This window comes from Amia ocellicauda, chromosome 14 (assembly GCF_036373705.1).
Source record: "Amia ocellicauda isolate fAmiCal2 chromosome 14, fAmiCal2.hap1, whole genome shotgun sequence".
NCBI classification, from domain to species: Eukaryota; Metazoa; Chordata; class Actinopteri; order Amiiformes; family Amiidae; genus Amia; species Amia ocellicauda.
The window spans coordinates 9,288,208-9,360,296 of record NC_089863.1 but is presented as its reverse complement, the minus strand read 5'-3'; the positions used below and the strand labels follow the sequence as shown (position 1 = coordinate 9,360,296).

Below are 72,089 nucleotides of genomic sequence, written 5' to 3'. Positions count from 1 at the left end.
TCCGCAAGAGTTTTCCAATCAATGATCTAAAACTGAGTCATATTTATCATGTTATCTCTATTTAGATGAGAAGGCAGCGCTGTGTAATTGATAGAGATGGTAGAGTTAATAGCTTGTCTAATGTCTTGAATTTTATCACAAAACAAATTTCCAAAGTCATTGCATTTATTAATGGAAAAAAGTTTAGGAGGTATTGGAGCCGGTGGGTTTGTCAGCCTATTTACAGTAGCAAACAGGATGTGTGTGTTGTTATTGGCATTATTATTAATTAATTAATTAGAATTTTCATTTTGGTGAATCCCTACTCATGAATAATGATTATTATCCTCTAAATTGCCAGCTACATATGGAAGGTGATTTGCTGATAACAAAGATAGGTTTGAAACAATTCAACTTTAATAAGAAACAAGTAGAGAATGTAAGTTGCTCATAAACTGAAAGGAGTAACTGAGAAGTCAGAAAATAACAGGTTCTCATAATTCATTGGAAAGAATGCAGGCAAATTAATAGTTACTGTGAGAAAACTACAGTGTCAAAGCACACAAAGCACAGAGGCATGAAATGATCTCTATTTTGCGCCACACTCCCAACTTAAATAGCTAGGCAGAGAGTCAGGGGGCAGGTGAAGAATGTGATAGAATGTGGGTTGGTGGTGTGCACTTGGCAAAAGAACAATAAAATAATTAATGAAATAAAACATAATATAAACACACAAAGCAAAAAGGAAGCAACCACTTCAAAAATAAAAAGTACAACAGTGATAATAAACCATTATGTGCTCACATCTAAAAAAACATAATAAGGTATTAAGTAATTAAATCATGCAAATTAAGCCCATCAAGCCATGCTTGTGATACTTACAGTGCAATGATGAAACAGGAGCTACTTTGATTGTGTTTTTGAAAGTCTTTTGTACATTTTCATTTTAATCATGGTGATTAATTTGTTACATTTTAAAAGGGAAGTAAAAAACAAGCACTTTCAATAAACACAACATTTCCATACCAAGCATTTTTGGCATAATTGTAATTAAATAGTTGAATTAGGCAATGAGTCTAACTAGTCCCTGTCCACAGTTGTCCTGAGTGTCTGCTGTGAGTGGAGTTTCAAGCCCCCTGTGACCTGGTCACTGTGCTTTACATCTGGGATGTGTGTCTGAGTCAGAGGACAGATGAGCAGAACAGACCAGCAGATCAGAGCGTTATCCATGTATTAACGGTGTTATGCACGTGCGTATCATTTCAGCACAGAGCAGAGCACAGTTCAGTGAATATGTTCAAGGGAAACCAATTTCATTTCAACACAGCCCAGTGCTTCTCCAGACAATGAGGATCCTTCTCAAAGTGAGCTGGAGCCCCTTCATCAGTCACTGAACCTCACAATGAGAGGAGGTGAACAGGACTGACGCAGAATAAACCCAGAGCCAGACTGAATCAACACTGTAAACCCTCCCCCTCCATCGGCCAATCACACACTCCCAGTACGCCATGCTGTTCTTCCATTGGGCAGCTGGAGGAGACTCAGGCCACAGGATGTGCCAGTGTCGGAGTCTGTGATTGGCTGGTGAGCGGAGGTGTTGACTCAATCATTTAAGCATTTATAACTTTAAACAGTATACAGAAATCTTAATTTCCAAAATAAAATATTTTTGTTTTCTCTGTTTCTGAAACATTCCAGCACTCGTCTCAGATCAATAATAATGTACCACAGACAATACAAGTTATTAAATTAATAGAAATATGACATTCCCTTTATTCTTTTGAACCCTTTATGATGCAGAAGGAAAGATCCTTCAGTAACAGTATCAATCAGAGTTACTCGTAATTTGGTGCTTCTTTCTCATTCTTCAGACAGCAGGAAACTGCAATACAGGTTTCTGTTAGTCAGGTTAGACTGGGAGGGTGATGTGTGAGGAGACACTCTAGGACAGAGAGAGTTGCCCTCAGCTGTGTGGGTTAATATATAAAGGATGTGATGCATTGTGGGACTGTCTGTCTGTCTGTCTGTCTGTCTGAGATAGACACCAGGGATTATAACACATTGCCAAACCCCTGTGTCTCTCAGACACTGGTGACAGTAGGAGACACAGTGGCTGTATTCTCCGTCTCCTCTGTCTCAGCTGTGGGTGTCCAGCAGTTGCTCAGTGTGTTCCTGACATCAGTCCTGAGGAGGATGTACAGCACTGGGTCCACAAGGGCACTGAAATTCACCATTTGCATTGCAATCTTTAAGATAATGTTAATATTTGTATTTATTGTATAGCACCTAATGAAATTTACTATGCAGTATGGGAGGAAGAGCACAGTGTAGGTGCCCAGGACGAGGGCCAGCATGCGCACAATCCTCCTCTTCTCTGCGTCTCGTACAGAGGTGGCGCCGGCGATGGCTCTCCATGTGCCGAAGAAGAAGAACAAGAGAAGAGGGAATGGCAAGAGCCAGAGCACAGAAAAAGTTATCATTATTTCCTTGTGAAAGTGAAGGATAATATATAGTGGCATTGCCACTGTAGTAAATATCACAGCCAGCACCCAGACTCCCACAGAGACCAGTGTGGCGTGCCTGACATTGCGGTGGTACCGGTACCACAGAGGATGGGCGACCACCAGGTATCTCTCCAGGGCGATGCACAGCATGAACCCAATGCTGGCACTCAGGCCGAAGATAAAGAGACTGAAAGGAAAAGCCTTAGCAATCCGTAATCCTTCGCTGTCTGTAAGTGTCAATAAGATTAACCGGAGTATTCTTGCGATGATCTGCAGGAGGTCGGAGATGAGCAGGTTGATGATGTAGATGGGCACCACCATGTCAGCCCTGATCATGCGGTACAGGCTGCAGATGGCCAGGCAGTTTGCTGGCAGCCCGATGACCACAATAAAAATTTCTATTATAACTATTAATGCATTTTCTGAGTATTCCAACTTGTCCTGAGAGTCTGTGTCGAGTCCAGTGGTGTTTGAGTTGTTCATGGTCAGTGGACACTGCCTGGTGTTCGTCTGCTCTGTTCTCTGTGGCTCCTCGCTGCTCCTGGGGGCTTCAGACGGGTCCACCAGGCTGCTCTCTCCTGCTCCTCTCAGACAGAGACTCGGGGGACGGAGGGGCTGTGCTGCAGTGGGGGTGGGGGTGTTCTCTCTCTGGGACAGTCGCTCAGGCAGGCTGTGAGCATCCAGAGACCTGGAAAATGACTGAGAGAAAGCAGACCCCATTAGAGGCTGATATTAAATACTGCTGAGTGAGTGATGGTATGAGTTACAAGTGATCCAGTTTGTACTAAGAGCAACATTTCCGCAGACCTATTTAAATATTTATAAATTATATGAGCCTGAACTTTTTCAGGAAAATATAATACTTTTGGTCAGTTTCTCATTGATGCTTTTCTGTGTTTTTTTCTATTGTTGAAGTGAATAAACTCACAAAGAGACCAATCAACATGCAGGAATAACAATCAAGTCAGCACACAATATGGGGATGCAAAAAAGGCAAACAAAATGCTAGGGTATTTTGTCAAAAGTGTAGAATTTAAAACAAGGGCAGTGATGTTCAGACTGTACAATGCACTAGTTAGAGCTCATCTGGATACTGTGTACAGTTCTGGGCTCCACACTTCAAGAAAGATATCGCTGCTCTAGAGGCAGTTCAGAGGAGAGCAACCAGACTTATTCCAGGTCTGAAGGGAAAGTCCTACTGAGAGACTGAGGACCTGAACCTTTTCACCCTGGAACAGAGGAGACTACGTGGGGACTTGATCCAAGTCTTGAAAATCAAGAAAGACATCGACCACATTAAACCAGAGGAGCTTTTCCAGATCAACAGGGACACACGCACCCGGGGACACAAATGGAAATTGGGCTTCAAGGCATTCAAGACAGAAAACAGGAGGCATTTCTTCACACAGAGAGTCGTCACAATCTGAACAAACTCCCCAGCGATGTGGATGAAGTGACATTTGTGAACATTTAAAAATATTGGCTAGGATCCTTGGATCACTTAGTTATTTAAGAACACCAAACAAGCATGATGGGTCATAATGAAGAATTGGAAATAAACATTACATTGTTCAAGTAAAACTTCTCTCTAAATTGTAGGTGTCATATCCATGTCCTGACCTTGTTCCCAGTCTCCCCACCAGAGGTCACTGTCTCTCATGCTCTGCTCTACCTCAGCTTTCAATACCCATTCTCAGGGTAACTTCAGGTCAAGTGCTCTCCATTAATTTGCCCAGTAGTACACCTGCCCCCAGTTGCCTCAGCTCATTAGTTCAGTATTTATACTCCCCTGTTTCTACAGCTCATCGCAAAGTCTTGAAAGCCTCTTGTACAGCACCACTGAGCATTATAAACTGGATAGGAATCTTGGATCACTTATTTATTAATGGACACCAAACGAGTACGATAGGTCGAATGGCCTTCTCTTTTTGGTAAACTTTCTTATGTTTCTATTATTATTCCTATTACCGGGTGGCCCTATATGCTCACTACGCAAGTTGCGTAGGGACATTATCAATGAGAAACAATTGCGCTCTATACACTGAAAACCTTTGCACTCTCTACACTGATATTGTATGCACCGTGTACACTGAAAATGCTTGTGCCCTGTACACTGAAATTGCTTGCCCTGTGTACACTGAATTCAAGACCAGATAGGTGACATCAAAATATAAGTACTCCCGCGCAGCATTATTGTATATTATGTCAAAGTGGTACGTGACCTGTGTAATACAGATTAAGCGCAAAGTGCTGGTTTGTCATGCATTTGCTTTCTATACATATGTATGATGTATGTAAATACAATTAATATAGTTGTATAAATGTGTTGTTAGGCTATAGATTAAAACCATCTAAAGCACAAGCCAAGAATCTGAGCTAGAAAGGGATACGTCGGTATTTCCTACTTTCCTGCGAACGCATGGATACCATTTTAGGTCTGTGTGTCCAGTTTGAGATAATTTGAATTTTTCATTTCCTTAGCATAGCACAATAGAAGCCAATGGTCAGAAGCCAACTAATATCTGTTTGAGTAGGAAATCTGACTAAAGCCAAAATACTGTAGTAGTATCCCTTTATATAACTTAAGGCTTAATAATATGTTCCTTAAATTAGTTTTTTAGCCCTCATTTCTAATCAATAGTAAAGAGTAATAATACAAAATGTATCATGAAGTTAAGCATGACTCCACAGAAATGGGCCAACATATTTTTATTTAATCAAATGCCATACCACCTCTTGTAAGCATCACCTGTATATGCATGACCATTTTACTTGTCTGACTGGGTTTGGGTATTTATTTACTTAAAAGTTAATTGTAAAACCAATTAAATTACTATATGTTTATATACACGCACAGAGGCAGTATCAATGAGAAATGCCTTATACAGAGTAGTTTTTACCAAAGTGTTTGTGTTCTGAAATATCTGCAGCTAAAAAGGAACAGAAAGACTGTATATGTCATACTTACACCGATCAGCCATAACATGTGGTCTGATCCAACAGACGAGCTACTGTAGCTCAAATTGATGAAAAAGTGAATGCTGGTTCTGATAGAAAGGTGTCAGAACACACAGTGCATCGCAGTTTGTTGCGTATGGGGCTGCGTAGCCGCAGACCAGTCAGGGTGCCCATGCTGACCCCTGTCCACTGCCGAAAGCACCTACAATGGGCACGTGAGCATCAGAACTGGACCACGAAGCAATGGAAGAAGGTGGCCTGTCCTGATGAATTATGAGTTCAAGGTGTTGACTCCAAAATCCCCAGATCTCAATCCAATCGAGCATCTGTGGGATGTGCTGGACAAACAAGTCTGATCCATGGAGGATGATCTAAACATTTAACTGTATACAGAGTGTCTAAGGCATCAGATATAAGAAAGAAAGAATATGATTCTATTTTAATAAAAATGTTAAAGTAATACAAAATAAACATAGATTCCACATTGGATAAACAGATTAATAATAGATAAATAGTCATTGTAATGCCGGGGGGTTGCTATGAGTGGTGAACCCAAGCACAGAGCAAGGAATAAATAGATGATAGAGGTAGCAAACAGGAATAATAGGGAGATCCAGAAAACGAGGTCAGATAAACAGGCTTGTCACTAAAACAGTAGGCAAAATTTTGCACCAAACTGACGGAACAAAGGGGTATAAATAGAGAGATAGATAATGGGAGAAATGAGGAGCAGGTGAGAAAAGCTAACCAGGAGACAAGGAGTGATAATTCAGTACCAAGGCAAAGAGAAACAAAGACCAGGGAAAGCAGAAGTTGGAACCAAGGCGACCTCTGGTGGTGATAAAGAGGGCTGAGCGGAAGACATGACAGTCATGGTGTCCCAACAGAAGGCCAATAATGTTTGTTAACCATGTTATGGGCAAATTCTGTAATGTCAAATTAAAGGAAACAAAAGGCTAGATTCTAAATGAGCAGCACCAAGCAGAGAGACTGACAGCCTTGACAGCCTGTTAAAACAGGCAGCCTGATGTAAAATCAATTATTAGAATACCATAGAAGCATAACATTATAAGTATAGAATAAGTGAACTTAAAAACCATAAATAAATAAATAAATAAATAAAAAAGTTCCACAAAATAGAAACATTAGGAATCTGATTAAATTGCAATAAGGCAATGATTTCCTAGAAATACGAGACTGCAATGCATAAATGCATTATTGAGATCAATAAAAAGGCTTTAATTTCCTAAAATATTTTGTTAAGTTAATAATTTAATTAATTAGCTAAAATAGTGGCATGAAATATATGTAAAAAATAGTAATAATACATATAAATTCATAGAAAGTACATTTATCATAAGACATTAGGGATAGGAGAAAGAACAGCTGTTAACCACGCAGTTTACGAGGATTTGAGAATTGAAAAGGCCAATAAGGGACAATAAGGATTTACTTATGGTATAACAATGTGAAATATATGAATAACTGAATAAGACAGTCATGGCTAGTTTAAGTCCTGAAACTCTATGAATATAGTCTTTTAACACAAATAAATACTCTATCAGTCAGAAAAAGGAAGGAAGCACCCTCCAGGAAAGGGGGTGGGTGTAGGGGGTGTGAATTGGTCTGCGGCCTGCGGTTCCCCTGCTTGCCTCAGACAGCACTACAATAATTATTAAAAGGAAATACATAAATAAAACAGGGACTGAGAATAGAGAGCTGCCTAATGAGTAAATGTAAACAGAGCGAAAGTGTCTATAACCAGTAATGTCCTGGGAAATAAACAATAGTTACATTACTATTATCTGTCTTCACAGGAGCCAGCAATACTGCGTATCTCTCACATATCTCCCTACCACTATGCCATGACACATAGTGGTAGTGGTGCAGCCCAGATACCGTCCTCATGGTCACTGATGCCAATGTCTATGTGTTAAGACAGGAGGGAGGGGGGTGGAGTATGCTTACCATACTCTGGTAAAAGTAACTCTAGTAATATAGTAACTCTGCTGATTCCAACAGGAGGGTGGCAATGCAGTGATTTATTTGCTAATATTTTTTTTTGCTGTGGAGTGTTGATCACACTTGTACAGAGTTTTTTTAATAGCTGTAGCATTGACAGCTCTTTGATTTACACTACAAGTGAGTGCAGAGTAAATTCACCACTTCTCTACAGTTACAGCTTTATGGAATTACTCCGGCTATGAGTGACGTTCAGATTCGAGCCCGGACTCATTTTACTCATGCGAACTGTCCGAATCCGTCAAGCCCTGGATCTTTGGACCGCGAAAATCACAGTCTAAACTTTTTCAGGATTTTCCCTCTCAATCCACACATGACAATCTTTAAGACTTTTCAAAATCACTTCACTGGAACACCTAAAAATATCAATCAGGGAGTGGCCACTCCTTAAATAATTATGGATTGATTAATGCATATAAAATTTTAAATAGAAGGGAAACATGAAACCTCAGCAACACAATATACATATAATAAGATGAGATGATTTGTATATATTATTTATGTAACACTTTTCAACCTCTTATCTCTCAGATCTCATGCTAATTAGTGTTTCTCTCTAACTGTGCCCAATGTCTGTCACTGTCCTCTACACATCCATCTTCACGAGCTGCTGAACTGGACAGACTGGACAGACTGGACAGACACCATTTACAGCAACAATATGATCCTTTACACAGTGTACATGTGAACTGTACTGACCTGGAGATCACCGCTGTCCGCTGGAGAGACAGAGAGTGATAGAGAGAGAGAGAGAGAGAGAGAGAGAGAGAGAGAGAGAGAGGGTCAGTGCAGTCACCTTGGTCTTGTCACACACAGACAGGAGTCCAGGGTGTTTATAACCCTCAGTCAGGTGACCAAACCCACAGGGGCCCACGGAGGGCCCAACGTCATGATACCACTGGCGTTACACAACATCGCATAGACCACAATACTTCCTATCAGGCTGTGGGTCACTGACAGTGCAGTAAAGTTTTCTGCATCAGACAGGATTATTAGAGGAAGTGAGGATTGGCGGGCGTTGGGGGAGCAAGGACTGAAATATCTTCAATGGACATATGATTTATTTCTATGTCAATCTCTGCATCCTCACATTGCCTTACATGGAACAGACATTGTAACACTCATACACACACACACACACACACACACACACACACACACACACATATATAACCATATTTTAACCTAACTATTATTACTAGATTAATAAGGTAGTATAGGTTTAGATATGAGAGCACTAGGCATCAGTATAGTCCGGGTTATAGAGAGCCATTGTAGAGCATGTCTGGGAGCACACTTGTTACAAACACTATCAGTGAATTGTGTCCAGCACGTGTGTCTGTGTCTAAAGTGATACCATTTAACAAATACATTCATTATTATTGCTTTTGAATAAACTTTGTAAATCAAGATATATGACTCTACCCACATCCTAGTGCACACACTCACACACACAATTCAAAATATATAAGCTGGTCAGTTGGTATAAATAATAATAAAAATAATACTAACCATAAGAGCTCGGCTCTGTGCCAACACTTCCCGTTAAGAAAGTCTCTCAGCTTCAATACTTTTCCGGGAGAACATGGGGGGAATTTCTTAACAGGAAGTGCTGGTTTATGGTTTCATCATGTGGTGTCCTTCAGTGTCTCTAAGCGCTGCAGCAGGAGCGCACAGTGGTGGAGCTCCAGTCCAGGTGCAGCTGTTTCACTTGGCAGTCGAGCAGCGCGGCCATCTCTGTGCCTCATTTCAATCAGCAGAGACTAGATCCAGCACACACAATGAAGAGCCATTATTAATGTTTAATATAAGCTGTATAATAGTTTATATTGATATTAAAAATAATGACCAACAAAGCAGTTGTTCAAACCCATAATCAGAAATAAGCTGAATGGTGCGCTACATTATTAGTCCCTGTCCACAGTCAGGCCTGTCAGTGTCTGCTGTGAGTGGAGTTTCAAGCCCCCTGTGACCTGGTCACTGTGTGCTTTACATCTGGGATGTGTGTCTGAGTCAGAGGACAGATGAGCAGAACAGACCAGCAGATCAGAGCGTTATCAGTTTATTAACGGTGTTTTACACATGCGTGTCATTTCAGCACAGAGCAGAGCACAGTTCAGTGAACATGTTAAAAGGAAACTGATTTCATTTCGACACAGCCCGGTGCTTCTCCAGACAGTGGGGCTCCTTCTCACGGTGAGATGGGGCCCCTTCATCAGTCACTGAACCTCACAATGAGAGGAGGTGAACAGGACTGACGCAGAATAAACCCAGAGCCAGACTGAATCAACACTGTAAACCCTCCCCCTCCATCGGCCAATCACACACTCCCAGTACGCCATGCTGTTCTTCCATTGGACAGCTGGAGGAGACTCTGGCCACAGGATGTGTCAGTGTCGGAGTCTGTGATTGACTGGTGAGCGGACGTGTTGACTCAATTTGAGATCTTGGAAGTGCTTACAATTCCAGTTTCAAGAAATAATTACATTAAAGCATTTATTACTTTATAACAGCATAAAGAAATCTTACTTTCCAGAACATTTATATTTTAAATATACCTTTGTTTTCTTTGTTTCTGAAACATTCCAGCATATCAATTAATGGTCTCAGATCAATAATAATGTACCACAGATAACACAAGTTATTAAATGAATAGAAATACAAACAATTATAATAATTGAATTAAGGCTTAATTTAAAAGTTTTTAATTATAATAATGCTAATAATAATAATAAGAAGAAGAAGTACAACAACAATAATTATAATTAGAAGAAGAAGAATAGTAAGAAGAATAACTTCTACACACATATACAGAATAAATATTGATTTCCAGTATGATATTCCCTTTATTATTATCAGGATTTGGTGCTCATGTCCAATTCTTCAGACAGCAGGAAACTGCAAAACAGATTTCTGTTAGTCAGGAGCCGTTTGAATACTGTTTATTGGGATATGTATTTTACAATTACAAATATAAAACAATACAAAATTGTAATACTCATGATTAAAATTCTTACAAATTCCATTCTAAAATCATTTCTAAAACTTTTAAAATCCTTACAATCAGGATCTGTTTGAATGCAGCTTCATTTTGTTTACTTAATCTGCCAAACAGGAAGTTAGAGACGTAATGGACCGGGAGCACAGTGGGGTTTGTGCCGCAGGTTAGACTGGGTGGGTGATGTGTGAGGAGACAGAGAGTGTGTTGCATTGTGGGTCTGTCTGAGATAGACTGCGAGGATTATGTCTCATTGCCAAACCGCTGTGTGTCTCTCAGACGCTAGTTTCAGTAGGAGACACAGTGTCTGTATCCTCTGTCTCCTGCTCAGCTCTGGGTGTCCAGCAGTTGGTCAGTGTGAACAGCCTCTGACAGCAGGGGCGAGAGCCCAGTGTGTTCCTGACATCAGGCCTGAGGAGGATGTACAGCACTGGGTTTACAAGGACACTGAGATTCACCATTTCAATTGTAATGATAAAGGCAATGTTAATATTTGTATTTATTGTATAGCTCTTAATGAAATTCACTATGCAGAATGGGAGGAAGAGCACAGTGTAGGTGCCCAGGATGAGGGCCAGCATGCGCACAATCCTCCTCTTCTCTGCGTCTCTTACAGAGGTGGCGCCGGCGATGGCTTTCCATGTGCCGAAGAAGAAGAACAAGAGAAGAGGGAATGGCAGGAGGCAGATCACAGAGAAAGCTATAGTTATTTGCATGTGAAGGTAAAGAATAAAATATAGTACAATCATCACTGCAGTGAGTATCACAACTGACACCCACACTGCCACAGAGACCAGTGCAGTGTGCCTGACACTGCGGTGATACTGGTACCACCAGGTATCTCTCCAGGGCAATGCACATCATGAACCCAATGCTAGCAGTGTGGCCGAAGATAAAGAGACTGTCCAAAATAGGCACAACAATATCTAATCTCTCAACATCTGGAAGTATTGGAACGATAAACCAGGATACTCTCACACTGATCCGCAGGAGGTTGGCAATGAGCAGATTGATGATGTAGATGGGCACCAACATGTCAGCCCTGATCATGCGGTACAGGCGGCAGATGGCCAGGCAGATGGCGGGAAGCCCAACAACCACAACAAAAATGTCAATTGCAAAAACAGTGATCATTGTAATTCTAGTGTAGTATTCATTGTCAACGTATGTGTCCTGTTCTGTGGTTTTTGAGTTATTCATGGTCAGTGTTAGCTGGCTGGTGCTCGTCTGCTCTGCTCTCTGCGTCTCCTCGCTGCTCCTGGGGGCTTCAGATGGGTCCACCAGGCTGCTCTCTCCTGCTCCTCTCAGACAGAGACTCGGGGGACGGAGGGGCTGTGCTGCAGTGGGGGTGGGGTTATTCTCTCTCTGGGACAGTAGGCTGTGAGCATCCAGAGACCTGGACAATGACTGAGAGAAACCAGAGCCCATTAGAAGCTGATATTAAATACTGCTGAGTGAGTGATGGCATGAGTTTCTAATGATCCAGTTTGTACTAACAGCAGCGTTGCCAGAGACACATTTGCATATCCATAAATGATACGTGGCTCGAATATAAAATGATAAAATCAAAATGCCATTGGTCTGTTTTACATTGATGCTTTTCTGCTTGTGATTTTATTGTTGAAGTGAACAAACTCACAGACAAACCAATGCATTACATGACAATAATAAATAATAAATGCATTAGTTAAAAAGTGATATCAAATAATTTGTGCCTGTTTATGCATAATTGAGTCTGTCAATGTGTCAAGTGAGTCAGTTTAACAACTAATGAGCAAGGGCGGACTGGGACCAGAAATCGGAACCAGAAGTTCTGGTCCACCGGCCCACATCAAAATCAACATACAGAAATAACAATAAAGTCAGCGCACAGGGCAAGGTTAAACTTCTCTCTAAATTGTAAGTTATAGCTACTAACAGGTTTCCAAACATATTATGCATTGAGGTACAGTAAGTCAAAGTATAGGCTATGTTTCTGTAGCTTGAACCATGCCACACTGCAGCAGCGGCCCCCAGCAGAGCGATAAGCCCCCTACGATATATGTACCTGATGAGCTTGTTACATTGCTATACCTTGGCTTCATGGATGCAGCACAACTCTAAAACAATGCTTTAATACCATAAGACACGAAGTTTGTTTAAAAAGCATACTTATTTTTTACAACATAACTATAGTAAAACAACAAGTGTTTTGGTTATTAACTTTTTTCATAGATGTAGCATTGACAGCTATTCGATCTACACTATGAGTGAGTGCAGAGTAAATTCACCACTTCTCTACAGTTACAGCTTTACGGAATTACTCTGGCTATGAGTGACGTACAGATTCGATCCCGGACTCATTTTACTCATGCGAACTGTCCGAATCCATCAAGTCCCGTATCATTGGACCAGGGAAATTGGAGAAATCGCAACAAATATGAGTTTTTCAGGATAATCAAATAGAAAATGTTGGCTACCAACTCAATCCACACATGACAATCACTTCACTGTTTACATGGAGCAATGGAGTGAATTCATTATCAAAATTAGCGAGCACAGAAATACAACTTGTACGTTCAAAACTACACTTACGGTTTTTATTTTACGCTTACAATTCAATTCTGCGCTCATTCTATTGCACATTTGCAGTTTCGTTTGACACGACTGACACTTTCCAAACTGTTAAACAAAAGATTGGATGTTTAAAGTGTCGTGTTAAGCCCTAGCCAGACGTAACTGCGCTTAATATTGAACTCGTGTTTTACTGTACTTTAAAATATAACCATTTATTTTCAAACTTTTAATTAACAAGACTGGCGCCACCCAGGCTGATAGACAAAATATGTAATGTTCAAATTGATATTAAAAGCAGAAGTATCTCATTAAGCCTTGCTGTAGCCAAGTGTGAATTGTTCTTCATATTGAAAGCTTATATGTGGTTATTGTACTTAAGTTAAGCACTTAGATCCAACTTTACTAACGACAAGACCCGCACCTACCAGGCCTATACAAATGAAGAGGCGTCACGTCAGTCTTGTCATTTATTAAATTTGGATATCAATGGTTAAGTTTTAAGTACAGTAAACCACATTAAGCACAATGCAGCTTGGCTACAAAACAATAGGGCTTAGAAAAGACAAGACAGTTATGCTTTTAATATCATTTTAAACATCCAATCTTTTGTGTAACAGTTTGGAAAGTGTCAGCCTTGTCATTTATAGATTGTATGTAAACGGCTATGTTTTAGTACAGTAAGTCACGTTGAGCGTTTTCTAAGAGATATTCACCTAAGTGAATTATTATACACAGATTAAGGTCATAATCATATTGTCTATGTTAATAAAAACGTATCGATCCTTTATTCATAGTAGGACGTGCCTAACTTTAAACGTACAAAGTCTGCAAAGTAATGGTTATGCTTAAAGCACATTAAACCACGTTAAGCTTAAGATCGATAGTGCGGTGATCATCTAGGATGCCTGATCTCCGCGCTGTGTTTGAGTCGGTGTGAACAGTCAAAAAACTGCGAGCGCGTAGAGGGAACTGCGCATGTGCACACGAAACTGCAAATGTGTAAACGATATTGAACGAGCGCAGAATTGAATTGTAAGCGTAAAATAAAAACCGTAAGTGTAGTTCTGCACGTACAAGTTGTATTTCTGTGCTCGCTAATTTTGACACTGAATTCACTCCATATGAAACACCTCAAAATATCAATCAGGGAGTTGCCACTCCTTAATTAATTATGGATGAATTAATCCATAAAAAATAAAAATAAATAGAATGGAACCATGAAACCTCAACAATATAATATGATAACGAGATGATTTTTATATATTATTATTATTATTATTATTATTATTATTATTATTATTATTATTATTATTATTATTTATTGGCAGATCCTTATCCAAGGCGACTTACAAAACATAAGCACAATACAAAGGGCAAAAATACAGTTCAGTAGAAGGCATCAAACATTACAAATTCAGATTTACATTATACAAAGCAATTCAAAGCATAATCCATTTTGCAAATTAAAATGTACACAAGTGAATACAATAACTTAGGTCTTACATCCTGGATAGTAAAAGCTAAGTGCGGACAAGATGTTAGGTCACAGTCAAGGGCTACAGGAACGGGAGCATAGGGGAATCAAACTAATATGAGTACAAGTAACGCAAGAAGCATGATAAAACATTGTAAAGTGCTATACAGGAAAGTAAAGGACTAAAATTCCAAGTACTGTGTGAAAAGATGTGCTTTGAGTAAGAGGCGGAATATAATTTATGTAACACTTTTCAACCTCTTATCTCTCAGATGTCATGCTGATTAGTGTTTGTCTCTTAACATGCCCAACACGTCCCACTTGTGTGAACTAGAGATGCCTGTCACTGTCCTCTACACATCCATATATACACATCTGTAGGGATCGGGATTATTACATTCAAATCCTTACACTATGAACAGCTGAAAAGATATCTTCATGAGCTGCTGGACTGGACAGCCTGAACAGACTCCATAACAGCAACAATATGATCCACTACACAGTGTACATGTGAACTGTACTGACCTGGAGATCACCGCTGTCCACTGGAGAGAGAGAGAGAGAGAGAGAGAGAGAGAGAGAGAGAGAGAGAGAGAGAGGTAGGTGCAGTCGCCTCAGTCTGGTCAGTAACACACAGAGGCAAGGGTCCAGGGTGTTTATAACCCTCAGAGAGATGATCGAACCCACAGGGGCTGGCGGAGGATCCAACGTCATGACACCGCTGGCATTACACCACATTACATAAACAACAATATTTCTAATCAAGCTGTGTGTCACCGACAGTTCAGCAAAGAGTTCTGCATCAGACAGGATTGTTAGAGGCTGTGAGGATTGTGAGGGGGGGACTGAAATATCTTCAATTGACATATGATTTTTTTCAATGTCGATCTCTGCATCCACACTTTGCCTCACATGGAACAGACATTGTAACACTCACACACACACATATATATATATATATATATATATATACACTCACCTAAAGGATTATTAGGAACACCTGTTCAATTTCTCATTAATGCAATTATCTAACCAACCAATCACATGGCAGTTGCTTCAATGCATTTAGGGGTGTGGTCCTGGTCAAGACAATCTCCTGAACTCCAAACTGAATGTCTGAATGGGAAAGAAAGGTGATTTAAGCAATTTTGAGCGTGGCATGGTTGTTGGTGCCAGACGGGCCGGTCTGAGTATTTCACAATCTGCTCAGTTACTGGGATTTTCAAGCACAACCATTTCTAGGGTTTACAAAGAATGGTGTGAAATGGGAAAAACATCCAGTATGCGGCAGTCCTGTGGGCGAAAATGCCTTGTTGATGCTAGAGGTCAGAGGAGAATGGGCCGACTGATTCAAGCTGATAGAAGAGCAACTTTGACTGAAATAACCACTCGTTACAACCGAGGTATGCAGCAAAGCATTTGTGAAGCCACAACACGTACAACCTTGAGGCGGATGGGCTACAACAGCAGAAGACCCCACCGGGTACCACTCATCTCCACTACAAATAGGAAAAAGAGGCTACAATTTGCACAAGCTCACCAAAATTGGACAGTTGAAGACTGGAAAAATGTTGCCTGGTCTGATGAGTCTCGATTTCTGTTGAGACATTCAGATGGTAGAGTCAGAATTTGGCGTAAACAGAATGAGAACATGGATCCATCATGCCTTGTTACCACTGTGCAGGCTGGTGGTGGTGGTGTAATGGTGTGGGGGATGTTTTCTTGGCACACTTTAGGCCCCTTAGTGCCAATTGGGCATCGTTTAAATGCCACGGCCTACCTGAGCATTGTTTATGACCATGTCCATCCCTTTATGACCACCATATACCCATCCTCTGATGGCTACTTCCAGCAGGATAATGCACCATGTCACAAAGGTCGAATCATTTCAAATTGGTTTCTTGAACATGACAATGAGTTCACTGTACTAAACTGGCCCCCACAGTCACCAGATCTCAACCCAATAGAGCATCTTTGGGATGTGGTGGAACGGGAGCTTCGTGCCCTGGATGTGCATCCCACAAATCTCCATCAACTGCAAGATGCTATCCTATCAATATGGGCCAACATTTCTAAAGAATGCTTTCAGCACCTTGTTGAACCAATGCCACGTAGAATTAAGGCAGTTCTGAAGGCGAAAGGGGGTCAAACACAGTATTAGTATGGTGTTCCTAATAATCCTTTAGGTGAGTGTATATATAACCATATTTTTACCTAACTATTATTACTAGGTTAATAAGGTAGTAAAGGTTTATATATGAAAGCACTAGGCAGCCGTGTTATAGAGAGCCATTATAGAGCATGTCTGGGAGCACACTTGTTATAAACACTGTCAGTGACCGGTGTCCAGCCCGTTTGTCTGTATCACGCCACCCCCCCTCCCCTTCCTCTGTGTCTAACAAAATAACCGGTGTCGGTATAAATGCAAAGGATGACAATCACAATAATTATTTGTAATCATTTAGTCTAATTAAAACATAAATATTGTTTGGTTTAATTTGTGAAAAAACAATTCATGGTCACAATTTATAATAAGGTGCTGTGATTCCTCATGAATTAATATATGAATACGACAGCATAAACACATTAATATGTCATGCACTTCATCTGTTTTAATCACATGTATAACAGGGTTAGGGTTAGGTTTTTGGCTCAATAAGAGCATGACAACACATCCCCTTAAGAAAGTCTCTCAGTTTCAATACTTTTCCGGGAGAACATGGGGGGCATTTCTTAATTGGAAGTGCTGGTTTATGGTTTCATCATATGGTGTCCTTGAGTGCCTTTACAGCGGCTCTCAAAAGTATTCAGCCCCTTGGACTTTTCCACATTTCATTGTGGAATCAGAATGGATTTAATCAGGAGTTTTTGCCAGTGATCAACACAGAAAACGTCCATAATGTCAAAGTTAAAAATATAATCTGCAAATTGTTCTAAATTAATTACAAATACAAAACAGAAAATAACTGAATGGACGCTCAACTGCACGATCCACAGCAGTGCTATCTGAGTGGTGCTCTCTGTGCCAAGGGGGAGACGGACAGCTTCCCTGCATCTGGAATCGTCACAATGCCAATTTTGCTTAGCTGATTCTTCAGCCTCACAGGTCCTACAGACTCTGCTAGGTCTGTTTGTCTTGACTGTGCTTACTCTAGCCTGGGGGACACTGGGATCGCACTAACAATAAGAGCTCGGCTGTGCCAACACTTCCCGTTAAGAAAGTCTCTCGGTTTCAATACATTTCCGGGAGAACATGGGGGGCATTTCTTAATAGGAAGTGCTGGTTTATGGTTTCATCATGTGGTGTCCTTCAGTGTCTCTAAGCACTGCAGCAGGAGCGCACAGTGCTAGAGCTCCAGTCCAGGTGCAGCTGTTTCACTTGGCGGTCGAGCAGCGCGGCCATCTCTGTGCCTCATTTGAATCAGCAAAGACTAGATCCAGCATGCATGGTATTTTACAGGTGTTTCAGGATTATTACTCTGATTCTTCCTGGTCCCATGGCACAGTTACAGCTCCACACTCAACAGCAGTGCTATCAGAGTGGTGCGGTCTGTGCCGAGGGAGAGACGAGCAGCTTCCCTGCATCAGGAATCATCATGGCGCCATTTTGTTTTGCGGATTCTTCAGCCTCACGGGTCCTACAGACTCTGCTGGGCCGGTTTATCTTGACTGTGCATCAGAAGTAGTGCTGCAGTGATTATTAGAATAATTTGAATCATAAAATAAAAGTCAAAATATTATCCAAAGTAAATCCCTGCTTTTTATCTCTTTATTTCTCATGGTTGTTGAAGAATTCACTCTTGATGCACAGATGATAACATGTATTTATTTAACATGCCAGGCCTGGAAGGCTTAACATGGAAGCTCACCAATAGAGACTCTCACTGAATAACAAAAGTATACAGCTTTTATACATTGCAAGACATGTGGGTCTGTGGGCAGGGACAGTCACTGGTTTCCCAGAGTGGAAATCTTGAGGTCAGATTTCTGACCCTTGTAATGTTCATGGTAGTCTTCCTCCGAAGAGGTGTGGGATCCAAAGAACAGATGTCTTCCTTTGATATACTGGGAAAGGTCCGATCCCACAGATCTTATTTTAACAACTGTCAATCAATCATTAACAAAGACAGTTCCTGCCATTCTGGGGAAGCAATTTAAATCCACAAACAGACTTTTAACAAACAGCTGTGGGCCCTCTCTCTCTCTGCAGTTTGATCCTTTTATTATTGACAGGAATGTCTAGAGGGTATGCCCTGAACAACTTGCAAAGTGGTTGTTGCTAGCTTAATACATTGACTTTGCTTGGTCTGCATATTATTATTAATATAAAACATAATACAGTTTATATAAAACATTAATAACGGCTCTACGGTTGTGTCGGCATCCTGAGGATGAGGAGAAAGGGCTACGTCACACAGAGTCCCCCCGCACCGCCCCACAGTCTATGCAGACCAGGGCGGTCGTGCTAACATCCACACGGGGGGGCTGCATCTCAGCCTGAGTGTCCTGGACTGGCCCTCACTGCCAACCTGGATGAGATTAGAGTCGTGCTCTTCCAGAAGAAAGCCAAGAAGCAGGCGCTCACATTCCAAAACACCCTCCACAGCCTGCGGACAGAGATAGGACACCAGCAGACAGGGAAGCCCAGAGAGGAGAGAGTGTGTGGGCAGGGAGAGCAGGGGGAAGTGGAGGACAAGGCCCACTTATTGCCGCAGTGCTGAAATACCCTGCCATGAGGGATATCCTTTTCCAGGAGAACGTAGTGGGGATTTCTTATCAGGAAGTGCTGGTTTATGGCTTCATTATATTCAGGACTCAATTAACAATTTCTGGGCCCCTGGGCATGAATGCCTTATGGGTCCCCCTCTCCCCCCAACTCCGCCTCTACTAGTTATATATACACACATAGATAGATAGATAGATAGATAGATAGATAGATAGATAGATAGGTTTAGGTTTTAATAAGCACTTTATTTACACGTTGAAATAAACAAAAACACTGTACAGCAATCCACTAAATCATTAACACAGCAACAACCCCTCCCATCCCCCACCCCACCCACATTCCACCAACTACTACAAGCAAAAGTATAAAACCCGCAATCTTATACAGTATAGCACATAAAACAGAAACACAGGAAAAACCCCATACCCTCCCATCCCCCACCCCACCCACATTCCACCAACTACTACAAGCAAAAGTATAAAACCCGCAATCTTATACAGTATAGCACATAGCACAGCAACCAACACAACATTTTCAAGAATAATAATGCCCCCCCCCTCAGGTTGATAGAGATATAGGTTTTGGTTAAATAAGAACTTCATTCATAATTTCAGCATAACAATAACATTGTAGACCTATCCACTAAATCATTAGCACTGCAACAACCCCAAACCCTCCCATCCCCCACCCCACCCACATTCCACCAACTACTACAAGCAAACGTATAAAAACAGCATTCTTAAAACATTAAAAGCACATAAAACAGCAAACCAACCATGAAATCATCATATAAAAAACACTACAACACCCCCCTCCACTTCACACAACAATTTGTTTACACACCACAGTAGCTCAAAGCTGTCCAAATCCTGCATAGCGCTGTAGAACTGAAAATCTACCCTGATTTTAGACACCACTAGATGTTTGAAAATATGCACAGGATCATGAGCGATAAAACCATTAACTTTGTTCTTACTGCTTTTTAAAATGGCAAACTTGGCCTGTCCAAAAATAAAATTGCTCAGCTGAAAAATGCTTCGCCTCGTCTTTCGGTATTTAAAACCAAAAATAAAACTTGCTTCAGTAAACGGCAAACCCAGACCCTCAATCAGCGTCTTCATTAGCATAAAGCAGTGAAAAACAGTCTCCCTCTGAGAACAGAAAGGACAATTGTCCGTAACCCCAGGCTTAATGATGGTCAGAAAAGAGTTAATGGCAATGATGGAATGCAGGATCCTCCACTGCAGATCCCCCAACCTTTTTTGCAGTGGAGGTTTGTACAAAGTACGCCAAGCCGGTTCAAACTCCTCCCCCACCCCTAACTGCTCTCGCCAGTGCGTATCAGGTAACTGCTGGAGCTGCTGCTGGTGACGAACCTTCACGCAGGCCTTGTACACCTGCTTCCCATCCACAGTAAATAGAGAAAGCTCAGTAACATTCTCAACCTTCAGTAAATGACCCGGCACCTCAGTGTGCTGACTCAATGCTGGGGACACTGTTAACAAGGGGAACTCAGAGTCAGGCTGTGGGGCCCTCCTTTGCCTAAGCATTTTCTCCACCAAAACCAGCCCCTCTGTTTGCAGAGCATTACGGACCTGATTTAGAAACCGCTCCACTACACGCACAGAGTTAACGCCCAGCTCTGCAGCCAAAAGCTCAGGCTCCTTCCACCTAAAATGACTCAAGTCCAACAAGTGCCCGACTTTCACCACTCCAGCCCTGACTAACATTCTAGTGAAATGCGACCTCTCCACTAGCTGTGTTTGGAAAAAGGGATTCAGAATCAGGGGCTCCTCCAGTACACCATAGAAACTGAACCTCTCAGTATCTCTGCCGACAATTCTGAACAAGCTCCAGGCCTTCAGGAGACTGCAGTAGTACAGGGGCAACTGGGTCACCTTAAGGCAATGCATTTCTATGAGAAAAATACTCTTTCCAAAACCTAACTCCCCCACCTGTCGCAGGAAACCCAGAGCAAGCTGTGCCCAGGGCAGGTCCTCTGAAGAGTACAGCAGCCTCTGAAGTGCCTTCAGACGAAAGGCCGCAGTCCTACTGGCAATGTCGATCAGACCCTGCCCCCCCTCCGCCAAAGGCAGATACAGCACACATTGTCTGATCCAGTGCAGCCCGTCCCAAAAAAAATCCAACAAAATGGACTGAAGCTGCTTAATCAAAACCTCAGGAGGTTCTAAAACAATAAACCTGTGCCATACACTTGAGGCAACCAGGTTATTAACTACAAGTGCCCTGCCCCTATAAGACAGTTGAGGAAGTAACCACCGCCATCGCTGCAACCTGGCTTTAAATTTCTCCACCAGCCCTCCCAATTCTTCTGAGTGGTGGCGTCATCACCCAAAAACACTCCCAAGTACTGGAAACCCCCCCTGTCCCACCTCAGTCCTGCTGGCAGGTATGGCGTAGCACAGCCATTCCAGTCACCCACTAGCACTGCATTGCTTTTCGCCCAGTTGATTTTTGCACTGGAGAGCCTCTCATACTTTCTCTGGCATGCCTCAAGCTGCTCCACATCCCCGTCTCCAACCACAAGCACTGCTATGTCATCAGCATATGCAGTGACTTTGAAGGACATATCTGGACACTGAGGAAAAGTCACCCCTGTCAATACTCTCCGTAACTCATTCACCAGGGACTCTATAGCCAAGGAGTACAGCATGCCAGAGAGAGGGCAGCCTTGCCGAAAATGGGGCACTTAAAATGCCATTTATCTTCAGTACACCAAAAATATCACCATAAAGCAACTTGATTTTCTCAATAAAGCCGACACTAAACCCAAAGGCATCCAGGACCTTCCACAAATACAAGTGATCTACTCTATCAAAAGCTTTCTCTTGATCCAACGACACGATACCAGCTTTAAAACCAAAAAGTTTAGAGGCTGCCATAATGTCCCGAATCAAAAAAACATTGTCAAAAATGGACCTGTTAGGTATACAGTACGTCTGATCTGGATGCACCACCTCGCTCACAGTCTTTAAGCGATTGGCTAGGGCTTTCGAGATGATCTTATAATCGGTACAGAGTAGCGACACAGGTCTCCAGTTCCTTATGCTGCAGAGGTCCCCTTTCTTGGGGAGCAGCGAGATCACAGCCCTTCGGCAACTCAGAGGCAGTTCTTTCCTTTGCAGACTCTCCTCCAACACCTCACACAGATCTGCCTTCAACAAGGACCAGAACAGTTTGTAGAACTCCACTGACAAGCCATCAATCCCAGGAGCCTTGCCAGTGTTCAGGCCCTGCAAAGCGTCAGTGAGCTCCTCCTCACTCAGATGCTGCTCAAGTTGCCTGGCTCCCTCCTCTGAAACCTGCGGGAGGTCCTCAAGGAAGCGCTGGGAATCCAAAGTCTCCTCCATGGCCTCCGCCATGAACAAGTCCCTGTAGAACTCCACAGCCAGCCTGCGAATGTCCCCAGGCTCACGCAGCTCCTGTCCTGCTGAGGTCGTCAAGCAGTGAATCAGCTTACTCTGTGCCCTCTTCTTCTCTAGCCCGAAAAAATAATGAGTGGGAGCATCCATCTCCGCACAACTCTGAAAACGTGCCCTCACCAGGGCTCCCTGTACTTTCATTCCCAACAGATCCGACAATCCCCTCCTTTTCTTCTGCAGACTCTCAATCAGTCCAGCCGTTGGGCAGGAGTCTACGGCTCTCTGGAGCTCCAGAATCTCCACCTCTAAAACTTTCATGGCTTCAGTTAAGCCTTTGGTGACATTCATGGTGTACTGCTGACAAAAAGCCAGAATCTGTACTTTCCCAACATCCCACCATTGCCGTACAGAAGAGGAACCAGATTTCTGTGCCTTCCACCTCTCCCAAAAGAAGGTAAATACTCTCCTAAAGTGCATGTCAGCACCCAGAACTGCATTGAAATGCCAATGGGAGCTACGTGGCTTTACTGATGGAAACATCTGTTACCAAACTGTGATCTGAAAAACCACTAGGGGTGATAAAACCAGCTTTTAAAATATTTACATTGTGCTGAAAGGTATAAAAGCAATCCAATCTAGCCAGAGAGACATCCTTCTCTGTGATCTTCGTCCAAGTATACTGTCACCAAGTATACAAAACATCAGCCAATTGAAAACGTTTAATAATCCTTAAAAGCTCTTTGCTGGACTGAGGATGAGGTTCTAAATGATTCCTATCCTTCAGAGGATCAACTGTACAATTAAAATCCCCCCTATAACCACCGTCTCCTCAGGTGTGCACTCCAAAAGCAGTGTTTCCAACACTTGGAGGAAACACACTCTCTCTCTTCCCTCAGTGGGTGCATAAACGTTTATAAAATGAAAAGCGTGTTTTTCCATCACTGTCCGAACGCTCATCAAACGTCCTTTGACCACCTCGTTCAGAATGACAGTAGAGGGCAAAAACCCTCTACTAAACAAAACCGCCACCCCTGCACTGACATTAGTCCCATTACTAAAGATGAAGTCTCCTGCCCACTCCTTCTCCCAATCTACTTGATTCACACTGTCTATGTGGATCTCCTGTAAGAAAGTAACACCCAGGCCTTTCTGAATGATATAAGAGAGAACCGTGGCTCTCTTTAAAGCATTCCTACCACCATTAATATGTAAGCTCCGAATATGTAAATTATGATACATTGATAAGAAAGAGGAAGAAGAAAACAAAAACAGAGACGCAAAAAAACAGGTGACCGCAATAATAATGCAAACACCAGTGTTACTATACATTGGAGTCTTTTTTCATTTTCAACCCTTTACGGAGTTTGCTGGAGATATTCTTTAAACGAACAAACTCTTGCGTACTGAACAGCTCTTGCCCAACAGCAGTGCTTTTCAGAGACCGCACCGAGCTCAGAAACAGACATACATCAGGGAAATAGCCTTCAACACTAATCCATCTCCTACCCTTTGTTTCATCAAGAAATTCCTTAATAAGCTGCGCGCTGTAACCGCCTCGGACTCTCTGTACGTCAGAGGCTTCCGAGGTGATGGAGGAGTCGGTGAGACTGCCCTCCCCCTCACTGTCAGACTCCGAGCCGTCACCCACTGCCGCCACAGCCTGCACACTCCACGGCGTACGGGAATCTGAGCCCGGCTGGGAGCACACTGCCTCATCCGGCTCAGGAGCTTGACTCCGTTTTTTTAGCAGAAGCACCGTCCACAGATTTGCGAGTGCGTTTCTTCCCAGGCACTGTAAAAACCCTGCTGTCCTGACCAGGATCCGTCCCCACTTCCATTCCCGTGTCCCACACACTGCTCAGTGTTGTCTTCACAGTCTCCATCTTTTCAGTCTGGTCACCAGCCCTCTCGCTGCTCACCCCCACTCCACTACCTGATGCCCCGTCCTGCTGCTGTATACTGCCATCCAGTCCAGTTAAACGGCTGTCATCCATACTGTCTGATGCTCCACTAACATTAGCTGACACACCGCTAATACCTGGGACCTCCACAGTCGGCACGTTACCGCCGCGGTCAGAAGTACTCTCACCGCCCACACTCTCCTGTACCTGGACCTCCAGACCCTCACTCTCTTCAACAGCCTCCCCCGCAGCCCCTCTTCTCGCCTCCTCTGCCTCCTCGGCTGTTCCGCTAGTAGGGCGGTCGGGCTGCTCACCATTCCCCGACCTGGCCTGCTTGGGCTCCCCGGTTCCCTGCCCCCGAGTTTCCCCATCGACTGGGACCAGCACCCTCATCCTGATCCTTCTCAGGGCAATGCCTAACAGTGTGGCCTTCATTACCGCAGTTGAAGCACTTCATAGAATCAGATGTGACAAAGACAACATAATCATTGCCATCAACCTTGAACTTAAGCACAATGTTCAGATCCCCATTTATGTCATTCAAAATCATAAATACCTGCCTTCTGAACGAAACAACATGTTTCAACTGCTGTGACTTACACCCAAGCGGTATACGTTTCAAGCCCGACGTTATCTGCCCATGTCTCGCCAGTTCCCTCTCTAATAGGTCGTTTGACAGAAAAGGAGGAACATTAGACAAAGTAACTCTCCTGGCCGGAGCTGCTAGGGGGGTAACATTGATCAAAACACCACCGATCACTATACCGGTCTCAACGATATGCGAGACTAACTCAATGCTGCTCAGAAACAGCACAACAGACCGCTAATACGAGCTGCCGACTTTATATTTTCACAACCGATAAATTTTTAATCAGATTTTTTTTTAATAAATATTTATCGTTTGATTAAATATTTGGCTAAATCCTAAATATGAGGTTTGCAAACTGAAAATTTAACTTTGAAATACATATTTAACTTAAATCTTAAATCTCTGAGTCACAAAATAATTATATAGCTTTTACATATATGTTTAGTCTAAATGTAAATGTAAATGTTAAATGTAAATGTTAAATGTAAATGTTAAACATGGAGTTTGCAAAATAAATATATAGCTTTCATGTTAGCTATATATTTATTTTGCAAACTCTACATTTAACATTTACATTTAATATTTGGATTGATGTGATTTAGATTTACATTTAGATTATACAATCCATCTGGTGCAGGTCAGCATCTCACAGCTGTGGGGTGGGGTATGATCTCTGTATATGACGGTGGCTGAAGTATAGTATATACTAGTATATAGTATATACAGTATATAGTATATATAGTATATACAGTATATAGTATAGATATTAGCCAGAATTAATGTAGTGTTATAGAGTTTACCACTTACAATAATGTAATGACCAATAGGATCTGCAATAGTTTGAGAGGTAACAAAGGGAATATATTTTATTAGGATCGCTGCACCTCTAGCCTTGCCATGGAAGTGTGAATGGAACAGCTTCCCAAACCCAGTCTCAGCGAATCCGTAGCTGATCGGAAGCTAGCAAAAGGGTATACTTCAGGAAGGCAATTCCCACTCCGAAATGCTGGAGATGGGATAAAACACTTTTACACTTCACAGGGTAGTTGAGGCCCTTTATGTTCCAACTGATAAAATGTACTGGGCAGCCTCTAAGTTTAGTTCCATTAACAGACATCACATACTAAAGAAGATAAAAGACAATGGGCCAGATCTCCCATAAAACCACAATGACAAAGTGTGACATGAAGAAAGGAAAGAGGGAAAGAAGAGAAAGTGAAAAATAAAGGAAAAAGTAGGTTTAATATCACCCCTCCCCATTCTAACATATAAGCCACAAATAAGCAACTCTGCAGTCTGTATCAGTGAGTGAGGTCTCCATATCAAGCACCCTTTGAATCAAGGAGTGAACAATGGTTTGGAAAGTAGCGATCTCACATCTGGCCTTTGTAAAATCATCTCACAGCTTCATGAATTTGTCCAGAATTAATGCCAATTCAGATGCAGGGGGAGAGGCCATATCTGCAGGCCTGTCAGAAGGAACTGGTGTGTCATCAGCAGAGCATGATTCAGTGGCTTGATTTTGCTTTTGCTTTGGTTTTGACATTGTACCGATGACTGGTACAGATTAATGAGAGCATGTGGCAAAATAAAACCAGGGCCCAGTTAATAGTATGAGCCAGGTGGATTAATTCTGGCTAATATCTATGTTCAAACTGCACTGAGTTACCTTCAGACCCTTGTCTCTCAATACATCCCCTCCATACCACTGTGGTCTTCCGGTGCCAGAAGACTAACTCTGCCTCCTCTCTATTCCCCTTCCTCCAGAGCCGCTCCTTCTCATCCCTGAACCCTAATTGTGGAATGTCCTTCCCACTGAAGTCAAAATAACAGAGTCCTTGACCTCCTTCCGGCGCTTACTCAAGATGCATCTTTTCAGACTGTACTTGTAATTCAGTTATTTAATCTCCTGTAAGATTGAATGTATACAACATTTTGTCATACTTCTTGCTTTTACTTGTATTATTTATTTTGATTTCCCCTATGCTCCCTTTCCCTTTGGCCCTTGACTGTGCCTTAACACCTTGTCTGCACTTATCAGCTTTTACAATCTAGGATGTAAAACCTTATATATTGTTTACTGTATATCTTGAATACACTTGTGTAAATTGGAATTTGTAAAATGTATTATGACTTGAACTGCACTGTATTATTTCACCTTATATTGCAAATATAATTTGGTAAGCCGCCTCTGGACAAGGGCATCTTTTAATAAATAAAGAATAATAATAACAATAAATGGGCCTGGCAATGAAGGAGGGACAAAAGACAGTTCAGCAATGAAAGTAAGCTTATTTGCCATGTTTTATTTCAAGAAAATTCTCAACCTTCCTCTTCACTAACTGACACCCAACTGCCAGGGAGAGTGCAGGGACAGCTTGTATGAGCCTCCCTCCTCATTAGGAGAAGGGCTATCAGCTGCCCTTGTTGGCCTCTAGCTGCTCTCCATGGTGCTACAGCTGCTTGATGCAGGGGAGCCTTGTCTGGGCAGAAACTGGGACCTGTGCAGTGCTGATCCTGGGGATAGTGCCATTTCCTCTATTAGAGTCATCTTGGATGGCCTCATAGGCTGAAGTGGGGGCCAGCAGGCCAGGACCCACCCAGTCTTCTGCTGGTTGCGCCTCCCAGGCTCACACACCCCCACAAGTTTCAAACCGGTCCCCGGGAAGGTACCAATCCACAGGGAATGAGTCCGCGAGAGGGCGTTGGTGTTGCCATGGAGGGACCCCGATGTTTGGGAACATTCAAAATTTTGAAAATGTGGATATTTGATAGGATGAAATGGGGCCTCAGGGGCAGAAAGGTGGAGAAACACTGCTCTACAGTACTAGGCCTACTGTGAGTGGAGTTTCAAACCCCCTGTGACCTGGTCACTGTGTGCTTTACAGTCCAGCAGATCAGTGCGTTATCAGGTTATTAACGGTGTTATACACGTGCATGTCATTGCAGCACAGAGCAGAGCACAGTTCAGTGAACATGTTAAAGGGTAACCGATTTCCATTTGACACCGCCCGGTGCTTCTCCAGACAGTGGGGCTCCTTCTCACAATGAGATGGAGCCCCTTCATCAGTCACTGAACCTCACAATGAGAGGCGGTGAACAGTACTGACACAGAATAAACCCAGAGCCAGACTGAATCAACACTGAAAACCTTCCCCCTCCATCGGCCAATCACACACTCCCAGTACGCCATGCTGTTCTTCCATTGGGCAGCTGGAGGAGACTCTGGCCACAGGACGTGCCAGTGTCGGAGTCTGTGATTGGTGATAGGCCTAAGGAGGATGTACAGCACTGGGTCCACAAGGGCACTGAGATTTACCATTTCAATTGTAATGCTTAAGACAGTGTTAATATTTGCATTTATTTTATAGCTGATAATGAAATTCACTATGCAGTATGGGAGGAAGAGCACAGTGTAGGTGCCCAGGACGAGGGCCAGCATGCGCACAATCCTCCTCTTCTCTGCGTCTCGTACAGAGGTGGCGCCGGCGATGGCTCTCCATGTGCCAAAGAAGAAGAACAAGAGAAGAGGGAATGGCAGGAGCCAGAGCACAGAGAACATTATCATTATTTCCTTGTGAAAGTGAAGGATAATATATAGTGGCATTGCCACTGTAGTAAATATCACAGCCAGCACCCAGACTCCCACAGAGACCAGTGTGGCGTGCCTGACATTGCGGCGGTACCGGTACCACAGAGGATGGGCGACCACCAGGTATCTCTCCAGGGCGATGCACAGCATGAACCCAATGCTGGCACTCAGGCCGAAGATAAAGAGACTGAAAGAAAAAGCCTTAGCAATCCGTAATCCTTCGCTGTCTGTAAGTGTCAATAAGATTAACCGGAGTATTCTTGCGATGATCTGCAGGAGGTCGGAGATGAGCAGGTTGATGATGTAGATGGGCACCACCATGTCAGCCCTGATCATGCGGTACAGGCTGCAGATGGCCAGGCAGTTTGCTGGCAGCCCGATGACCACAATAAAAATTTCTATTATAACTATTAATGCATTTTCTGAGTATTCCAACTTGTCCTGAGAGTCTGTGTCGAGTCCTGTGGTGTTTGAGTTGTTCATGGTCAGTGGGGGCTGCCTGGTGTTCATCTGTTCTGCTCTCTGCGGCTCCTCGCTGCTCCTGGGGGCTTCAGACGGGTCCACCAGGCTGCTCTCTCCTGCTCCTCTCAGACAGAGACTCGGGGGACGGAGGGGCTGTGCTGCAGTGGGGGTGGGGGTGTTCTCTCTCTGGGACAGTCGCTCAGGCTGGCTGTGAGCATCCAGAGACCTGGACAATGACTGAGAGAAAGCAGAAAGCAGAGCCCATATTAAATATTAAATACTGTGATACAGTGTGTACTAACAGCAGCATTTCCAGAAACGTTTTTAAATAGATGTAAATAATATGAGCCTGAACTTCAGAAAATAAAATGAAAAAAATAATACTTTTTGTCTGTTTTTCTTTGATGCTTTTCTGTGTGTGTTTTTATTTAAAAAACATTACATTGTTAGAGTAAAAGGTCTCTCTAAATTGTAGGCTATAGCTACTAACAGGTTTTCAGACATATGATATGCATTTATGTATAGACTATAGTGGGATAATGTATTTATCTTATTAATCAGTTTTGTCTATAAAGCAAGTCATTCATTTGTATTTATCACTTTCTCTGAGCTACATTTAGTATTAGATTGTTAAAGCATTTTTGGTCTGTAGTTTCGTACCAAACTTAGGATGCTGCAGAAATCTGCCAAAGTCATGTGACCCTGCCTCTGCCTTAAGGTTAATTGTTTCTTGAATTGTATACAAATACTTTAACCTATCATTGTCTTTTAGACACTTAACCATTGTCTTTTGGATACTTAATCAACGACTGTATGTGGTGAACTGAACTTGTAACTGGACTTAACTGTAACTTGATTGAGATACATCCCTTCTGACAGATAAGACTGTAACCCAGAGCTGCAGTACTCAAGATTGGTCTCAAGATCGGATTTCAATGGTCTCAGACTCGACCCTGTCTGCATTCGGTCTTCATAATCATCAACCCCTGAGAACTTGATGTCTTGAGACCGCAGAACAGGATCAGTCTATATGTCATAAGAAAGTTTAAAACCAGAGGAGAGGAGGCCATTCGACCCATCGTGCTTGTTTGGTGTCCATTAATAACTAAGTGATCCAAGGATCCTGTCCAAATTTCCCAAATTTTCAGCTTCAACCACATCACTGGGGAGTTTGTTCAGGTTGTGACGACTCTCTGTGTGAAGAAGTGTCTCCTGTTTTCTGTCTTGAATGCCTTGAAGCCCAATTTCTATTTGTGTCCCCGGGTGCGTGTGTCCCTGCTGATCTGGAAAAGCTCCTCTGGTTTGATGTGGTCGATGCCTATCATGATTTTGAAGACTTGAATCAAGTCCCCACGTAGTCTCCTCTGTCCCAGGGTGAAAAGGTTCAGTTCCCTCAGTCTCTCAGTAGTATGTTCCCTTCAGACCTGGAATAAGTCTGGTTGCTCTCCTCTGAACTGCCTCTAGAGCAGCGATATCTTTCTTGAAGTGTGGAGCCCAGAACTGCACACAGTATCCAGATGAGCTCTAACTAGTGCATTGTACCGTCTGAACATCACTGCCCTTGTTCTCAATTCTACACTTTTGACAATATACCCTAACATCCTGTTTGCCTTTTTTATTGCTTCCCCACATTGTTTGGATGGAGAAAGTGAGGAGTCCACATAGACTCCTAGGTCTTTCTCATGTGATACTTCATCTAGATATATTCCTCGCATAGTGTAATTATAGTGGACATTTTTGTTACCTGCATGTATTACCTTGCACTTGTCCACATTGAATTTCATCTGCCAGGTGTCGGCCCACAACTGAATATTATCTAAGTCCCTCTGAATAGCCTGTGTTGCCAAGATTGTATCTGCTGAGACACCTATTTTAGTATCATCTGCAAATTTGACAAGTTGCTAACTATCCCAGAGTCCAGATCATTAATATAGATTAGAAAAAGCACAGGCCCTAATACTGATCCCTGTGGAACTCCACTAACAACCTCACTCCAGTTAGAAGCGACTCCTCTAATCGACACCCTCTGTTTCCTTTACATCAACCAGTTCATAATCCATCTACTTACATTACCCGGAATGCCTACAGCTTCCAATTTGAATTCCAACATCCCCCCTTCTAAGTGTCATTTGGAATATTTGAGTTAGCGGCCTATAAATAATGTCCCTCATTTATTTCTGTACTTTTGGAAATATACCATCTGGCCCAGGTGATTTGTTTGTTTTTAATTCTGCTAGTCCCTTTAGTACCTCATTTATCCTGATCTCTCTTAGGATTTGACTGGACTGATTGTTAACCTGTGGCATGTTACCTGTTTTTTCTTTTGTAAAAACCTCTGTGAAATACTCATTTAGAACATTTCCTCAACTTGTTAGTTTTCCAAGATACTTCAATTTTTGCCCTTTAGCTGTTTCACTTCCTCCTTTATTGACCTCTTGCTGTTGTAATATTGAAAAAAGCTCTTTGTATTAGTTTTAGCTCTAAGAGTTATGTTTCTTTCTATTTCCCTTTTTGCTTTCCTGATCCTGATCTTTTTGAAGTTCAACAAATTATTTGTATTTTGTTTCATCTCTATCTCTTTTGAGTATGCACCACATCTTTCTCTTTATATTTTTTTGCATACTTCTATTAAACCACTTTCGCCAATGTTTTTAGTCCTCAATTTGCTAAGTTTTGTTACAAATTTCTTAAAATTGTAGACCATTGTTTTAAACTTGGGCCTTGTTTTTTGAAAGAATGCCTCAAAGCTAACCCTATTGTGATCACAGTTTGCCATTGGTTCTCTAACTAGTGTCCCTCTGACACTGTTTTAGTCATTTGAAAAGATCAAGTCAATGCATGCTCTCTCTCTGGTTGGTTCTCTGACAGATTGAGTTAGAAAGCAGTCATTTACCATCTCAACCATCTCTATTCCTGCTTCTGTAGTCCCAGCGGCTTTCCCAGTCTATGTTTGGGAAATTGAAATACCCCATTATAACAGCCACATCCTTGCTACATGCAGTCCTGATTAAATGGTAACTGTACTGACCTGGAGATCACCACTGTCCACTGGAGAGAGAGAGAGAGAGAGAGAGAGAGAGAGAGAGAGAGAGAGAGAGAGAGAGAGAGAGAGAGAGAGAGAGAGAGAGAGGGTCAGTGCAGTCGCCGTAGTCTAGTTAGTGATACACAGAGACAGGGGACCAGGGAGTTTATAATCCTCAGATAGATTTCCTAACCCACAGGGGCCAATGCCATGATACTGCTGGCATTGCACAATATTTCCTATCAGGTTGTGTGTAACTGAAATGTTCTGCATGGTCAGCAAAATTATTGAAAAATCTTCAATTCTTATGTGATTTATTTTTCCATGTCCATCATATTCTGTAATCAATTCATCTAATTAAAACATGAATATTGTTCAGTCTCATTGGTTAAAAAAGTTTAACAAATAAATGTACTGTATTATAATTGATTTTGAATAAACTTTGCAATTCAAGACATATGACTCTAACCGCATTGTAGTGCACACACACACACTCTCACACGCACACATACTTCAAAATATATAAGTTGTTCAGTGGGTATAAATAATCATAATCATAATACTAACCATAAGAGCTCGGCTCTGTGCCAACACTTCCCGTTAAGAAAGTATCTCGGTTTCAATACTTTTCCGGGAGAACATGGGGGGCATTTCTTAACAGGAAGTGCTAGTTTATCGTTTCATCATATGTGTCCTTCAGTGTCTTTAAGCGCTGCAGCAGGAGTGCACAGTGCTGGAGCTCCAGTCCAGGTGTAGCTGTTTCACATGACGGTCGAGCAGCACGGCCATCTCTGTGCCTCATTTGAATCAGCACAGACTAGATCCAGCACGCATGGTATTTTAAAGTTGTTTCAGGATTATTATTCTGGTTCTTCCTGGTATTCCTGCTATGGGAGCAAAGCTGGGGGGAAGATGGGCAGTTTCCTTGCGTCTGGAATTGTCACGACGCCATTTTGTTTCGCTGATTCTTAAGCCACACGGTACTACAGACTCTGCTCGGCCAGTGTGTCTTGACAGTGCTTCAGAAGGGCTCTCCTCTAGCCTGGGGGACACTGGAATTGTACAGAATCACTTTGGCAGTGTAGAAAAAACATTGAAACCCATAATTAGAAATAACATGAATGGTGCTCTGACAGTGTCGGCTGTGAGTGGAGTTTCATGTAGAAGTCAACTGGTTTATCATAGCAACACAGAGCCTAATCACGTTTACTTTAATTATGCTTATACAGATACATTAATAGTAGTACTAGTACTAATAGCTAGAAGGCCTAATAATAATAATAATAATAATAATAATAATAATAATAATAATAATAATAATAATAATAATAATAGGTGTTTTCATTCACCTAATGGTGGTGCTTACTGATGTTAATGAGATGGGTGGGCCTGCATCTCTGCACAATGCTCTGCAATGTTAGGCTTAATTGAAGACAGTTTCAGCCTTAAGTCTTTCTCAGCATCCAGTTTTTGGCGATATTTTGTCTTCACTGTTGTGAGTGCAGAAAACCCAGCCTTGCATAAGTAAGTTGTAGCGAAGGGCATCAACACCTTCAAGGCTAGCTTGGCCAGGTCCGGGTAAATCGGCATCGTCTGTGTTCAAAAATCCACAAACGGTTATCATTTGAACTCCATCTGCAGTTCACCATCAGATGACAAGTCAATCAGCTGCTCCTGCTCCCGAAATGACAGCTGCGGGACAGGGAGGGAAGCTTCAAATGGATTGTGAATCCACGTCTGAGACGCATCCATGGGTGGGGAGTATTTCCTTAGCTCCTCAGCGAGTTGATTGAGGTGTTCAATAATGAGACTTTTCACATGTTCACCCAAAAACACGTTGTTTGCTTTCATGAACTCGTGAAGCGTTGGGAAACACAGGAGGGAATTCCCATTCACACAGCTTGCCCAGAAGTGTAATTTCTTTATCATTGCTTCTACTTTGTCTTGTGTATTGAACAATGTAACACTGACTCCTTGCAGACTATAAATTCAGTTAATTCAAAACAGAAAAAAAGTCAGCTAGATAAGGTAGCTTCTGTAGAAAGTCTTCCTCATGCAAGGTAGAGGCCAAATGAAATGGGTTGTCTTCGAAAAACTGCTGAAGTTCGTGTCTCAATTCAAAAAGCCTTGTCAACACTTTGCCGCGTGACAACCAATGCACTTCAGTGTGTAGGAGAAGTGCTTTATGTTCGCTGCCAATCTCGTTGTAATTGTAATTTTAAATTTAGCGGACAAGCTTTAATGAAATTCACCGGTTTTACTGAATCACGGAGCACTGAAAGTAGGTCATCTGGCATGTTTTTTGCTGCTAGCCTCCCTATGAACAATGCAATGTAACCAGAGAATGGATGGACAGACTTTCCTGATGTGAGCTATAAGTCCAGTATGCTTCCCCATCATCGACTTTGCCCCATCACTACATAATCCCACACAGCGTGCCCAGTCTATTCCATTGGTTCTCATGAAGATGTCCATTAAATTGAAGATCTCTTCCCCTGTTGTACAGGTAGCAAGGGGCCGACAGAACACAAAATCTTTGTGCACTGTGCCTTCAAATGGGTAACTCACTATTTTTCATGTGATCAACTAATTTAGAGAGAATGTGTTCAGACATTCTATCAATTCTATCAAACACAGTGTTGTTGGAAACCGGGATCATGTCCAACTTTTTTGTTCCTTTTCCCCAATCATGCATTCTACCATTTCTTTCGCAGCTGGTAAACACACATCTTTAGCTACTGTGTGAGGTAATCCCTTTCTAGCCAATCTATAGCTAACAAGATAGGATGCTCATAGCGCATTTTTGGTAGGCCCTATGCCTGAATGCGATTACAGTAGTTTTTGGCTTTTCCACAGTTCTTCCATTTTAGATCTAAAAAAGCAACAGGCTTCTCTCTTACATTGGCATGTTTCATATTGAGACTGCTAGCTAGAACCTCACTAGACTATGGCTTTGGCCACTCGGCATCGCCAGTCCAAGTGAATCCCAGACTTAGGTAATTGTCATCATATTTTCTTCTTCTCGTCTGATGCTCACTCTATTGCCGCTTTTGCCTTCTCGCCTTGATAATAGACCATCTTTTCTTCCCCCTGCCTCTGTTTCTGGCTCTCCATCATCTTCCTCCGATTCCCTCTCTGCAAGATCTGCCTCTCTCAGTCCCTCAGATCTCTCAGTTTCTCTCACCTCTGATTCCCTCTCACTTTCACTCTGCCCCTCTCCTCCTTCATAAGGCCTACTGACTATCTTTGAATGGCTCGTCTACACCTTTACTGGGTAGTTCTCCTGTTTGTAACCAGTTGCACATGTTTGCAAATAGTTAATTTAGCTAGCAAGTTAGGTTAGCTAGAATTAGTTTTGGCTTACATGCCAACTGTGCACGAGCTCAAGTGCATTTCGGGAAAACAGGTTATTTATTGATAAATTAAGGTTAGATTTTTAGAATGAAAATGATTACATGTAATATTAGTATTTCTGAAAAAATCCCACTTAAAAAAAAAAAAAATATATATATATATATATATATATATATATATATATATATATATATATATATATCGCCTTTAAATTGTTTTTTCTCACACACCCTTTGGGTCCAGCCACACCACAGTTTGGGAACCGCTGTTATAGGACACAAACACGGCCTCTAGTGGTGAAATGAAAACCATCCATGACGCCTCATGCTCGCGTTACAACTTCGGCTGAGAGAAGAGGTGCGTAAACAAGTTGTCAATAAAAGTTGTAGTGACAGTCAATCAAACATTGGAAACAAACAAAATAAAATAGAAGGTACTTTGTTTAAGACTCTGACAGTATTATAAATACCTACATAGCACTTACATCCTCGAAAACCATTTTAGAGCTTTCAGACAGCAGCATTTCCACACTAGATTATTTTTTTAACCGATTAAATACTGTGTTTTGAAGGGGGTTGTACCATTTATGAAGAAGTACAATACATATTATTTATGTCCCAAATTGGTTTACTTGTGAAGAATAACAATTGTTGCATTTAAAAATATTTTATATGAAGTTATTTTACACGCAAAGCGGCGTGGGCATTTAAATCAGGGCATTACATTTTTTACATTTGGATCTTTTCTCATTCCTACTGAGTTATTTGCACAAGTCTTTTATTTGTGGATTCATATTGTTAAACTCCTTAGAAATGACCAGACGAGGGTAGAGTTAAGGAGGTTTTATTTTAATAACTCCTGGCTGCAGCTGCGAATAGCGACATTAACAAGAGCAGCACTGTAAAACTTTTCGCTGTAAATTTGCAGTAAAATACTGGCAGCTGGGTTGCCAGCCACTACTGTAATCAACATTTACAGTATAGTACTGTAATTACCAAATACAGTATCCTATAGTAATATGTACTTTTACAGTATTAAACGGTTTTGCCTACAGCTATATATTGTATTTTTATAGGAGAATACTGTAATTACTGATTTTCATACTGTGCTTTTAGATTACATTATTTTTCATTAAATAATTAAAAATATAATACATATTAGTTTTTCACAACAGTACTGGCAAAAGGACATGGAAAACGATATACTTGAGTTTTAAAACATTTATTTTTTTAAAGCAAAGAGTAGAAAATCGCCTTTTATGAACATGCAAGCTGAAATGTCAGCTGTAATGTTTTATAAAAACATTTAAAATGCAATTAACAGTTAACAATTATCAGTGCAGTAAGCTTCTTTACTTTTCAAGGTCCTTAAAAATGTGAACAGATAGTACAAGTTAATTGAGAATGGATGGAATGGAAGTTTTTCAGAAATATATTTTAAAATGACCAAGAAACTTACAGAGCCTGAAAAAATATACATCTTAAAAAAAATATTAAAAAAATAAAAGCAAGATCGAAACAAAATCCCATTCGTCCATGAGTTTCCGCAGAAGAGAGGAAACGTGCGGGTTCACAGTACTGTTCTCTTCTTGGAAAGCACTTTCCCTTTCTTGTTTTTTGTCGATAAAGCGCCAAAAGGCAGAAAGTCCGTTCAACAGACGTCACTGTGGCCCTCTTTGTGTCATCCCTTGAAAACAGGAAACTTTCTAAAGGATCTGGAGCAATCTGGAATAGCACATGTAAAATCAGCATTAGGAACAGGACTATGGATGTTCATGTCCTGGCAAAATAACACTCAAAAGCACGATCACAGAACTGACACAATAGCATTGTGTGAAAAAAGGACTAACAGCTAAGAATGTGAATGCAGTGATCGTAGCTTATGTGTCTTGTTACATTTCAGAAAAAAAAGAGAATACATGCACAAATAATGCTGATTTATGACTATTATATTGAATTTATGACGAAATCAAATCGTTCAGTCACAGGATTATTTGCCCTAAACCTGGATGCTAATTGAGCACATGTTTGCACTGGATCTTCATCAGGTTAATCAGCCTGAAATGAGGGGGGAGGGGGAATTACCATAACGTTTTTTTCAGAGCAGGTTGTACAAATGATATAGTACATTTGGCCATATAACGTGAAATATCAAAGTTACGGGGTGGAAGAGTTGAAAACAGTGTTAACTGTGCTCGGGACTAAGCAAAAGTGAAGTCCTGCTGACAAATCAAGTTCGCAGTACAGGCACACACGTCTGTTCCCATCATCACATCAACCCCTGAAGAGTAGACATAAAACACTTTATGTCTAAAATATAGATTGCAATGTCTCTACAGTATGACACTGTATTACGAATGAAACGGGCTGAAAACTGAAATCTGCTGTATATTTACAACCATTCTGTAAAAGAAATGACCTGCACATTTACAGGAGAGGGTTACAGTGAGCGTACTGTAACAGCTTCAGGGACAGAGCGCTGCTGCTGCCTGGGCTTTTATATCCGACACAACAGTAACACACTGGGGTCACTGACACAGAAGGGACACTCAGACAGGATGGGGGACAAATCCAACACAGCCTGGAGTTGAAGTTGAACGGTCTCTTTTGCCAGGTCGTAACAATATTTCTGTTTATGAACCTGTTCGTTTATATTTATTATGACTCGTTTTTATTTGTGTAAATCAAGTCCGTGCATTACAGATATTAGGCGTTTGTGTACATGCTGATGCCCTTATATGATTCCCGAATGCTCTAATCTGTCTTTGCTAAACAACAGCAGCCGCCTGGATCACTTGCAAATTCGACATGTAAATCTATTAATAAAAACTATACAGTGCGTGGTGCAGTCACGTTTATTTTATTATTTTTAGATTTTTTTTTTTTTTTTTGAGGAATAAGAAAGGAGTTATACACAAACCTACAAATGGGAAGCGTGAAACACTGCATGAAAAAGCACTTTCTACAGCTACAGTTATCTGAAACGAAGTGAAGAACCCAAAGTGTTATTACTCGAATTTCATTATTTGTAGTTTATTTTCATCAATGATCTAAAAGGGGTCATGTTGAATTAATGCTGTAATTTTAACAGAAGCTTTCCAATAAATTCATTCTTCGTAACTCCCTCATTTTTTTCCAATTTTCTTTTTTTTCCAGAATTTGAATTGATCTATTTTAAGTGTTGCAATTTTACACTGAGTGCTATATATTTTATACAATAGTCGTCCGACTAATCAGACATCAGGTTTTCCCCCCACCCTAATTGTTGTTATCGGTATCGGTTTGGAAAATCTACTATTGGTCAACCTCTAGTTTCAAGCCCCCTGTGACCTGGTCACTGTGTGCTTTACATCTGGGATGTGTGTCTCAGTCAGAGGGCAGATGAGCAGAACAGTCCAGCAGATCAGTTATCAGTTTATTAACGGTGCGTGTCATTTCAGCACAGAGCAGAGCACAGTTGAGTCAATATGTTCAAGGGAAACTGATTTGTGCTTCTCCAGACAGTGGGGCTCCTTCTCACGGTGAGATGGGGCCCCTTCATCAGTCACTGAACCTCACAATGAGAGGAGGTGAACAGGACTGACGCAGAATAAACCCAGAGCCAGACTGAATCAACACTGTAAACCCTCCCCCTCCATCGGCCAATCACACACTCCCAGTACGCCATGCTGTTCTTCCATTGGGCAGCTGGAGGAGACTCTGGCCACAGGACGTGCCAGTGTCGGAGTCTGTGATTGGCTGATGAGTGGAGATGTTGACTCAATCTGAGATCTTGGAAGTGCAAAAAGAAGCCTTATTTTCCAAAACATTCATATTTTAGATATAACTTTGTTTTATTTGTTTCTGAAACAATCCGGCATATGAAAAAATGGTCTCAGATCAATAATAATGTAACACAGATAACACAAGTTATTAAATTAATACATATGGTTATGTGGAAGTAAGGCTGACACAGATTGTAATTATAATAATGGTAACAATAATAATACTACTACTACTACTACTACTACTAATAATAATAATAATAATAATAATAATAATAATAATAATAATAATAATAACTTCTGTACACATATATAAGCCTTGAATTTCATATTGACATTCCCTTTATTTGTTCAAACTTTTTATGATGCAGAAGGAGAGATCACTCAGTAACAGTATCAATCAGAGTTACTCTGGATTCGGTGCTTATTTCTCCTTCTTCAGATATTGTGGTGGCATACAGAGACAAAATTATGACAATTCTGTTACTGTCCAAATATGTATGGACCTAACTGTATATAACTTGATTCTGACAGACAGCAGGAAACTGCAATAGTTTCTGTTAGTCAGGAGCTGTTTGAATGCAGCTTAAGTTTGTTCATTTAATCTGCCAAACAGGAAGTTGCACTGCACCTGGAGCACAGTGGGGTTTGTGCTGCAGGTTAGACTTGGAGGGTGATGTGTGAGGAGACACTCTGGGACAGAGAGAGTCGGCCTCAGCTGTGTGGGTTAATATATACAGGATGTGTTGCATTGTGGGTCTGTCTGTCTGTCTGAGATAGACTCCAGAGATTATATTGCAGTGCCAATCTCTCTCAGACGCTAGTTTCAGTAGGAGACACAGTGGCTGTATCCTCTGTCTCCTGCTCAGCTCTGGGTGTCCAGCAGTTGGTCAGTGTGAACAGCCTCTGACAGCAGGGGAGAGAGCCCAGTGTGTTCCTGACATCAGGCCTGAGGAGGATGTACAGAACTGGGTCCACAAGGGCACTGAGTTGCACCATTTGAATTGTAATGATTAAGGCAATATTGTTATTTCTTTTTATCTTATAGCTTATAATAAAAGTCACTATGCAGTATGGGAGGAAGAGCACAGTGTAGGTGCCCAGGACGAGGGCCAGCGTGCGCACAATCCTCCTCTTCTCCTCGTCTCGTACAGAGGTGGCGCCGGCGATGGCTCTCCATGTGCCGAAGAAGAAGAACAAGAGAAGTGGGAACGGCAGGAGGAAGAGCACAGAGAAACTTATAGTTATTTGTTGTTGAAAATGTGGCATAAAATATAGTGGCATCACCACTGCAGTAAGTATCACAACCGACACCCACACTCCCACAGAGACCAGTGTGGTGTGCCTGATGCTGCGGCGGCACCGGTACCACAGAGGATGGGCGACCACCAGGTATCTCTCCAGGGCGATGCACAGCATGAACCCAATGCTGGCACTCAGGCCTAAGATAAAGAGACTGAAAGAAAAAGCCTTAGCAACCTGTAATCTCTCACTGTGTGTAAGTGTGAGTAAGATTAACCGGACTATTCTCGCGATGATCTGCAGGAGGTCGGAGATGAGCAGGTTGATGATGTAGATGGGCACCACCATGTCAGCCCTGATCATGCGGTACAGGCTGCAGATGGCCAGGCAGTTGGCCGGCAGCCCGATGACCACGTTTAAAATTCTCATTACAATTATAAATATAAATGCATTGCGTGAGTATTCTAAATTGTCCTGAGAGTCTGTGTCCAGTCCTGTGGTGTTTGAGTTGTTCATGGTCAGTGGGGGCTGCCTGGTGCTCGTCTGCTCTGCTCTCTGCGTCTCCTCGCTGCTCCTGGGGGCTTCAGACGGGTCCACCAGGCTGCTCTCTCCTGCTCCTCTCAGACAGAGACTCGGGGGACGGAGGGGCTGTGCTGCAGTGGGGGTGGGGGTGTTCTCTCTCTGGGACAGTCGCTCAGGCAGGCTGTGAGCATCCAGAGACCTGGACAATGACTGAGAGAAAGCAGAGCCCATTAGGGGCTGATATTAAACACTGCTGAGTGAGTGATGGCATGAGTTTCGAGTGATACTAAGAGCAGCATTTCCAGATACTTTTTTCCTTATTTATAAATTGTACCAGACTGAACTTCAGAAAGTGGGAAAAACGCTATGAAAAAAAATATTACTTTTGGTATGTTTTTCATTGATGCTTTTTTGAGTGTATTTCTATTGTTGAAGTACTACGGTGGCCCTGAAGTGCAAAACACAAACAGAAAGTACAGCACAAACTAACTTTTATCCACAGCACCTGAAAGCAAACTCAGAGTCACAGCAAAGACAAGGAAATATGGAGTCATAGAAAAGTATTTTCTGTTTTCAATTCATTTATTAATGAAAGGGGAACTGCTTCACTACCCTAGCCAATAAACCAAGCATTCTATGATATAATACAATCATATACTACTAGGCATCTATTGTATAACATGCAAGAGAAAGTGGGCACACAGCTCTGTAGAACCCGTAGATGATGTGAGCTGATGTGACACACACAATGTCAGAATTAAAAAGAATATTTGATATATAAGTATGTGCACATTCCTGTACTTCGCAAATGCATTGAAAGGCACGTGAAGGTGCCACGACACACACGCGATAAATCCGTCTGTCAGATTGGACTGGATATTAATTATATAGGGAAAGGTGAGTGGTGGAGCCTAATACAAATCGAATTTAAAACATCTCAAGCCGATTCCTGTTGCTTTACACAGGTCTGCCTGTCTTCTGATATATAATGTTATTTCACAGGTACAGCTGGAAGATATGGTGAATAATTATAATTATTATGTTTTTACTTAATTTTCAGACTCCACAGATTGATTGCCTACAGACGTTACACATACTAGTACAGCTTTCAAGTGTCAGACAGACACCCAGCCTCACCACATGCTTCTCGGCGGTGCCAAACATACATCACTGATCGCATCACAAGGTTGTTAGTGAGCGGTCTGCTACAGAGAAAATGGCGCTTCACTTCAGACTATTTGCGACATTGCCATATTTAAAACAATTTATACAGCTAACAAAATTAAGTTAAAAAAATGGTGGTGCAGTTCCCTTTTAATTATCCTTCAGCCATGGGTCAGTGCAGTCGCCTCAGTCTGCACAGTGATGCACAGAGACAGGGGTCCAGGGTGTTTGCAACCCTCAGTGAGATGACTGAACCCACAGGGGCCCGTGGAGGGGCTAATGTTATGATGCCACTGGCTTTACACAACTTCAAGTAAACCACAATATTACCCATCAGGCTGTGTTGTCACTGACAGTGCAGTGCAATTAAAATGCGTAGCCACTCTACCTGATGAAGACAGTATCTTCTCTCTCTGCAGTCCGCACTGAGGAGCAGGGTGGCCAATGGGCCGAGGCCTTGTCCAGCGCACTGCGGTCCCAGGTGTAATAACGCAGCCTGCTCTGGCCTGTTCCTGTCTATTCTGTCTGAACAGAGTGGCTGAGCCACGACTCTGTGCTAGAGAACCCAGGTCTCTCAGTTTCAACACTCCTACAGAAGCACATGGGGTGGTGGGTTTTTCTTAACAGGAAGCACTGGTTTATGTTGTTATCAATCATCTATTAATCTCCATGAAAGATCTATTTCAAGGAAGGCAGGCCTGTGGCCGAACGCTTGTGTCTCGCACTTGGGTTCAGCCCAGCAGGCCTCAGCTCTCTGCTGCTCCTCGAGTGCTGGGGACCCCCAGTGTGCAGGGGGTTTTGGGGACCTGTATACGAGCAGTTGACCTTCAGTGTCTTTAAGCACGGCAGCAGGAGCGCACAGTGCTGGAGCTCCAGTCCAGGTGCAGCTGTTTCACTTGGCGGTCGAGCAGCGTGGCCGTCTCTGTGCCTCATTTTAATCACAGACAAGATCCAGCACACATGGTATTTGAAAGGTGTTTCAGAATTATAATTCTGGTCTCATGACACAGTTACAGCTGCACACTCAACAGCAGTGCTATCGGAGCGGTACTGTCTGTGTCGAGGGGGAGACGGGCAGCTTCCCTGCATCTGTAATCGTCACGGTGCCATTTTGTTTCACCAATTCTTCAGCCACACGGGTCCTACAGACTCTGCTCGGCCAGTTTGTCTTGATTGTGCTTCAGAGGTAGTGCTGCACTGATTATTCAAATAATTCAAATAATAAAATAAGTCAAAATATTATCCCAAGTATATCCTGGCTATTTATCGTTCTTTTACTAATGGTTGTGTCAGCACCCTGAGGAAGAGGAGTAACAGCTACATCACAAGCCCCCCACACCGCTCCACAGTCTAAGCAGAGACCCTGGTCCTGCTGTCCACCACACAGGGGGCTGCAACTCAGCCTGAGTAACCTAGATGAGACCGTGCTCTTCCAGAAGAAAGCCAAGAACCAGGTGCGCACATTCCAGGTCACCCTCCACAGCTAGCATTATATATCAGAAATGACTTTGAGGATAAATAACTCAAATTAGATGCCAACAAAACAAAATCTTTGAGTGTTAAATTTTTGAATAACAGAGCTGGAGGATTAGTGATAGGAATGTGTTACAGACAACTCAATTCAGATATTCAGAAAGATTTTGCATAAAATCAATATACACTACCGATCAAAAGTTTTAGAATACCCCCATTTTTCCATTTTTTTTTTAACTTGAAGTCCAGTGAATAACGTGAAATGGTACAAAGGTAAGCGGTAAACTGTCAGAGGTTAAAAACTAAGTTTAGGTTACCAAAAACTGAAAAATAATGTACATTTCAGAGTTACATACTGTGTTACTATACCCTGTTAAGCATTATTTGGCAGTGTTACACACAGCTCCTGTGCATAGAAGTTACACTGTATTCCTACAATGCGCACATCGTTTAAAATACTGTTTTATTTGTTTTAGGATTTTACATTACAAATGTAAAAACAATACAATAAAATGTATTTCTTTTGATTATTATTATTTTTTAAATCCAAGTCTAAAATCACTTAAAACTTTTAAAATCCTAAAGTGTTTAAACCAAAATACAAAATAAACTCAATAATCAAGTGAATTAAATCAATCAAAACAATAAAATTTGTGATAAAACGGCAAACTGCCAAACCAACAAAATTTAACAAAAACTATGGTTGCCCTGAAGTGCGAAACACAAATGCAAAAACAATAACACAACTGCAAAAAGAAACACAAAAACAAAAACATTTTTTTTTAGTTTCTTCATCCCCCAGCCACATTATTTCGAAGCCCACCACTTTTATGGGCGAGCTACACACCCACAAAGGACTGACGTGCTGCCATTCGTCAATTCCATTTTTGTGTTTCTCATTATGTTTTTGTGTTTCTCTTTTTGCAATTGCGTTTTTCTTTATGCAGCTGCGATTTTCTTTTTGCATTTGTGCTTTGCACTTCAGGGCCACCGTAAAAAACAGTCAAATGCATTGATTATTAACAGATAATGGATCAGATTCAAAACAGAATCAAAACTATCTGAATAACAGTCAATGCATTTGACAAATAAAAAAAAACATAACCATCAAATCATTCAAAAGCAATGAAACAAGTGCTATTTAAAAACAATGAATCTCGTTAAAAACAATTAAAATTGTTTTTAAAAACAATCATTTATCAGTAAGAGAATAAAAGTTCTTGGACTCGGGCTGCAGCAGGGGGAGTATCCATCCCCATAGGTGGTATCCCGTCATAGGTTTCTGAGCTCCCGCAGATCTTGAATTTTCCAGTTCCTCAAGGCTTCCTCCTTGCCCTCTGATGGATCTCCAGATTGACATTGTCTCATACTAGGACCACGCCCCTCCGCACGATGACTTTTGGGTCCAGCTCCTGCTTGTTGAACCGCACAGACGACACACCACCAGCACCTCAGGGTAGATGTTGACAGTCCCCTGGCTGGTCCATACAGGATCTGCTGGGCGGTTGTCTGTGCAGGTACGGCAAACCTGTGGAGGAACGGACAAGAGCCAGACCCTGCAAGTGGAGGGGCACTCCTTAAAAAAAGTCACTGACTCCCTTCCCAGGCAGCCCTTGTAGGGGTTGGTGTCAGATAGGGCTAAACCCCTTCTGTACATGAACAGTCGAGTGTGGAGACACCGCCTCACAGCCATCCAGGAGACATCTTTCTTTGTATTTGTGAGACAAACATGCATAGTGTTAGCCCAGATATTCTGGCAGGTTTCGGGAGGAAAATCTTCTATTCTGATGGCAGTGAGGCTTTGTGGAGGCCTACTTCGAGTGCAAAGGCTCGGAGCGCCCTGTAGGACAGCGGGGGATCCCACGAGTGCGGCCCGGTGTTATCCATGGTGCAGAGGCCGAGTGGTCTCAGGCTGCTGGCAAAGTAAAAGCAGTTCATGAAACTCACTTTCTTGCCAGCAGCCTGGATGTTCTTAACCACATATGCCAGCCCCTGCGCCTTAATGAGCCGCACAACGTCGGGGACCCCCCTACCTCCATCCAGGGCACCCTTCACCATTTGCATTTTTTTCAGCCTCTCCATTTTACTCCCCCAGACAAACCGAAATATAATTCTATCTATCAATTTATTAGTATGCCTGTCTGGGTAAAATATCATGCCTACATAGAGAAGAATAGGGAAGAGAATAGCCTTTACAACCAGCACCTTACCAGTCATTGTAAGGGTTCTTGTGCTCCAGCTGTGGATCTTCTTTTGTACTTTAGATAAAGCTTCCGCTCAGATCCGGGCGCCGGGGTTGGCCCCATCAATCGTGATCCCCAGAACCTTGATGGCCGGTTTCACAGGGAACACACTCAGCCGGCCCCAGCCACACATCGTTTGAAAGCTTTTTCTCTTGGCTACTGACACATTTCATTCTCAAACACATCCGGTTTACAGCGTCCGTGTTGCCGAAGTCATTCAGAGCCCGGGGGGGTAAACGTGCAGTCTGCTCGGGGGGGGGGGGGGGGGAGGTCTCATTCAGACGGTCACAGATCACTCGGTTTCAATCAGATTTCTTTGCAAATAGGCTTGTTTTGTTCAGTATCAAACACAGAGCAGTTTAGATCAAATTAAGTAAAATCATTGTGTATTAGTACACTGTAAACGGGTGTGTGTTGATTCTGCCAAAACATGGATGGTCTTGTTTTGATCAGTTGACTGTCTGGTTCCAGTATATGTCATAAATGTCAAAATTTTCTGAGATGTATTCCTACTCAGACCAAGTATCCCCCCACCCCCCCACATGGGATTAAAGAGAAGCACATGGATTTGGTGCCCTTTTAAGGGTAGCAGAGGGGTTTGTCAGCTTAAGAGGTCAAATTTTGTTAAACAAAACAATTCCATGGTTTATTTTTTATCTCCAATTGTTTATTTGTTCTATGCTTTAATTTCAGAGTACATTGAGACATTAAACTGCGTACATTTCAATAAAAACTGAATAAATTGAGGTGTTCTAAAACGTTTGACAGGTAGTCTATATATTTATGTATCTATGTATTTATATATATATTAAAACTAATACCACACAGAAACTATAGCCTGCACTTAGTACACTGGTGCACACAAACAGTACGGCAATACATCATTATCATTCTGTTTTAGGGTATATGCTACATTTGTGCAACATGTTTAAAATCATCATCAAATATCTGAATATATTTTGTCAGAAGATAGTAGCTGCAATTCATTCCATATTCAAATTAACACATTTAAATATATGATTCCATTTATGACCTGACAATAAAAAGTATTAAAAGAACAATCAGAAACTCATCAAGAGGTACATTACAATAATGCAAACAATATCATTAGTAAAATATATATTTCTATTATTTAACCAGAAGGTTATTGATCATCAGTGAAAATCAGAATGGGCTTGTTAAGGTGTTGCAGCTCCTTAACAAGCAGGAACAGTTAATCACTGCTTCATTGAGTCGCATTCATCATGTTCTGACACTGTTTTATTAGGATAAATATTTTACATTTCAAACTCCATGATACAAGAGCAACAGGTAAGGATAGACCTCAGTGACGATATCCAGCACCGGGACATGGAGGGGACTGGTCCAACGCGCAATACAAATGGTCCACGGTTGGTTTTGAAACTCATCTACATAAGCCTACATAGATCTCAACCTCTCACACTATACAGCTGCGCATGCTTTACACATCATCATCAAAGCAAAGAAACAGCACCATGTTTCTCTTTAAACTCCAAAGAATATCACCGGAGAGTCTGTGCCGACCGGCCTGATTTGCATATATATGAAGCAGGTCCATTCCGCAATCAAGGCTGTGCCAGCTGGGCGGACACTGTGTCACAGAGAATGATTGTGACGAAAGACTGTGTTGCGCGTAATTAGCTTTACAAAAATTCAACTTCAAATTCAAAAAGAGCTTTATTGGCATGACAAGGTTACAACCGTTTGCCCAAAGCAAGTACAGGGGGCTCCACTGCAAAACATAGACCAGTGCAGTGGACAATAATACTGTATACATACAATACACACAAGTTTACAGACGTTACATACATCAATCAGTTTGCCCTCACTTTGAAAGTAAATTTGCAAGCACATGGACTAGGACTTCCAGTTGTATTGTGTTTCTCCCTTTGAATGTGTGGGTGTTACTGTATTGCAGGGGGTTTTAATCCGGTCCTGGAGCACCCCCTGTCCTGCTGGTTTTTGTTCCAACCTAATTACTTAATTGAATGGTATATTGCTTTGTTAGATCAATTAAGGGTGTAATTAAGCAATTAAGACCTCAGTTGGAACAACAACCAGCAGGGCAGCGGGTGCTCCGGGACCGGATTGAAAACCCCTGCTGTATTGTACATGGGTGTCATCCTGTGGGGCTGCGATGGGCGAGTGGTTAAGGCGTTGGACTTGAAATCCACTGGGGTCTCCCTAAACGCTTTCCCATTCTTTCTCTGTTGTACTTTTGTACGCTAAGATATAAACAAATAATAGTAATAATAGTGCTAAACCACTACGCATGTAATACTTGGAAATTAGCATATTTACAAAGCACTCTTATTTATTCTACAGAGAACATAGTTACTGTTTTTTTAAAGGCTAACTTTCTTTTATATTGTGATATAGATAGTCAGGGTGGCTAGGGCTCTGGACTCTGGAGCACAGGGTTGTGAGGGCACCGCTGTTGTACCCTTGAGCAAAGTACTCTACCTAGATTGCCCCCGTAAATGCCCAGCTGTGAAAATGGGTAAATATGAAAAAATAAGGTGAAATCTTGTATCAATTGTAAGTCACCCTGGATAAGGGTGTCTGCTAATAAATTAAGTAGTAGTGGTAAGATTTATTTTAATATCCTTTTAAATGCATGACAAAAATGAAAATACTGTTATTTACGTTCTGTTATGTTCTTCAGTGACTATAGGACGCACTGCTAAGGTAGTTTGTTCATTCTACATAATGAGTAAAGTTGTACTAGGTGTAATGTAGGGTTTAAATGTGTTTCTATTTTACATTGTATTCATATCGTTTTGATTAAATAGTCTATCAACATCCCGACTGTAAAATGCTGTTTAATAGTTCAACAACAAATTAGATCCAATTGATCATTATTTTGATATAACATGCTATTGACCTCACACAGGCACACAGGACGGGAAGAAAATGGATGGATGTTTGTGAAGTTTTGATCGGGACTATTAGGTTATTTAAGGGGGCACGAGAAGCATTTAATTGATGAGAAAGTTAAACAGAATGATAGAGAGATCGTGGCAATGAGATTGACAGAAGAAATTGCATGATATGAATTAAAAGCATCATATTAAAAATTAAACTGAAAATAGAAATAGGAGAGAGAAAGAAAAATGGCACTGTAAATATATGTGTTGTCTTTCCTATTTTTTATTTTTTTGAAATCTCTATAGTTTAAATCCAGATACAGAAATCATTCTGGAATGGCACAAAAGGACAATAGTACCAGTGAGAGAGATTGGGTATTATCTGTTTCTTTTCTGTAACTATTACCTGTTTCAGAAATATAATTAAATTATATTAGTTTTCTATTTTTGTCACAAAAAAAAGATTATTGCACACCGTGTCTTCCCTCTAAACATTATTGAGGTCTAAATTGGCTTATGATTTTTAACACCTAAGATAATATGCTTCAAATAAAATGTAAGAGTGAAAATACGTTGTGGATGAGAGTTACTGGCTCACTTAATCACCTCAATGTATACTAAGCACTGGAAGTCTCTTTCATTTTTCTTCTAATAATTGTTACTATTATTAGCAGTTGAGTTATTCTACCAGCAAACTTGCATTAGTGTGATGATATGCTTTCCAAACAAGGAGAAGTATACACTCACCTAAAGGATTATTAGGAACACCATACTAATACTGTGTTTGACCCCCTTTCGCCTTCAGAACTGCCTTCATTCTACGTGGCATTGATTCAACAAGGTGCTGAAAGCATTCTTTAGAAATGTTGGCCCATATTGATAGGATAGCATCTTGCAGTTGATGGAGATTTGTGGGATGCACATCCAGGGCACGAAGCTCCCGTTCCACCACATCCCAAAGATGCTCTATTGGGTTGAGATCTGGTGACTGTGGGGGCCATGTGATTGGTTGGTTAGATAATTGCATTAATGAGAAATTGAACAGGTGTTCCTAATAATCCTTTAGGTGAGTGTACATCACATTAAGTTACACAAGCAGTGTAAAAACAGATATTTATAGGCACCTGGTGGTGACAATGTGTAATCACCACTGTAACAGCAATTCTCACGTTACACCTGTTCTCGACTGCCCCCTGCTGGCAGCGCACGATGCACAGAAGCTGATTTTTACTACATGGAGATTTTTAGCCTTATTTACACCATACTTAGTACTATTATGGTAGTGTTGGGTGGAGTTTCGGATCATTTGTGTGTCTGTATATGCATGACAAAGAGAAAAGAAAGAAAGAATGAAAGAAAGAAAGAATTAATTAATAAATAGAGAAATCAATTAATAAATGTTGAACTAAATAAATACATTTGGAAATAAATACATAAATACAGGAGCATGCATCTAATTTCAATAATAAATAGATACATGTCCATGTATTTATTTATTTATTTTTGACATTTATTTGTTTATTCTCTTCTCTGTTATTTATTTTTAATTTTGGCATGGATAGTCCTCCACAGTATAGATCTTGTACGGCGATGGATAATACAGTATCATGATTTTTTGTATATTATATTGGTGTACTAAAGTGAAGCTTATATATTGTTTGGTTATACTCTTTACCACTAAAGAGTTGCATTATACAATGTAATGAGGACTGCATGTGGTAAGTATGTGGCTGTGGCCCAAACATATACCGGGAAAGCCCAGTCGGGACTACAGAAGCAGAAATAGAAATGGTTGATATGGTAAATGACTGCTTTCTAACTCAATTTGTCAGGGAACCAACCAGAGAGAGCGCAAGTATTGACTTGATTTTTGTAAATGACCAAGAGTCAGAGGGACACTAGAACATAAGTACATAAGAAAGTGTACAAACGAGATGAGCCTATTCGACCCATTGTGCTCGTTTGGTGTCCATTAATATCTAAGTGATCCAAGGATCCTATCCAGCCTATTTTCAAATGTTCCCAAATTTTCAGCTTCAGCCACATCACTGGGGAGTTTGTTCAGATTGTGACGCCTCTCTGTGTGAAGAAGTGTCTCCTGTTTTGTGTCTTGAATGCCTTGAAGTCCAATTTCCATTTGTGTCCCCTGGCTCACTTCGTAGGTCGTTAATATTAATATTAAACTCCATAGCACCATTAATTCATAAGTCACACATATTGTTCCAGTTGGAAAATATCTAATTTTTATTGGCCTTCAACACAGTATAAGGAGAGGGAATTTGACCATTTAGGTTTGCTTTCAAAGTTATGTATGCCTACAACAACGACAAAGAAAAGTTTCACTGTGCAGCTGGATGAAAAAATACATCTAACATTAATAATTAGTAGGCAAAATGTATACAGTGCTCACAATTTCTTGGAAAAACTGCAACGTGACAGTGAGTTTGATGAGTTATGGGAGAGATGCAAGGACATGGACACCTGCTTCAAGCAAAAGGCAAATAGAAGTGAGTTTTGAACTGAAAAAATCTGTGTACCTACCTGTGGTGAGAGCAGAACATTTGCAACGGGGTGGCCGAATGGGTGTGGGGGGGGCGTTGATGACAGTGTTTCGTCCAGGGCAGACCACGACGCCCTTTTTCTTTGATCGTAATTATTGACCAATAACAACTCAGAATTTCTGGGGGGGCCACCGTGGGGACCAGCCTCATTTCAGGGGGGGCTATGGCCTGCCTGAATCACCCCCTAGACATGCCCCTGGTACCTGCATCCAAGCTGCATTATATCAATAAGTCTTGGTAGTGCATTGTGCAGTATTGTTTCATTTCTACGACTGGAAATGCATTGTTTTGGAATGGGGAAGTGTTTATTTTCATAATTAGCAACTCTTTTGCATTGCATAGATGGGTATTGTGCATGTGTATAATGTTGTCATAAGTTGCATTTCTTGAAGCCGGTAATGAATTGTCCATGTTGTAAAGCGATGAAGTAGTCTGTATTCTTGTGGCAGGACAACCATGTGAGGCTCCTCAAACATTGTCCCTAAAATCACATGCATTTGCCCCAAAGATTTCTGTACGCACCACCCCTCAGATTTCCATCCAACACGACCCGGTGCTTCTCCAGACAGTGGGGCTCCTTCTCACGTTGAGATGGGGCCCCTTCATCAGTCACTGAACCTCACAATGAGAGGAGGTGAACAAGACTGACGCAGAATAAACCCAGAGCCAGACTGAATCAACACTGTAAACCCTCCCCCTCCATCGGCCAATCACACACTCCCAGTACGCCATGCTGTTCTTCCATTGGGCAGCTGGAGGAGACTCTGGCCACAGGACGTGTCAGTGTCGGAGTCTGTGATTGGTGAGCAGATGTGTTGACTCAATCTGAGATCTTGGAAGTGCTTACAATTCCAGTTTCTATGTACATTTAAGTATGTATAACTTTAAACAGTATAAATAAATCGTACTTTCCAAAACATTCATATTTAATATGTACTTTTGTTTTATTTGTTTCTAAAACAATCCAGCATATAAATAAATTGTCTCAGATCAATAATAATATACAACAGATTACACAATTTATTAAAGTAAAAGAAATACACATAATAATAACAACGGGGGAGCACAGTGGGGTTTGTGCTGCAGGTTAGACTGGGAGGGTGATGTGTGAGGAGACACTCTGGGACAGAGAGAGTCGGCCTCAGCTGTGTGGGTTAATATATACAGGATGTGTTGCATTGTGGGTCTGTCTGTCTGTCTGTCTGTCTGTCTGAGATAGACAACAGGGATTACAGCTCATTGCCAAACCACTGCCCAGCTGACACACAACGTTGCCACAAATGAAATTACGTTGCTACGTTGTTACGTTGTGTGTTAGCTGGGTGTGTGTCTCTCAGACAGTCGTGACAGTAGACACAGTGGCCGTATCCTCTGTCTCCTGCTCAGCTCTGGGTGTCCAGCAGTTGGTCAGTGTGAACAGCCTCTGACAGCAGGAGGGAGAGTCCAGTGTGTTGCGGACAGCAGGCCTGAGGAGGATGTACAGCACTGGGTCCACAAGGACACTGAGAGAAATCATTTCAGTTGTAATGATTGCGGCAAAGAAAATATTTACATTTATTGTATAGTTCATAATGAAACTCACTATGCAGAATGGGAGGAAGAGCACAGTGTAGGTGCCCAGGACGAGGGCCAGCATGCGCACAATCCTCCTCTTCTCTGCGTCTCGTACAGAGGTGGCGCTGGCGATGGCTCTCCATGTGCCGAAGAAGAAGAACAAGAGAAGAGGGAACGGCAGGAGGAAGAGAACAGAGAGAATTATAATTATTTGTTTGATAAGGTGAAGAATAAGAAGCAGTGGCATCAGCACTGCAGTTAGTATCGCTGCCAGCACCCACACTCCCACAGAGACCAGTGCGGTGTGCCTGACATTGCGGCGGTACCGGTACCACAGAGGATGGGCGACCACCAGGTATCTCTCCAGGGCGATGCACAGCATGAACCCAATGCTGGCACTTAGGCTGCAGAACATGAGACTAATCAAAATAGCCAGAGCAATCAATATTGACTGAATGTTCATAAGAGTAACTGTGAATAAGATGATGACTAGTGACACCAGTCTTGCAATGACCTGCAGAAGGTCAGCGATGAGCAGGTTGATGATGTAGATGGGCACCACTATGTCAGCCCTGATCATGCGGTACAGGCTGCAGATGGCCAGGCAGTTGACTGGCAGCCCGATAATCACGTTTAAAATTTCCATTACAAATATAACTGCAAGTGCAATCTGTAAGTATTCTGTATTGTTCTGAGAGCGTCCTGTCCTGACAGTGTCCAGATCTGTGATGTTTAAGTTGTTCATGTTCAGTGGGCCCTGCTTGGTGCTCGTCTGCTCTGCTCTCTGCGGCTCCTCGCTGCTCCTGGGGGCTTCAGACGGGTCCACCAGGCTGCTCTCTCCTGCTCCTCTCAGACAGAGACTCGGGGGACGGAGGGGCTGTGCTGCAGTGGGGGTGGGGGTGTTCTCTCTCTGGGACAGTCGCTCAGGCAGGCTGTGAGCATCCAGAGACCTGGACAATGACTGAGAGAAAGCAGAGCCCATTAGGGGCTGATATTAAATACTGCTGAGTGAGTGATGGCATGAGTTTCAAATTATCCAGTTTGTATTAACAGCAGCGTTTCCAGAGACTAATTTGCATATTTAGAAATGATACGAGCCTGAACCTCAGAAAATAAACTGATTAAATCATACTAACTGAGCTCTGTTTTTCATTGATACTTTGCTGCATGTGTTTCTATTGTTGAAGTGAACTTACTTACAAAGAGAAAATAATAAATAATACATGAATTAGTTAAATACTGACATCAAACCCTTTGTGTTGGTTTAAGCTTAATTGAGTCTGCAAATGTGTCAAGTGAGTCACGATTTTAACAACTACTGAGCAGGGGCGGACTGGGACCAGAAATCGGCCATGGAAGTTCAAGTCCACCGGCCCACATTTATGTCAAAATCATGATACAGAAATAAGAATAAAGTCAGCGCTCACAGCGAGCTGTCATGATGAAGCATAGGTTAAGAAAACATTGTTAGAGTAAAACTTCTCTCTAAATTGTAGGCTATAGCTACATGGTTGGTTCCAAAGCCCATACCCTCTATCACCGCTAGAGGCCACTGTTTCCCTGCCTTTTCCTCTCACTTCTCCCTGCTTTCATCCTTCCAATCATCCCATTAACATTTCTCAACACCATGTGCACTCTTGTTCTCTCCCTCTGTTCCCATTCGCCCTGCACCTCCCAACTTGGTTTCTTGTCCCTTTCTTAAACCCCTCTCTGCCCTCACTTTGGGCAAAGTGTTGTCAGCCCTGCCTGCAACTCCAAGCCTTAGTCTCCTTGCTCCCAAACCTGTCCCTAAGCGCCTTCTGGATCCTGACCTTTGCCTGTGACCTCGAATACATCCTTGCCTAGCCCTTTATTGCCTTTGTCAACCTCCTCTAAGAGCACTGCACTTGGGTTCCCTGTTCCCGTGACCTGCGGTCCTTGTGACTGTGACAACTAACAGCTTTTCAAACATATGCATTGAGGTATGGCAAAGTATAGGCTATGTTGCTGTAGCCGGTTGGTCAGAGCTCCCAGCTAAGGATTCGTACTGCACTGCAGCAGGCCCCCCTGAGGAGCGATAACCCCGCTATGATACACTAGCAGTAGCAGTGTTACATTACCAGCTGAATTGTAAGTTCCAACAAATTCCTTATTTTCTCGGATAAATTAAAATAAAACACATTTGATTTATTTTCCCTGATTTCAGGGGGTGGAGCGAGAGCAAGAACAAGATTATTGTGTGCTTTGGAGTACCAGCTTATTTGATATAGCTGCGGGAAACCCTGAAACACTATGTTTAAGATAGGAGCAGACGGATTTAATTTCCCAAAAGAATCTAAAGGATTTAAAATGCCCGGTTTTAAAACGGGTCAGAGCTTCAGACATTGCTATAGCACTGTTATTGGCATCGTCGTTGCTAAGCACATTGCTAGGAATGACAAGTGACGTCTGCAAATAACAGGTAAACAGTCGACACATCTTAACTGCTGTTCAGAGTAGGGCTTAATCAGAAGCTATACAAGTATAACTTATTGGTTGTTGTTTTAACTCAATCAGTAACGGAACTGCAGTAGCGAGAGTTAAGTTCAGGCCATGCTTTTTACATTTTTTATACAGGTCTTGTACTGTATGGTGGCTTAAATTGGCCAAAAACATTTTTTTCATGTGTTTCCAGGATTTGCATTTCTCAATGTATTGTAAAAAAGATATACAGATATGGTGTTTGTTGTAATGTGTTCCCTTTTCCCCTGAATTATGTGATTCTGTCCTTGTTCCCCGCAACGCACATTTCATTGTGCCCTACACGTCTATTAAAAACGGTCATTTTATTCAGCGTGCTTCATGACACATTTGAGCCACCGTAACTCTACTAGTTTTAGTCAGAGAAAGAGAGCAAAGTGAAGGACTACTAGAAAATGTCTTTCACTCTCCTATTTTAACTTTAGTTCCAGTGCTCTGATGATACTGTAGCCCACCCATAATGACACGATTGTGGCAGACACTGGTGTGTGGGGTGACACTAAAATGGTCATGGCAGTTACAGGTGGAGGTGCTCCCCAACTGAGCTTTGACTGGGGACACAGAATTGACAAACCCGCCCCTGTATGTATCTGAGGAGCTCCTCACATTGCCATTTTAAGTCTCTATGCTGCAAAGGTCACAAATCATATACTAACTTTTCTTAAAAGTCATAGATGTTTCCGTCTACAAAACATTTTTCTTGGTCTCTCTGTCTGCCAGCGCTGGTCAGTGATGCAACATTGTATCAGTGTGTTTATAACACGAGTAGCAGCTTCATTGACAGCGATGTCTAACAGGCAGCTTTGATTGCTGTGACATTTAATCCATAATTACTGATATTTAAAAAAATTCTGATATCAAACTTACAACTGTTGAAATCAAGATTGATCTGCTGTTGTTGATATCAACAACTGTATACTTGATATCACCAATTGTATTTTTTATTTCAGAAACTGTATTTTTGATATCAGGAATTCTATCTGTTCATTTCTGTTCATTGTTGAAAGAGTCGTCCTACAACCTCAGCGGTATCCATTCTCTACTGGCATTTTTCTGTTATTTTCCTGTTGTTTTATTTGTGTGAAGCTCGATAGTGCGTGCCATTTGTTTTTATATTATATCAAATGAAGGAAAACGTTCTGGCCTTTCGTATTATAAGGGTTAATCTGCTGACAGAGTAAAAAACACAAACCGGAACATAGGCATATTATTCCTGTACACTCAAGTTAGGAAGACCCTACAAGCGTGAGTAAGATATCGTTTCAAAACTCCTGCTCTCCCGGTCTGTGTACATTGTAATTTTGATAAAAATACAATTTCTTTCTACGATTGCGGATGGTCTGAAAATAATGGGGCGGAGTGTAAAGAGTTAAGTTGCACCATGTTAATTTGCATACATTTCTGATATCAAAAACACATTTGTTGATATCAACAATGGTAGTTAATGCTTGATATCAGAAATGGTATTCTTGATATCAGCAATTGTACTTTTGATATCAACAATTATATTTTTGATATCATTGGATTCTTGATATCAGAAATGGTATTCTTGATATCAACTATTGCATTTTTGATATTGAAAATGCATACTAATTAACATCCAGTTATGGATTGAATCATGTCCCAATGTCCTGCCATGAATTGCTCATATCAACAATTGTATTTCTGATATCAGTATGTATGGACTAAATGTCACAGTGGCTAGCCATAGTTCTCGGGCTACTACTGTACAGCCAACGAGGAAGCAGCACAACTGTAAAAAAAATGCTTTAATGGCATAACACACAAAGTTTAAGAAAACAATTATTTGTACAAACATAACTGTAGTAAAAAATATATATAATAGAAGGGAGCCATGAAACCATGAAACCTCAGCAACAACATATACATATACTATACAATTTATGTAACACTTTTCAAACTCTTATGTTTCCGAAGTCGTGCTGATTAGTGTTTCTCTCTTTAGTTGCCCAACACGTCCCCCTTGTATGAACTAGAGATGTCTGTCGCGGTCCTCTATACATCCATATATACACATCTGTAGGGATCGGGATTGCATTCAAATCTCTACACTGTGAATAGAAGCCCAGATATCTTCACGAGCTGCTGGACTGGACAGACACCATAAGAGCAACAATATGCTTTAAACAGTGTACATGGGAACTGTACTGACCTGGAGATCACCGTTGTCCACTAGAGAGAGAGAGAGAGAGGGTCAGTGCAGTCTGGTCTGCTCAGTGACACACAGAGACAGGGGTCCAGGGTGTTTACAACCCTCAGTCACGTGACTGAACCCACAGGGGCCCGCAGAGGGGCCAACGTTATGATGCCACTGGCGTTACACAACATCAAGTAAACCACTATATCTCCCATCCGGCTGTGTGTCCTGACTGTGCAGCAAAATGTTCTACATTGGACAGGATTGTTAGAGGCTGTGAGGGTTGGGGGGTGAAGACTGAAATATCTTTGATTGACGTGTTTGTTTCTCATGGCGATCTCTGCATCCTCGCTTTGCCTCACATGGAACAGACATTGTAACACGCACACACACACATATATATAACCATACTATAACCTAACTATTAACACTAGATTAATAAGGTAGTGAAGGTTTATATACGAGAGCACTAGGCATCACTATAGGCCATGTTATAGAGAGCTGTTAGAGCATAGAGCAGGTCTGGGAGCCCCCCCCCCACCCTTGTAAAGGTAAAGGACAACAATTACAATCACATCATTTACATTTGTAAAAAGTTTAACAAATTTATTATAATTGATTTTGAATTAACTGTAATTCAAGACATATGACTCCCAACAGCGTCCTAGTTGACACGCACACACGTAATGGGGTTCATACTGTATAGAAGCATGTTACAAGTGACAAAACATCAGTAAAAGCAGTACAGGAATACCCGGTATTTTGGTATGGCGGTCTTAATACTCTACTGCAGTTCCCAATGTCTGGTGATGGAGGGCCAATTTCCAGAGGTTACATGGGATGGGGGGCCACAGCAGTCACCACAGATGAAAACTAAATATGTCCCAAATCATACCTTCTTATTTCCTATACATTTCTGTTAGATAACACTTATGATTGTTGTTTTATTATTTACCCCCAAATTACATGTCCGATTTGTAACAGAAAAGTGTTAAAATACAGTAACGGTTCAGAAAAGGGGTGGTTGAAAGTTGGCTTTGAGGGGCCACACCAAACACACTCGAGGGCCGCATTTGTCCCCTGTGCCGCATTTTGTATATAATAATATACACCATATGATGAAACCATAAGCCAGCTATCCTGTTAAGAGGAAGGGTTGGGGGTATAGATCGCACCGCTCTAATAGCACTGCTGTTGAGTGCGCAGCTGTTACTGTGTCATGAGACCAGTAAGAACCAGAATAATAATCCTGAAACACCTGTAAAATACCATGCGTGCTGGATCTAGTCTCTGCTGATTGAAATGAGGCACAGAAATGGCCGCTGCTCGACCGCCAAGTGAAACAGCTGCACCTGGACTGGAGCTGCAGCACTTAGAGACACTGAAGGACACATATGATGAAACCATAAACCAGCACTTCCTGTTGAGAAATGCCCCCTATGTTCTCCCGGAAAAGTATTGAAACTGAGAGACTTTCTTAACGGGAAGTGCTGGCACAGAGCCGCGCTCATCTTATTATTATTATTATTATTATTATTATTATTATTATTATTATTATTATTACCCACTGACCTGGGCCGTTTCTAGCCTTTTGGGGGTCCTAAGCAGATTTGATTTGGAGGCGCCCCTCACTGTAACACCCTTGGCACAACATCCAACTAACATTGGCTTAAGCAATGCTACGAGCAATCATACAATGTTCAAATATACATGTAAAGACTAAAGAGGGAGCTGTTAGCAGCAACATCATTATTTATCATAATTATCAAAATAATAATCAAGTAGACTTGCATATCCTGATCCCATTTTTCACAATGACATACGCTTAGTGGTTTTCCAATTTCCAAGTCAACATCATGTGTATCTGAAGTCTATCAGTCAACAAAGGTCCTGACTGATATTTATTACACACTTTGCAGGTTAAAATAAGTCTATCTAGACCAAGGTACAATTGCCAAATCCCATTTGCTGATTTTAACTTCGCTAATTAGCTAACTTGATTATTGATGCTACAGAATTAGGTAGCAGTGTTATAGCATAGATTTGAACTGAGCAAGAGATTTAAGGCCATGCCATTATTTATTATAATGTTATAATAGAATTTGGTGACAGGTAAGGTGAACTTGGACTGTCCAGTTAAAGTAATGAGATACATGGCCGGCTGTGTGGGTTTCTATCTGGTTTATATACACATTTAGTGTCATCTTCATTAAAACAGTTAGTATGCAAGCGAGCTACTGTACAGCAATACAAACAAAGCATAACCAAATAATATTACAACACCTTTCTATTGTACTTATTCTTCTTCTTCAGTTTTGTTTTATTTTTACCCTTTTTTGCACCAGATTGGTATGCTCTGTCTTGTTTCTGACAGATCGGGTCACTCGTAATCATGAAAGATCTTTATTTCTTCTTTTGTGCTACACACAAACAGCACTATGCAGCCACAGATCAATGGCAATTTTCTAGCGCATACAATATGATGTTTGATTCCATGACTCGATCACGAACAAAATCGGTAAATTTTTTGAAAACTGATGACTGTGATCATTTATGAAAATATATTTTATTTATATAGTATTACTTTTTGATGGGGGCCCCGCTAGTGGCAAGGGACCCTAAGCAGTTTATGCCGCTTATGCCAAGAAACAGCTCTGTATATACTGAGCTCTCCGCTCCGCAGCAGCTCCACCCAGTAGAGCAGGGGAAGCCAAAATGCGGCACAGGGGACAAATGCGGCCCTCGAGTGTGTTTGGTGTGGCCCCTCAAAGCCAACTTTCAACCACCCCTTTTCTGAACCGTTACTGTATTTTAACACTTTTCTGTTACAAATCACACATGTAATTTGGGGGTAAATAATAAAACAACAATCATAAGTGGTATCTAACAGAAATGTATAGGAAATAAGAAGGTATGATTTGGGACATATTTAGTTTTCATCTGTGGTGACTGCTGTGGACCCCCATCCCATGTAACCTCTGGAAATTGGCCCTCCATCACCAGACATTGGGAACTGCAGTAGAGTATTAAGACCGCCATACCAAAATACCGGGTATTCCTGTACTGCTTTTACTGATGTTTCGTCACTTGTAACATGCTTCTATACAGTATGAACCCCATTACGTGTGTGCGTGTCAACTAGGACGCTGTTGGGAGTCATATGTCTTGAATTACAGTTAATTCAAAATCAATTATAATAAATTTGTTAAACTTTTTACAAATGTAAATGATGTGATTGTAATTGTTGTCCTTTACCTTTACAAGGGTGGGGGGGGGGCTCCCAGACCTGCTCTATGCTCTAACAGCTCTCTATAACATGGCCTATAGTGATGCCTAGTGCTCTCGTATATAAACCTTCACTACCTTATTAATCTAGTGTTAATAGTTAGGTTATAGTATGGTTATATATATGTGTGTGTGTGCGTGTTACAATGTCTGTTCCATGTGAGGCAAAGCGAGGATGCAGAGATCGCCATGAGAAACAAACACGTCAATCAAAGATATTTCAGTCTTCACCCCCCAACCCTCACAGCCTCTAACAATCCTGTCCAATGTAGAACATTTTGCTGCACAGTCAGGACACACAGCCGGATGGGAGATATAGTGGTTTACTTGATGTTGTGTAACGCCAGTGGCATCATAACGTTGGCCCCTCTGCGGGCCCCTGTGGGTTCAGTCACGTGACTGAGGGTTGTAAACACCCTGGACCCCTGTCTCTGTGTGTCACTGAGCAGACCAGACTGCACTGACCCTCTCTCTCTCTCTCTCTAGTGGACAACGGTGATCTCCAGGTCAGTACAGTTCCCATGTACACTGTTTAAAGCATATTGTTGCTCTTATGGTGTCTGTCCAGTCCAGCAGCTCGTGAAGATATCTGGGCTTCTATTCACAGTGTAGAGATTTGAATGCAATCCCGATCCCTACAGATGTGTATATATGGATGTATAGAGGACCGCGACAGACATCTCTAGTTCATACAAGGGGGACGTGTTGGGCAACTAAAGAGAGAAACACTAATCAGCACGACTTCGGAAACATCAGAGTTTGAAAAGTGTTACATAAATTGTATAGTATATGTATATGTTGTTGCTGAGGTTTCATGGTTTCATGGCTCCCTTCTATTATATATATTTTTTACTACAGTTATGTTTGTACAAATAATTGTTTTCTTAAACTTTGTGTGTTATGCCATTAAAGCATTTTTTTTACAGTTGTGCTGCTTCCTCGTTGGCTGTACAGTAGTAGCCCGAGAACTATGGCTAGCCACTGTGACATTTAGTCCATACATACTGATATCAGAAATACAATTGTTGATATGAGCAATTCATGGCAGGACATTGGGACATGATTCAATCCATAACTGGATGTTAATTAGTATGCATTTTCAATATCAAAAATGCAATAGTTGATATCAAGAATACCATTTCTGATATCAAGAATCCAATGATATCAAAAATATAATTGTTGATATCAAAAGTACAATTGCTGATATCAAGAATACCATTTCTGATATCAAGCATTAACTACCATTGTTGATATCAACAAATGTGTTTTTGATATCAGAAATGTATGCAAATTAACATGGTGCAACTTAACTCTTTACACTCCGCCCCATTATTTTCAGACCATCCGCAATCGTAGAAAGAAATTGTATTTTTATCAAAATTACAATGTACACAGACCGGGAGAGCAGGAGTTTTGAAACGATATCTTACTCACGCTTGTAGGGTCTTCCTAACTTGAGTGTACAGGAATAATATGCCTATGTTCCGGTTTGTGTTTTTTACTCTGTCAGCAGATTAACCCTTATAATACGAAAGGCCAGAACGTTTTCCTTCATTTGATATAATATAAAAACAAATGGCACGCACTATCGAGCTTCACACAAATAAAACAACAGGAAAATAACAGAAAAATGCCAGTAGAGAATGGATACCGCTGAGGTTGTAGGACGACTCTTTCAACAATGAACAGAAATGAACAGATAGAATTCCTGATATCAAAAATACAGTTTCTGAAATAAAAAATACAATTGGTGATATCAAGTATACAGTTGTTGATATCAACAACAGCAGATCAATCTTGATTTCAACAGTTGTAAGTTTGATATCAGAATTTTTTTAAATATCAGTAATTATGGATTAAATGTCACAGCAATCAAAGCTGCCTGTTAGACATCGCTGTCAATGAAGCTGCTACTCGTGTTATAAACACACTGATACAATGTTGCATCACTGACCAGCGCTGGCAGACAGAGAGACCAAGAAAAATGTTTTGTAGACGGAAACATCTATGACTTTTAAGAAAAGTTAGTATATGATTTGTGACCTTTGCAGCATAGAGACTTAAAATGGCAATGTGAGGAGCTCCTCAGATACATACAGGGGCGGGTTTGTCAATTCTGTGTCCCCAGTCAAAGCTCAGTTGGGGAGCACCTCCACCTGTAACTGCCATGACCATTTTAGTGTCACCCCACACACCAGTGTCTGCCACAATCGTGTCATTATGGGTGGGCTACAGTATCATCAGAGCACTGGAACTAAAGTTAAAATAGGAGAGTGAAAGACATTTTCTAGTAGTCCTTCACTTTGCTCTCTTTCTCTGACTAAAACTAGTAGAGTTACGGTGGCTCAAATGTGTCATGAAGCACGCTGAATAAAATGACCGTTTTTAATAGACGTGTAGGGCACAATGAAATGTGCGTTGCTGGGAACAAGGACAGAATCACATAATTCAGGGGAAAAGGGAACACATTACAACAAACACCATATCTGTATATCTTTTTTACAATACATTGAGAAATGCAAATCCTGGAAACACATGAAAAAAATGTTTTTGGCCAATTTAAGCCACCATACAGTACAAGACCTGTATAAAAAATGTAAAAAGCATGGCCTGAACTTAACTCTCGCTACTGCAGTTCCGTTACTGATTGAGTTAAAACAACAACCAATAAGTTATACTTGTATAGCTTCTGATTAAGCCCTACTCTGAACAGCAGTTAAGATGTGTCGACTGTTTACCTGTTATTTGCAGACGTCACTTGTCATTCCTAGCAATGTGCTTAGCAACGACGATGCCAATAACAGTGCTATAGCAATGTCTGAAGCTCTGACCCGTTTTAAAACCGGGCATTTTAAATCCTTTAGATTCTTTTGGGAAATTAAATCCGTCTGCTCCTATCTTAAACATAGTGTTTCAGGGTTTCCCGCAGCTATATCAAATAAGCTGGTACTCCAAAGCACACAATAATCTTGTTCTTGCTCTCGCTCCACCCCCTGAAATCAGGGAAAATAAATCAAATGTGTTTTATTTTAATTTATCCGAGAAAATAAGGAATTTGTTGGAACTTACAATTCAGCTGGTAATGTAACACTGCTACTGCTAGTGTATCATAGCGGGGTTATCGCTCCTCAGGGGGGCCTGCTGCAGTGCAGTACGAATCCTTAGCTGGGAGCTCTGACCAACCGGCTACAGCAACATAGCCTATACTTTGCCATACCTCAATGCATATGTTTGAAAAGCTGTTAGTTGTCACAGTCACAAGGACCGCAGGTCACGGGAACAGGGAACCCAAGTGCAGTGCTCTTAGAGGAGGTTGACAAAGGCAATAAAGGGCTAGGCAAGGATGTATTCGAGGTCACAGGCAAAGGTCAGGATCCAGAAGGCGCTTAGGGACAGGTTTGGGAGCAAGGAGACTAAGGCTTGGAGTTGCAGGCAGGGCTGACAACACTTTGCCCAAAGTGAGGGCAGAGAGGGGTTTAAGAAAGGGACAAGAAACCAAGTTGGGAGGTGCAGGGCGAATGGGAACAGAGGGAGAGAACAAGAGTGCACATGGTGTTGAGAAATGTTAATGGGATGATTGGAAGGATGAAAGCAGGGAGAAGTGAGAGGAAAAGGCAGGGAAACAGTGGCCTCTAGCGGTGATAGAGGGTATGGGCTTTGGAACCAACCATGTAGCTATAGCCTACAATTTAGAGAGAAGTTTTACTCTAACAATGTTTTCTTAACCTATGCTTCATCATGACAGCTCGCTGTGAGCGCTGACTTTATTCTTATTTCTGTATCATGATTTTGACATAAATGTGGGCCGGTGGACTTGAACTTCCATGGCCGATTTCTGGTCCCAGTCCGCCCCTGCTCAGTAGTTGTTAAAATCGTGACTCACTTGACACATTTGCAGACTCAATTAAGCTTAAACCAACACAAAGGGTTTGATGTCAGTATTTAACTAATTCATGTATTATTTATTATTTTCTCTTTGTAAGTAAGTTCACTTCAACAATAGAAACACATGCAGCAAAGTATCAATGAAAAACAGAGCTCAGTTAGTATGATTTAATCAGTTTATTTTCTGAGGTTCAGGCTCGTATCATTTCTAAATATGCAAATTAGTCTCTGGAAACGCTGCTGTTAATACAAACTGGATAATTTGAAACTCATGCCATCACTCACTCAGCAGTATTTAATATCAGCCCCTAATGGGCTCTGCTTTCTCTCAGTCATTGTCCAGGTCTCTGGATGCTCACAGCCTGCCTGAGCGACTGTCCCAGAGAGAGAACACCCCCACCCCCACTGCAGCACAGCCCCTCCGTCCCCCGAGTCTCTGTCTGAGAGGAGCAGGAGAGAGCAGCCTGGTGGACCCGTCTGAAGCCCCCAGGAGCAGCGAGGAGCCGCAGAGAGCAGAGCAGACGAGCACCAAGCAGGGCCCACTGAACATGAACAACTTAAACATCACAGATCTGGACACTGTCAGGACAGGACGCTCTCAGAACAATACAGAATACTTACAGATTGCACTTGCAGTTATATTTGTAATGGAAATTTTAAACGTGATTATCGGGCTGCCAGTCAACTGCCTGGCCATCTGCAGCCTGTACCGCATGATCAGGGCTGACATAGTGGTGCCCATCTACATCATCAACCTGCTCATCGCTGACCTTCTGCAGGTCATTGCAAGACTGGTGTCACTAGTCATCATCTTATTCACAGTTACTCTTATGAACATTCAGTCAATATTGATTGCTCTGGCTATTTTGATTAGTCTCATGTTCTGCAGCCTAAGTGCCAGCATTGGGTTCATGCTGTGCATCGCCCTGGAGAGATACCTGGTGGTCGCCCATCCTCTGTGGTACCGGTACCGCCGCAATGTCAGGCACACCGCACTGGTCTCTGTGGGAGTGTGGGTGCTGGCAGCGATACTAACTGCAGTGCTGATGCCACTGCTTCTTATTCTTCACCTTATCAAACAAATAATTATAATTCTCTCTGTTCTCTTCCTCCTGCCGTTCCCTCTTCTCTTGTTCTTCTTCTTCGGCACATGGAGAGCCATCGCCGGCACCACCTCAGTACGAGACACAGAGAAGAGGAGGATTGTGCGCATGCCGGCCCTCGTCCTGGGCACCTACACTGTGCTCTTCCTCCCATTCTGCATAGTGAGTTTCATTATGAACTATACAATAAATGTAAATATTTTCTTTGCCGCAATCATTACAACTGAAATGATTTCTCTCAGTGTCCTTGTGGACCCAGTGCTGTACATCCTCCTCAGGCCTGCTGTCCGCAACACACTGGACTCTCCCTCCTGCTGTCAGAGGCTGTTCACACTGACCAACTGCTGGACACCCAGAGCTGAGCAGGAGACAGAGGATACGGCCACTGTGTCTACTGTCACGACTGTCTGAGAGACACACACCCAGCTAACACACAACGTAACAACGTAGCAACGTAATTTCATTTGTGGCAACGTTGTGTGTCAGCTGGGCAGTGGTTTGGCAATGAGCTGTAATCCCTGTTGTCTATCTCAGACAGACAGACAGACAGACAGACAGACAGACCCACAATGCAACACATCCTGTATATATTAACCCACACAGCTGAGGCACCCGATTTAACTGAAATAAAACCAAATCTAAAAATTTTCAAAGAACGTGCCATCATATAGAACTCAAGAAGCGACTCCTCTAATCGACACCCTCTGTTTCCTAGACATCAACCAGTTCATAATCCATCTACTTATATTACCCTGAATACCTACAACTTCCAATCTGAGGATCAGTCTTTGGTGTGGAACCTTATCAAAAGCTTTTTGAAAATCTAAGTATATCATATCATATGCTTTCACATGATCTACAGCTGCAGCAGGGCCGGTTCTAGACATTTGGAGGCCCTAGGCAAATTTTTTGTTGGAGGCCCCCGTCTTGATTGGTGGACTAGTGCAGTGGTTCCCAAAATTTCTGGGTGGCGCCCCCCAAAAACATTTGGGTCACAGGCGCCCCCTTCCCCGCCCCCACCCCCCAAAGATGAATATACTTTAAAACTTGTTTTCATTTCACTTTTCACAATTTTATTTGTCCATTTAAATTGGAATCTCTCTATGCATGAACCTATTCTTACTCCATATAGTACCGATGAGCCTGAATCAACAGTTACAGAAGATACAGTAACGCTCTCTTTCCATTTTATACAATATTACTAGTTATGTAATATATATATATATATATATATGATGAGACCGAATATGGCCACTATCGACAAAATGAATCTAACATTTGATAGTTAAAATAATAATAATAATAATAATAATAATAATATTGATTTTATTATAAAGCCTGTACGGTTGATTGGCTCTCTATGTAGCTGTAATGAAGATTGACGGGAGGGTGGGATTTGTTATTTCTTGTCTGTGATTGGCTGACAATGACAGATCTCCAATGGGATCGGTGTATTTTTTGTTAATGCGTTTCCACAATATTGCTGCAGAGAGTCCTGTCCAGCTCGTTTCCCACTCGATGACATTTTGCGATTTCAGCAGGGCGGCAATCAACAGTTGTCAGATCCCCTCGGTGATTTCTTGTGTCTCGTCTTGACTTTTTACCTGTTCAGCGGCGCGCCCCCCATAAAGAATAGGACCCTGGACTCGTGTACAGGGATGTTATGGTTACGGAGGCCCTGCCTCCAAGCCCGAGGCCCTGGACAATTGCCTGCTCTGCCTATAGGTAGCGCCGGAGCTGGGAGGAGGCCATATCTAAGGTCCAAAAGAAGATCCACGGCTGGAGCACAAGGACCTTGACGATGGCTGGTAGGGTGCTGGTCGTAAAGGCTATCCTCTTCCCGATACTCCTCTACGTAGGAATGATCTTCCCCCCAGACAAGGTCATCGCAAAACTAGTGACCCGAATTATATTTCGGTTTGTCTGGGGGAGCAAAATGGAGAGGCTGAAAAGAGTGCAGATGGTGAAGGGTACCCTGGATGGAGGCAGGGGGGTCCCGGACGTTGTGCGGCTGATAAAGGCGCAGGGGCTGGCCTATGTGGTCAAGAACATCCAGGCTGCTTTTATTTTGCCAGCAGCCTGAGACCATTCAGCCTCTTCGCCATGGATAACACCAGGCCGCACTCGTGGGATCCCCCGCCGTTCTACAGGGCGCTCCGAGCCTTTGCGCTCGAAGTAGGCCTCCATAAAGTCGTGCTGGCCTCCTGGGATTATAAGACCATCTGTAGCCAGATGAGATCTACCCAGGAGACCAGCCGGATAGAAGATTTCCCTCCCGAAACCTGCCGGTTTATCTGGGCTAACGCTACGCATGTTTGCCTCACGAATACGCAGAAAGATGTCTCTTGGATGGCTGTGAGTCGGTGTCTCCCCACCCGAGTGTTCATGCATAGAAGGGGCATAGCTCCCTATGACACCTGCCCCTATAAGGGTTGCCTGGGGAAGGAGACGGAGGCTCACATCTTTAGAGATTGGCTCCTGTTTTCTCCGTTCCTCCACAGGTTTGCCGTTCCTGCGCGGGCGACTGCCCAGCAGATCCTGTACGGTCCGGCCAGGGGAATATCAACATCCACCCTGAGGTGCTGGTGGCGTGTCGTCTGCGCAGTGAAGCAGGCCCTGTGGGAGGGACGGAATATCTGTCTATTCAATAAGCAGGAGCTGGACCCGATTGTCATCGTGCGGAGGGGCATGGTGCTTGTGAGGGACTACGTCAATCTGGAGGTCCATCAGAGGGGCAAGGAGGAAGCCTATAAGAACTGGCACATACAAGATCTGGGGGAGCTCAGGATCCCATGATGGGACCTACCTCCGGGGACGGTTAGTTCCCCCTGCTGGAGCCCGAGTCCAAGATCTTTTATCTATTTTATGAATGATTGATTTTAAAATGACTTTTAAAAATGAATTTGAACTGTTTTTAAAGATTTAGTTGTTTTTAAAACACTAATTGTTTAGGGTTTTTTTGGTTTAATTTTGTTCTATTTTTTTGTCAAATACATTGTCCGTTTTGGATTTAATTTTAAATGCATTGGACCTTTTTTGTTTGTTTTTTATTTTTACCTTTTTAATTGTTTCTTTATTTTTGTCCAGTGCATTTTCAGTTATTATCAATGTATTTGACCTTTTGTTGGTAGCAGTTTTGCTTTAATCACGTTTGTTTTGTTGTTTTGTGCACTTGTTTATTTGAAGTTAAGTATTTCATTTTCGTTAAATCACAAAGATTTTAAAATTTTTTAATTGATCTTAAGAATTGTATTTTTTAATTTTTTAATCACAAGTATTAAACATTTGAATTGTTTTTATTTGTAAAATGTAAAATACTCTAAACAATAAAACAGTATAGGTAGCGCCGGCCCTGAGCTGCAGTTGCATGTTCAGAAAACTTACAAAAATTAGTAAGACATGAACTGCCTCGTCTCGTTTCATTAAGATCCTCCTCTATTTTCTGTGTAATAGTTTTTTCCAGAATTTTACAGGTAATCAATTAATGAAATTTTATTTGAATAGTGCCCTTCGCAGGGTAGCCACAGAGCGCTTTACAGATGCACAGCAAAATAAACATAAATAACAGAATAAAGTAAACCTAAAAACAGACCGTTAACAGTAAGTGATCTAAAATAATGTAAATTAACATTTAAATAAATAAACCATTAGGCACAGAGGAGAGAAACAAAAAACTCCTATGGATGGCACGTAGGAGAAAATGAATCTCTGGGGGTCCACTGACAGACGAGGCCTAATGGCTGCCTCCCCTCCAGGCAGTTATTACAGCAGCAAGGAGATCAGGAAGCTCTTGATCGGTGCTGCTGGCTGTGCTCTTCCCTCTGGTGGGAGCCTCTCGCCAACCCAATGGAGTGGGGGGGTTGGATCATGAACAGCCGCTGGGTGGTAATGGCTCGTCAGACCTTTGGTATGTGGGTGCCTCGTTAGCCTTCTGCCTGTATGAGTCACAATGGAGTCATTTGGAAAAGATCAATATAGTTGCTGATCAATACTAGAAATTCTTACACGTTCTTTTACACACGGTTGTGTCGGCACCCTGAGGAAGAGGAGAAATGGTTACGTCACATAGAGCCCCCCCCGCAGCGCTGCACAGTCAACGCAGACGCCCTGGTCCTGCTGTCCACACAGCGGGGCTGCAGCTCAGCCTGAGTGTCCTGGACTGGGCCCTCGCTGCCAACCTGGACGAGATCGGAGAAAGTCAAGAACCAGGCGCACACATTCCAGGTCACCCTCCGCAGCCTGCAGACAGAGAAGCCCAGAGAGGAGAGAGTGTGTGAGGCAAACAGCCCCCCGGCGCATGACTCTACTGTCTACTGTGCGTACAACAATGTTATGGAGAATTTTAATTGAATTGAGAGAGAGACGTGTGGGGGTGTGGGAGTGAGAGGGGGGGGAAGGGAAGAGGAGTGGGGAAGAGTTAATACAGACTGACTGGGCACACTTATGATTACTGTTAATGTTTTGTAATACACTGCTACATCTGCTACCACTACTGTTAGAAGTATTATTATTTATTTTTTATTCATTTTTTTTCTGACAGTGGGTTTATTTTTATCCTCTGTTCCTGCAGGGCAGAGAGAGAGAGAGACAGAGAGTGCACACTGACATTGCTCACCCACAGGCAGAGGGAAGGAGGGAGGGTGGGGGGGGTAAGAGAGAGGGATAGGAAGGTAGAGGATCTGTCTGTCTGTCCAAGTGACTCACCCACCTCCCCTCCCTCCCCCTCTCTCGCTCGCTTGTTCTCTCTTAGTTTATTAAATTGGCTCTGACACTCCATTCATTATTCAGTGTTGCGGCAGCACTGGACAGAGGAAGGAGTTTAATGTGACAAAAGTTGTAATGGTGATCTCTCTCTCTCTCTCTCTCTCTCTCTCTCTCTCTCTCTCTCTCTCTTACACACACTCAGCCCTCACATCGCCCTCTCTCTCTCTCTCAGTGCAGTGTAAATGTACTGTAGCGTCCAGTCACTCAGGTACACTGCCCGACAGATTGACTTGTCACTTCAATTCACATACACTGCACTGAAAAGCAACGCGTCATCAACATCGTCATCGCCGTCGTCATAATTGCACTGTGAAATGTGAAGGCGAATATGTAACTTAATAAATGGCAATTCAGTGGCGTGCTCTGCCACCGGGCGGCCACCCGGGGGACTGCACCCCATGTCCGCTATCCGGCGCTGCGGTTTCTCCTGCAACAACCCTTGTCTATCAACACCCGTCTCCAAATCCGATTCGGAGTCACATTCAAAGTGGCTTTATCGGCACGTCCCCCAGTAGTTTTACACAGAATAATACAACCTCTCTCCTCCTGTGTCAGTCCTAAAATTGCACTTTATATCTGGTTGCTTTTGCATTGCTAGTACTCGTGTTGTATATATTGTTTACCCTTATGTGCCCTTCCCCTGAGATATTAACTATGACTTCTTGTCTGCAATTATTAGCTCACAATCTATGATGTAGGCCTTATATTATTATTATTATTAATAATAATAATAATAATAATAATAATCCAGTTCAGTGTGCATCAGGAATAGTCTGTAAAAAAAGTAGGTTAGTGGCTGTATATAATAGCAGGTATGTTCATGATATTACTATAAGTATATGTACTAGAAGTAGTAGTAGTAGCATTTTCGACCATACAGTGTGAATAGCCCCAACAGTATTTAAGGTTTTCACCGTAGCCTGCGCCAAAATAAATAAAGTTAACCAACAACACATGATGTTCATGATCAACAATTAAGTGTCTGCACTGAAGCAGGACCCGGGGGCCACTCTGGCTTCCTCCCCCATATGTATAATACAATATTTATAATATGCAAATACGGGCCTAATACTGGAACTGCAAAGTGTGGCAGAAGGCTGCTGAAAAGGGTCATGAGGGACCACGAAATGTCATACGGGACCATAGACCCACACTCTCTCTCCTCCTCTATCATCCCTTCTTTAATCTTCTAATGAAGTTCTGGGATTCGATCATTAGGCAGTTGCCATGGTAACCGGCAGATCAAAGACGGGGGCCATCTGGATTTCCTCTCAGGATAAATCAAGTGGACTAGAAAACAAAATACTGCGAATTACGAGACGATAATTATGTTTTTCACCCGTTGGCCGCCGTGCTTGTCAATCAGGATCTCTTTATCCAATCGGATTGGGTTTGCCTGGGACAGAAGACGCGGGAAACACTCTGGGTCCCGCCCCAAATCTCTCCCCTTCTTTCCATTGGTTTA

At 42.0% G+C, this 72,089-nt stretch overlaps 4 protein-coding genes and 1 non-coding gene across 5 annotated transcripts; all 5 read right to left on the bottom strand.

The window, feature by feature from the left end:
• Nucleotides 1-374: 374 nt before the first annotated feature.
• On the bottom strand, nt 375-8,266 carry LOC136768600 (G-protein coupled receptor 4-like). Its single transcript, XM_066722884.1, has 2 exons — nt 8,163-8,266; nt 375-3,182 (listed from the first exon to the last, which is right to left on the bottom strand). Exon 2 carries the CDS (start codon nt 2,964-2,966, stop codon nt 2,061-2,063), a length of 906 nt encoding a protein of 301 aa, XP_066578981.1. The 5' UTR covers nt 2,967-3,182; nt 8,163-8,266; the 3' UTR covers nt 375-2,060.
• A 19,110-nt stretch (nt 8,267-27,376) lies between these two features.
• Nucleotides 27,377-36,019, bottom strand: LOC136768106 (psychosine receptor). Its single transcript, XM_066722159.1, has 2 exons — nt 36,005-36,019; nt 27,377-29,381 (listed from the first exon to the last, which is right to left on the bottom strand). The coding sequence occupies exons 1-2, from the start codon at nt 36,017-36,019 to the stop codon at nt 28,161-28,163; spliced, it is 1,236 nt and encodes a 411-aa protein (XP_066578256.1). The 3' UTR covers nt 27,377-28,160.
• A 4,207-nt stretch (nt 36,020-40,226) lies between these two features.
• Nucleotides 40,227-41,278, bottom strand: LOC136768105 (G-protein coupled receptor 4-like). Its single transcript, XM_066722158.1, has 2 exons — nt 40,349-41,278; nt 40,227-40,232 (listed from the first exon to the last, which is right to left on the bottom strand). The coding sequence occupies exons 1-2, from the start codon at nt 41,276-41,278 to the stop codon at nt 40,227-40,229; spliced, it is 936 nt and encodes a 311-aa protein (XP_066578255.1).
• A 5,812-nt stretch (nt 41,279-47,090) lies between these two features.
• On the bottom strand, nt 47,091-47,261 carry LOC136769195 (U8 small nucleolar RNA). The gene has a single exon (XR_010822153.1). It is a non-coding gene; the product is annotated as a U8 small nucleolar RNA (small nucleolar RNA).
• A 5,086-nt stretch (nt 47,262-52,347) lies between these two features.
• On the bottom strand, nt 52,348-57,663 carry LOC136768013 (G-protein coupled receptor 4-like). Its single transcript, XM_066722073.1, has 2 exons — nt 57,603-57,663; nt 52,348-53,891 (listed from the first exon to the last, which is right to left on the bottom strand). The coding sequence occupies exon 2, from the start codon at nt 53,673-53,675 to the stop codon at nt 52,710-52,712; it is 966 nt and encodes a 321-aa protein (XP_066578170.1). The 5' UTR covers nt 53,676-53,891; nt 57,603-57,663; the 3' UTR covers nt 52,348-52,709.
• Between the last annotated feature and the right edge of the window lie 14,426 nt (nt 57,664-72,089).

Excerpts from the sequence above, each read along its gene's own strand:
- LOC136768600 (XM_066722884.1), bottom strand. The coding sequence starts at position 2,966 with ATGAACAACTCAAACACCACTGGACTCGACACAGACTCTCAGGACAAG.
- LOC136768105 (XM_066722158.1), bottom strand. The coding sequence starts at position 41,278 with ATGGGCTCTGCTTTCTCTCAGTCATTGTCCAGGTCTCTGGATGCTCAC.
- LOC136768013 (XM_066722073.1), bottom strand. The coding sequence starts at position 53,675 with ATGAACAACTTAAACATCACAGATCTGGACACTGTCAGGACAGGACGC.